Source organism: Aedes albopictus, chromosome 2 (genome assembly GCF_035046485.1).
Source record: "Aedes albopictus strain Foshan chromosome 2, AalbF5, whole genome shotgun sequence".
Lineage (NCBI taxonomy): Eukaryota > Metazoa > Arthropoda > Insecta > Diptera > Culicidae > Aedes > Aedes albopictus.
The window spans coordinates 105,506,957-105,579,045 of NC_085137.1; the positions used below are offsets into that span (position 1 = coordinate 105,506,957).

The 72,089-nt window shown below is 38.9% G+C and overlaps 2 protein-coding genes across 2 annotated transcripts; both read left to right on the forward strand.

The window, feature by feature from the left end:
• The first annotated feature begins 14,287 nt into the window (after positions 1 to 14,287).
• LOC109417231 (methionine aminopeptidase 1D, mitochondrial) lies at positions 14,288 to 15,936 on the forward strand. Its single transcript, XM_062855013.1, has 4 exons — positions 14,288 to 14,775; positions 14,848 to 15,067; positions 15,130 to 15,583; positions 15,647 to 15,936. The coding sequence occupies exons 1-4, from the start codon at positions 14,705 to 14,707 to the stop codon at positions 15,841 to 15,843; spliced, it is 942 nt and encodes a 313-aa protein (XP_062710997.1). The 5' UTR covers positions 14,288 to 14,704; the 3' UTR covers positions 15,844 to 15,936.
• Positions 15,937 to 16,779: 843 nt separating this feature from the next.
• On the forward strand, positions 16,780 to 51,023 carry LOC109417248 (cilia- and flagella-associated protein 20). The gene is made up of 2 exons (XM_019691363.3): positions 16,780 to 17,218; positions 49,563 to 51,023. Exons 1-2 carry the CDS (start codon positions 16,943 to 16,945, stop codon positions 49,887 to 49,889), a joined length of 603 nt encoding a protein of 200 aa, XP_019546908.3. The 5' UTR covers positions 16,780 to 16,942; the 3' UTR covers positions 49,890 to 51,023.
• The last annotated feature ends 21,066 nt before the right edge of the window (positions 51,024 to 72,089 follow it).

Below are 72,089 nucleotides of genomic sequence, written 5' to 3' on the forward strand. Positions count from 1 at the left end.
TGAACCTTTGAATCAAATCATGAACATTTATAATCAACACTGTGAAACTATTGACTTAACTATGTCGCGGCATAATTTAAAGAAATATTTTAACACTAAGAAATAACTAAGAAATAAAATATTTAAAAAGCACAAATTATACACACATCCACCAGCATACACTATTTATATATTTTCTTATATGTATTTTATTAACAATATGTACTATAGCTTTAAGAAATGAAACAAAAACTGTATGTATCCAGCTTTTTACGCTAGCCTGCCATAATCTTCGAATCACCCCCTTCTGACATTTCTTGCCGACACTATAATAATTATTATGGTTGGGTCAAAGTAAGCTTGGCGAAGGTGAAAATGAATTGTTGACAACGAAGCGTCAGAAATTTTCATTTATCATCAAAACTAAATAGATATGTGTTTTTTTAAATTATCTATAATTTCTAACATTTATTATATTTTAGGTGGGTTTATGAAGAGGAGTAGTGCCCAATATGTAGCTGAGATCTGCTGGAATGCACAAGGATTTGTTACACGTGATCAGACAGACCCCACAAATCCCTGGGTGCCGGCAAGTCGGAGCCTATGCTCCAAGGATTAGCTTCGATGCTCTTCAAGAGTTCTTTCACTATGAAGGGAAGGACATAGCACTAACTGTATCCTTAAAGTATTATTTCTTAAACTTACATGCAGTGGTGGATATAAAAGGGTTAACTCACGGCCCGCTGGAGGGTATTTTTCATATAAAAAAGAAAAGGCTGGGCTTTCACATGCGCGAAGACTTTCCTTGATCGGTAAAAGCGAACAGGGTGGACAGGAGCAAGCTATCACGGTCACAGAGCATCAACTACTCGGTTATGGGCTGGTGTGCATGCTATTTATAATCAATTTTCTTTTTTTTGTTTATAGTTCTATTAACATTGATGTTTTACAATATGAAAACCTATATGTTTTATTCTTCGAAAAACTAGAAACTGTATGTCCAACGGTAATGGATTCTAGGATTTTATTGAAAGGTATATTGACGCCCGCCGCTAAGTGACTGCGTGAGGGGAAAGGTTATTCTTTCTTCATGAGCAGGCTCGTGGGAGAGAATGAAAATTCTATCCTATGCATTTAACAACTTCTATGCTTCTCCTTTCGTTCAAATTGTCTTTGTTTGCAATTTTCTGAGGCAAGCTATGATGAAACTACGAAACCTCTGATAGGGATCTGATCAAGATTTTGTAAGGAATTCAGGTAAATTTCCATGTGGAAATGACAGCGATGTAATGCGATGGAAATGAGACAGCGATGTAATTTCTAACGAAATTATGTCGGAGTTCCATAAAACTTCTGGGTAGACTGTCAGAAGCTAGGGGCGGGACAGCGTCTAATACCGACTCTAATACTGCCTAATAAATATTAATGTCCTAATCTTCACCGTCAGCCGACTCATTTTTTGGATAGTATGTCATGACTTTTCATTCAACAATTAACTGTCACGAAGGCGTGAGGTACAAGAACGGTATGTCTGCAACTTTTCTATAATTTGTTCGATTCAGTTCTTTAATTTCACTTCATTATTTTAGCTGCGAGGATAATCTGAGCTCCAACATAGATCATCGAGGATGTAGCTAATGAAAGCTCATGTCTGTGAATGAAATGACTTATTTAAATTACTCGAAGAAAAACTTCTACTGCTGTTGGTTGCAAAACTTCAATGTCAAATCAATATACACTCATCAATATAAAAAAAACTAAATTGTGAAACTGACTTTATCATTTACGCTTCCCTTGAACGTACGACGGAGCGTTTTTATTTGCTAATAAAGCAGATTAGTTTAATATCCCTGAGATGTTTTTGAACTATAATACCTCTGCAGATTTTAATCAATAGTCGAACGCTAAGCTAATCGAACATCTTATAATCTCCGGTGGTGTGATCTCCACATGGGAGTGATCTCAGTATTGTATGAGATCTACAGTTAAAACAGTCAGGACAAATAAGACAACTACCTAAACTTTTTAGTGATGGGAGTACGTACAGACAATATCACTGCAGTTCACAGTTGTCCACCACCTCAAGCACGATAAGAGAGAAATATTCTGCTGATTTTGTTTCTCTGACCTAGAACTATTTATTCATTCAGCATTAATTCAATGAAAACGCCACGGTCATATTTTGAATTGTTTCCTTTTTGTTGATTTGATTTTGAATACCATTCAGAACAATCGACATGGCTTACTTTGTTTAAATTGGGTTGGGATCTGGGATTAATGTTTCCTAATACTACTAATATCGCTAATTAGTATTAGAGCTGTCCCGCCCCTAGGTCAGAAGTAATTCTGATAAGTTTCCCTGAAGACGCTCAAGAGGAATTACTTGTGGGGGTACTAGGAAGGCTCTAATTATACTGTGGCGAATTTCCGGTGAAATCCTGAAAACTTCAGATCGTAGAGTTCTGATACGGATTTCAAGGGAAACACTGATGGAAGTTCCTAAGGATTTCTGGTGTGATTCTGACATGGAATTATCTTGCGTGTTCCAGAAAACAAAACCTAAGTGCGATGTGGATCTGGAGAACAGTAAAGCATTTGTACAATTTACGTCATTTTTTGCAATGGTTTGGCATTGAACAGTTCCAATTTCCATTAGTATCGAATAGGTTTGTTATCCTCTGGTACCTAAAAGTTTAAAAATGCTGTTAGCTTTAAAAAATCAATTAAAGAAGTTCAATTATTACGAATTATATCGTAGCTTCAAAGCGTATCCAGTGAAAAATCTTGACATCTCAATAAACAAACGAAAATTGCTGCCTACTAAGATCAACCATAAAATCCGTCGGCAAGAATGGACTACCCGCTTTGCGCGCAGCCACAGTTGATCAGCAGGAGTAAATCAATGAATTAACTACATCGGCTGTTTTCCTACTCTCCGCATCGACCAATGTGGCGCTAGCTTCCATGCGCGAAAAATCGCTAAAAGTAAATCGCAAAAATATTGTATGGCGAATACAATCTAAAGGCAAATTTCTCAAAGTGGAACACATTATTCGAAAAAATATTTGGTAGTGGTTGTGCACAATGGTGACCACTATTAAGGCTACCAAATATTTTTTTCGGGAAAGGTTTCTATTTCAAGTAATTCGAGTTTAGATGCATTTCGCCATACAAAATTAAATTGATTTACTCCTGCTGATCAACTGTGGCTGCGCGCAAAGCGGGTAGTCCATTTAATCTTGTATGGCGAAATGCATCTAAACTTGAATTACTTGAAATAGAAAGCATTTACTAAAAAAATATTTGGTAGGCTTAATAGTGGTCACCATTGTGCACAACCACTACCAAATATTTTTTCGAATAATGTGTTCCACTTTGAAGAATTTGCCTTTAGATGGTATTCGCCATACAATATTTTTGCGATTTACTTTTAGCGATTTTTCGCGCATAGAAGCTAGCGCCACATTGGTCGATGCGGAGAGTAGGAAAACAGCCGATGTAGTTAATTCATTGTCAAAATCGAATCACCCCTCGCTGTTTTATAGCCAGCGTAAAAAGCTGGATATGTACTAGTCTACGTTTGTTTGACGAAACTGAATAAATAAATGAATAAATAAATAAATAAATTTGAAATTTGTATGGGAGCGATTTGTCGAATCACCCCTCGTCGCATTTTGTACTGAGCGGAGCTGTCAAGTAGTTGCCCAGCTGTCAAAAGGTGATTTCGAAAAATCTCTTTGAAATTGATTTTAGATACCAAAGTATAGTTCTAAAAATCTGAAAAAAATTATAGCGGCTCAGAAAAAGGTGATCCTTCGTTTAAAAATAAAAAATCATTGAATTTTTCTTAATATAAAAACCCAATTGCTTTCAAAATTAAAATTAAGGTGATTCAAACTTCGTACACAACTTAAACAAAAATCTTTTATTATAGAATTTTTGCCTAACAAGCATGACGTGAACTCTACAATTTTTTGAGGTTATTCTTCTTCTTCTTCTTCTGTATGTCACGACGTTCCCACTGGAACTTGGCCTGCCTCTCTCCAACTTAGTGTTCTTTGAGCACTTCCACAGTTATTAGTTGGAGGGCTTTCTTTGCCAGCCATTGCATGAATTAAGTATATTGTGAGGCAAGCACAATGATACACTATGCCCAGGGAGTCGAGAAAATTTTCCCGACCGGAACGGGAATCGAACCCGCCGTCTCCGGATTGGCGATCCATAGCCTTAACCACTAGGCTAAGGCTTGAAAATGTTAACCAATCTAGCTTCTGCTTGTCCAATTTTGTCATTTGCGTACTATTTCCTCAAGTAGCTCGGATGCTTCTCTGTCAACATTGATTAACTTATTGGATGAATTTAAGGTGACTCCCTGTATCACTCCTATTTCACCACTTCTTTTTCGATTCTTATTTCTAAAAATCATCGAGCGCAACAGTAGTGGTGTTGCCTTTTTACATTAGTTCTATAAACAACCAACAAAAATAACACCTCTTTGTCTCGCTTTCACCAATGTAAACATTTCAAGATTATTAATCATTTAAAGGCTTTAAAGGCAATTCAAGCAGTAGACTACTCTGTTTTGCTAAATGTTATGATTTGCTTTACCTATTTTGTACAAACCTTGCATTTGACACCTGAATTGTACGACCTGTCTACAAAACTACCAATCCTATGAATGTAGAGAGAAAATGAATAAACGTCATTCGTTGTTGTAAACTAACTGGAGCAAGACGGTGTTTTCTTTGACTCCGTGATTCGGCCAAATCCCTGCGTTTACGACAGTTGACGACGAGCGGATTAGTAACCCCGCAAGCGCAATCGGGGCGGAGTAGTGTTTGTGACGAGATCCGGACAAGTGGAATTCTGCGTTGGGGCCATCGAAGACAAGATTGCACTCACACCCATACTTGCAAGGGTGTTGTTGGAGGTGCCGCTGTGCAACGACCCGGGAATCGGTACACACAAATCTCTGCTGTGGTGTACGTGCTGCTGCTGCTACTGCAATCGGGTGCGTCGGCGTACTTGTGAGCTGCGACAAAGTGGAAGATGGCGGAAGACTCTGATGATGAGAATGCTGTCGGCAGTGGAGCCGTCGCTGCTGCTGCGATCATACCGCCTACCTTTGTTCTTGAGGCATTCGACAAACACAAATCGAAGTGGGGGCGATGGGTAAAACGCTTCGAAGGAGCGCTCCAGATTTTCGGCATCGGACCGGCGATGAAAAGGAACATGCTACTTCATTACATGGGAGCCGAGACATATAATTTGCTCTGCGACCATCTCTCCCCAGAAGATCCGGAAGCCAAAACCTACGACGAAATCGTTACGTTGCTGGAGCAGTACTTCGATCCAGAGCCGTTAGAGATGGTGGAGCTGTGGAAGTTTCGCCAGCGGATGCAACGTGAAGGCGAAACCGTTGCGGAATACATAACGGCACTGCAGCGAGAAGCCAAGTACTGCGGTTTTGGAGATTACTTGCAGAAAGGACTACGGAATCAGTTGGTGTTCGGTCTGCGGAACCAGAGGATCCGGAGCCGACTGATCGAAGAGAAGGGACTAACTTTTGACAAGGCTAAGCAGATCGCGCTATCAATGGAGGCATCCGGCGAGGGTGCGGAAGTGCTGAATCGACGGATGCAGGAAGTCAATCTGATGGATCGTAAGAGGCTTCACGCCGGAAGGGATTCAGCAGCCACCGCAGCCACGAAGGTAACTAATCCTACTAACAAGTTTACATGTTTCCGCTGCGGAAGTGAGGCACACTTGGCTGATAAATGTGAACATAAAAACAAAATTTGCGGCCTGTGCAAAAAGAAGGGCCATTTGAAGCGGGTGTGCCTCAGCTCCAATGCAAACCATTCTCAAATGAGTAAGAATCAGAACCGAACGAAGAAACACTCAACAAACCTTGTTGAAGATGATGTATCTGAATCAGAGTGCTCAGATGGAGACCGGGTGTATGTTGTTGATGTATGTAAGTTGGAACACCGGTCTAATGATTTGTCAAAGATTTTTCTCAAGGTTATTGTGGGGGGAGCACTAGTTCAGTTTGAGGTTGATAGCGGGTCTCCGGTATCGTTGATCAGTAGTACTGACAAGGTCAAGTTTTTGAACGATTTGCCATTGCAATCAACAGATATTGAACTGCGTAGTTACTGTGGAAACAAAATCGGGGTCATTGGCGTCATTCAGACGGAAGTTGAGCACGGAAACCAGACGGAACGTTTGCGTTTGTTTGTAGTGGAGGGAAGGCGGCATCCATTACTGGGACGTGAGTGGATGCGAGCTCTACGGTTGGACTGGAATGACATCCTGGGGGGTTCTGTTAGTTCCGTTGACAAAATTACTTTGCATGCTCCTCTCCCAGCGGCGGTTAAGGGGTTGATTGAAGAGTTTCCTTCCGTATTCGATGAATCGATGGGTAACATTGAAGGTATACAAGCCGCTTTGCACTTCAAACCGGATTCAAAGCCTGTTTTTCTCAAGGCACGGCCACTGCCGTTTTCGATTCGTGATTCCGTAGAACAAGAGATCCATAGCATGGTCGAGAAAGGTGTTTTGGTGAAAGTTAATCGTAGTGAATGGGCCACACCGGTCGTACCAGTAATGAAATCTGGGGGCAGAATTCGTTTGTGCGGGGATTACAAACTCACTGTGAACAAGAGTTTGGTAGTCGACGAACATCCACTTCCTACGATCAACGAGATGTTCTCTAACATGGCAGGTGGACAGAAATTCACCATGTTAGATCTGACTCAAGCATACTTGCAAATGTCAGTTAGGCAAGAGGATCAACCAATGCTAACGTTGAATACCCATCTTGGTCTGTATCAGCCAACAAGGCTGATGTATGGAGTCGCTTCTGCACCAGCCATCTTTCAGAGAGAGATCTCTCAAATTCTACAGGGAATTCCTGGAGTCACGGTATTTCTTGACGATGTGGAAGTTACGGGTCCAGACGATGAAACACATTTGAATCGGCTGCGTGAGGTACTAAAAAGGTTTCATGAACACAATATGCGGGTAAATGTCAAGAAATGTGAGTTTTTCGCCGATAGCATCGAGTATTGCGGGTACATCGTTGATCAGCATGGGATTCACAAGATGAAGCAGAAGGTCGATGCCATCCAAAACATGCCACGTCCAGAGAATCGCGAACAGGTCCGTGCGTTTTTAGGGCTTGTAAACTATTACGGCAGATTTATGAAAAATCTGAGTACGAAGGTATATCCAATAAATAACCTACTGAAGGACAAGACCCCATTTGTGTGGACTGATGCCTGCGAGCGAGCTTTTCTATGGGTGAAATCAGAGATGCAGTCGGAACGTGTGTTGGTGCATTATGATGCAAAGTTGCCGCTGGTTCTAGCTACGGACGCTTCGCCATATGGAGTGGGGGCAGTATTGAGTCACATTTACCCAGATCAGTGAATCAAAATTCAGCCATCGCGCAACAATAATGACAATGTCGCAGCCTGTATTTGTTGCGACAATCCACCCAATGCGACACATGTTTGTCCCAACTTGAAAATAATAGGATATACATCGTACACCACGAGTTTGGGGATTTTGAAGACTTACATTGCGATTTTCGAACGGTAACTTCGAGTCGGTAAACACTGTTACTCTGCTGAAGATCTATCATCAAACAGTTTTGACTTTGGGTTACTAATAATTGATTATTCACTTTTCAACTCGCGCAACAAATTCAGCTTCCGTTTTGTCTGCAACAAAAAAAATCGAGATCATGTCATTATCTGTTACCAGTAGGGATAAAGAGTAATCGTCGCGCCTTCTTTGTTGCTTGTTTTGTGCCACTTTTGTCTGACAATTCTCTTCACTGACCCAGATGGTAGCGAACGGCCAATTCAGTACGCTTCGCAAACACTCAATGCTACTCAGCAAAAGTATAGTCAGGTAGACAAAGAGGCGTACGCGATTATCTTTGGTGTTCGGAAATTCCATCAGTATCTCTTTGGGCGGAAGTTTATTTTGGTTACGGACAACAAGCCTGTTGTACAGATATTTTCGCCAGACAAAGGTTTGCCAACACTCTGCGCATTACGTATGCAGCATTACGCGGTCTTCCTTGAGTCTTTCGATTTTCAAATTCGCTTCCGTGCTTCTAAGGATCATGGAAATGCTGACGGAATGTCGCGCTTACCGATTGTTGATCGAAGTAATCGGAATCAGGTAGAGGAAGTCGATGTTGTTCAGGTTAGTCAGATTGAAACGCTTCCGGTAGACTCCAAAGAACTCGGTGAGGCTACTACTAGGGATAGAAGTGACAAAGAACTGATTCAAGCGTTGAAGTCGGGTCGTACTGTGGAAGGTCGTTTCAGGTTTGGTGTGGATCAGAAAGAATTCAGTTTGCAGGGTTCGTGTTTGATGCGCGGAATTCGGGTATACGTTCCTCCAACCCTTCGCAGTCGTGTTTTGGACGAACTGCATGCTGGTCATTTCGGAGTATCCAGGATGAAGTCGTTGGCGAGATCCTACTGTTGGTGGGAGAATATCGATCGGGATATAGAGGAGATAGCTCGGAACTGTGTGGACTGTGCTCGCGTTCGATCAAACCCCGCTAAAGTACCAGTTCATTGCTGGGAACGTCCTTCAGAGCCGTTCCAAAGGATTCATGCTGATTTTGCAGGACCGTTTATGGGGCTGTATTTCTTGATCATAGTCGATGCTCACAGCAAATGGCCTGAAGTGAAGGTTATCCCCGATATGACTACGGAAACAACGATTGAAAAGATGAGGGAGTTTTTCGCTGTATTTGGGTTGCCATCAGTTCTAGTGACGGATCGAGGAACTCAATTTACGTCGGACCAGTTCCAAAAGTTTCTCAAGAGAAACGGAATTGTGCATAAGATGGGAGCACCATACCATCCCGCGACGAATGGTCAGGCGGAAAGGTATGTCCAGACGTTCAAGGACAAAATCAAAGCGCTGAAATGTCCACGCTCTGAGGTGCACGTAGAGCTTCAACAGATACTGATGGCATATCGAAGAACAGTGCATCCTACAACAGGAAAAAGTCCATCGATGCTGGTATTTGGACGGCAGATTAAGTCTCGTCTTGATCTCTTGATTCCCAGACAGGATGAACAAAGGTCAACACACGAGGATCTTCGAGGGGAGGAAAAGTCGATGCGTTCGTTCATGATCAATGACAGAGTGGCTGCACGGGATTTTATGTCACAATCAGAAAAGTGGAGGTTCGGTTTTGTTGTTGAGAGAGTCGGGAAGCTCCACTATATGATCGAGTTGGATGACGGTAGAATGTGGAAGCGGCATGTCGATCAATTGAAGCCGGGACCAGTGTCAGGACCCGTTCCTCAGCGTGCTGAACTGCGTGAACAGGTTCCAGATGATATCCAGCGACGTCGTGAAATGTTGATGCCAGGATCCCAGGACTATCAGCCTGCAGTTCAGGTAAAAGCGGAACTGGACATTACTGAACCAGAATCAGATGTTACCGAAGGCGATTCTGCTCAAAATATGTTAACACCTCTCATTTCTCGACAAACTACTCCTATCAGTACTGCGATCAACGATGCGGGAACAGGTTCAAGGGTACAAGAGAAGCGGAGTGTAAAGTCTAGAACCTTGGTAGATAATGCTGGTGAGACAGTTAGAAGATCAACTCGAGAAAGAAAGGCTCCGCATAGATTGGACCTGTAATGTGTTGTGAACTAATCCACTAACCAAATATGTGTAGACAGTTAAGCAACAGAATTTTCTTTAAGGGAGGGAAAGATGTTATGATTTGCTTTACCTATTTTGTACAAACCTTGCATTTGACACCTGAATTGTACGACCTGTCTACAAAACTACCAATCCTATGAATGTAGAGAGAAAATGAATAAACGTCATTCGTTGTTGTAAACTAACTGGAGCAAGACGGTGTTTTCTTTGACTCCGTGATTCGGCCAAATCCCTGCGTTTACGACACTAAATAACAATGAAACATGTCTCAATATTACGAAAAACACCGAATTTTATGTGTAATAAGCTCGACTTTTTGCTCTTCCGCTGTTGATGTTTGCAAGCAGCAGCAGTGTTGGCAGACAGTGCGGAGGAGATTTCACAAATATTTTTTTTTTGCTTTTAATACTATCATATGTGATTCAAAGTACAATAATAATCATTCGAAGAATAGTTTTCGATTTTACGACGTATAATCGATAAATTTGAGTTGACCATTTAAATGATTTTGATAGATTTTATTGATGAATTGGTCCGCAAGATCGACATCACTGCGTTCAATGATCGATGATTGTGCGCCGGACGGCACCGTCGCGTCGCGCTGCTGCCGTCGTCGTTGTACTGTGGTGGGTGGTAAACATTGCCATCGAACTCTGCGGCTGATAAAACAAAACAAAATGCCGTTCGTTGGATAACTAATTAGTAATAAATCAATAAGGCCGTTACAAATATTTATTTCACTTTTTGTCCCACGACCCTTCGGCTGGTCGAGGGGGGGGGGGATAAAAAAAATAAAGCATTTAATCTGAAAAATATTAAAAACTCATCGGATCAAGGATGGAAATCTAGTGATCATGATAAGATCCTGAATGTGTCGCGGTTGAAGCGCATCGCGCGATCATAGCGACAACGATAGAACCTTGTCGTCAAACATTATAACAAACCACGCTCCGCGAAAATTGAATCGCGAGGCATGTGCGGCCATGATGCGATCGTTATCATGAAGTCGAAATGATGAATTCCGAAAATCATTCACTTTTTGTGCATTCTTGTTGCTCTAATATCAAGATATGCCAGTAAATGTATTGTTTTCAATCACGAATTCTGTTTATTGGTCCATAAATGCATTGAATCAAGGTTTAAATCGTGTTGAATAAAAATTATCGCGACTTGTAACATGATCTGATAACGTGTGATCCCATGATAAAGCGTGCATCGAAAGCTTTGATTGCCTGTGATCCCATGATACAAGCACGGGGCGAGGGTGTCGGCATCATGCTACTGCAAGAGCAAAGGCAATCTTGGATTGTTCGTATCCTGTATCATTTGTCACTAGAAGTGATTTTCTTCCATCCTTGCATCGGATTTGTTAAGGAATTTTTAGCAAGACCCGATATTCTGATAAATATTTTTTGTCTGCCCCCTCAAAATGCATAATCCAGCCAAAAATTTTTGAAGGGGGGGGGGGGGGGGGGGAGACAAAAAGTGAAAAATAATTTTGTATCAGCCTAACTTTTTCCACAAGCATACAATCGTTTTGCGTTCGTCGAAGGAAAGTTTTATAAATGTTTTTTCTACAAGAAGCATTGATTGATTTGAATAGTAGGAAATCAAAGCTTGTTTTTCTCAGAGATGGCGCCACCACATTAAAAGTAAAATCATTTTTCTTGTATGGACAAATCGCTGGCTTGCACTTGTTCCGCATCGCAGCGATTTGTGGCTTGGGGCAAAAAGTTGCAAATTAGAAACAAAATCATTATCCCTACGCGTTTCTTCTGGATTCATTGCAGTAACAGAGAATGGACTACCCGCTTGGCGCACACCCACAGTTGATCAGCAGGAGTAAATCCATTTTATTTTGTATGGTGAAAAGCATCTAAACTAGAGTTACTGTTGCATTATCTGCACACGCCTATGCGTACACACCCCTTGGCACACCCTTGAGGGGTTCATTCATCCAATCATTCACTATCTTTTTCTACCTACATGAATGGCTGAGTCAGAACTCGGTAGCGTGTGCTAGAGTACAGTTCGCTGGTTAATAAAGTTGTTGAGTTTATAATAAATTCTAGTGTGTTTTACTAGAGAAAGAACAGTTACTTAAAATAGAAAGCTTTTACTGAAAAAATATTTTGTAGGCTTAATAGTAGTCACCATTGTGCACAACCACTACCAAATATTTTTTCGAATAATGTATTCCACTTCGATAAATTTGCCTTTAGATGCTATTCGCCATGCAATATTTTTGCGATTTACTTTTAGCGATTTTTCGCGCATAGAAGCCAGCGCCACATTGGTCGATGCGGAGAGTAGGAAAACAGCCGATGTAGGTAATTCATTGATTACATCACCATACAAATTTCAAGTTGTTTACTTCTTTTTTTCTGACTGGCATTTTTCACCCGTGTTGTGCATGATGTTTTGAGTGGATAGGTGCCAGGCGGCGCCGCTGTATATGTGAAAAACACATGGAACACGAGAGCCGTCTATGATTCCGTAGCGCAAACTTTTCTGCTTGTTTACACTGTTATCACGTTTACCGCATTTATTAGAAAAGCGCCACTACCGGCACTTTAGCATAGGCGCAGCTGCTTACTTCCTATTAAGGATACAAGGGGCGACTTCTAGGATTTTTTATCTGAAAGTGTAACTTTTCCCATAGTAAATCCTATGGAAACTTTGAACCGCTTGCGCTAAATAGTAAGAAATCAAAGCTTGTTTTTATCAGAGATGGCGCCACCACATTAAAAGTAAAATCATTTTTCTTGTATGGACAAATCGCTGGCTTGCACTTGTTCCGCAACGCAGCGATTCGTGCCTTGGGGCAAAAAGTTGAAAATTAGAAACAAAATCATTATCCCTACGCGTTTCTTCTGGATTCATTGCAGTAACAGAGAATCGATTACATCACCACACAAATTTCAAGTTGTTTACTTCTTTTTTTCTGACTGGCATTTTCCACCCGTGTTGCGCATGATGTTTCGAGTGGATAGGTGCCAGGCGGCGCCGCTGTATATGTGAAAAACACATGGAACACGAGCGCCGTCTATGATTCCGTAGCGCAAACTTTTCTGCTTGTTTACACTGTTATCACGTTTACCGCATTTATCAGAAAAGCGCCACTACCGGCACTTTAGCATAAGCGCAGCTGCTTACTTCCTATTATAGTTCCACCGATTGCACTGAAATTTTGTACAGTTCATAAGGGACCTAGATGGGATCTAAAAAGTCTACTGGAGCGAGGATTTATTTTTTCCATACAAGCATGTCCCATACTAGTGTGCAGCACGCAATGTCAACGCATGCCCCACAGGAACGCTGCGGCGACGCAGCGTAAATAGTAGGAAATCAAAGCTTGTTTTTCTCAGAGATGGCGCCACCACATTAAAGGTAAAATCATTTTTCTTGTATGGACAAATCGCTGGCTTGCACTTGTTCCGCATCGCAGCGATTTGTGGCTTGGGGCAAAAAGTTGCAAATTAGAAACAAAATCATTATCCCTACGCGTTTCTTCTGGATTCATTGCAGTAACAGAGAAAGGACTACCCGCTTTGCGCGCAGCCACAGTTGATCAGCAGGAGTAAATCAATTTAATTTTGTATGGCGAAATGCATCTAAACTTCAATTACTTGAAATACAAAGCTTTTCGCGAAAAAAAATTTGGTAGGCTTAATAGTGGTCACCATTGTGCACAACCACTACCAAATATTTTTTCGAATAATGTGTTCCACTTTGAAGAATTTGGCTTTAGATGGTATTCGCCATACAATATTTTTGCGATTTACTTTTAGCGATTTTTCGCGCATAGAAGCTAGCGCCACATTGGTCAATGCGGAGAGTAGGAAAACAGCCGATGTAGTTAATGGACTACCCGCTTTGCGCGCAGCCACAGTTGATCAGCAGGAGTAAATCAATTTTATTTTGTATGGCGAAATGCATCTAAACTCGAATTACTTGAAATAGAATGCTTTTCCCGAAAAAAATATTTGGTAGCCTTAATAGTGGTCACCATTGTGCACAACCACTACCAAATATTTTTTCGAATAATGTGTTCCACTTCGAGAAATTTGCTTTTAGATTGTATTCGCCATACAATATTTTTGCGATTTACTTTTAGCGATTTTTCGCGCATAGAAGCTAGCGCCACATTGGTCGATGCGGAGAGTAGGAAAACAGCCGATGTAGTTAATTCATTCATTGATTACAAAGCATACAAATTTCAAGTTGTTTACTTCTTTTTTTCTGACTGGCATTTTTCACCCGTGTTGTGCATGATGTTTTGAGTGGATAGGTGCCAGGCGGCGCCGCTGTATATGTGAAAAACACATGGAACACGAGAGCCGTCTATGATTCCGTAGCGCAAACTTTTCTGCTTGTTTACACTGTTATCACGTTTACCGCATTTATCAGAAAAGCGCCACTACCGGCACTTTAGCATAGGCGCAGCTGCTTACTTCCTATTCACGCAGCGTCGTACATCGGCTCTAAAGGGAACGTTAAAAAATTACGTCCAACATTTGGGGGAGGGGGGGTCTAGAAAAGTGTGACAGTACGTGTGTTGGGTATAGGGAAATTGCGTGACAGAAGGGTGAGGGGGGGTCTAGAAATCCCGAAAAACGATGGACGTAATTTTTTAATCTTCCCAAAGGTGTTTATTTGACAGGGGAAAGCACACATTGTGTTGGTACCGCAGCCCAAAATTAACAAATTTTTGAATGAACGTTTTCTTGAGTGTATACACAGTTTTTCACTACTTCCCACCAGATGTCTTTTCTTGCTGTGGTGCACGCGTGTATGTTGATACCTACATGCAGGCGATTAACAAACATGACTGCTCGACTTTGACTCCTCATCGACCGAGAAGGATCATAACAAAAATCAGCTGTTTAGTTGGTTGTCGTAATCGGATCTGGTTCTCCATCACCACCGGCATTTAAAAATCTAGTTTTTACTTCTAAATAAAGTGACCATAAATTAAAACCATCAAATTCGTAAACCCAACAGTAGAATTATTATGAAATTACTAAAAAATGTGTGCCACTCATGGAATCTTGGAGGTCATCGTCATTTCTTTGGTCGGAGAAAGTAAGTACCGCGCCATTCGTATTGAATGAACAATGGGATATAGATCATACCTACTAATGGTCAAAATTCCAGATACGACTTAGGAAAATGCAACATCGTAGAGCTGGGGAAAGTTTCCCCGGAGCGACCGGTGCCGAAACATATTTGCAAACCAAGCTATTACTTCGTCAGGAATTCGCCCAGTTCCGGCGAGGGACCTCCCGAAATTAAAACGGATTCACAGATTCAAGGCATGCGGGAGAGCTGCAAACTGGCGGCGAATATTCTGAAGAAGACGTGTGGATTTGCTAAAGTAAATTAATGTTCACATTCTTCGATGGTTCTTGTTCGATGATCCACGCATTTCAATTTCAGATAGGAGTTTCTACCGATGAGATCGATGAGTTTGTCCACAACGAGGTGATACAAGCGAATGCCTATCCGTCCCCTTTGCGCTATTTGGGATTTCCTAAGTCAGTCTGCACGTCGGTCAATAACGTAGCATGTCATGGAATTCCCGATGATCGGAAACTGATGGATGGCGACATCATTAACATTGATATTACGGTGTTCTATAACGGTTTTCATGGCGATTGCTCGCGGACGGTTCTTGTGGGTGACGTCGACGAACGTGGCCGATATCTGGTGGAATCGACGGAAGGCTGTTTGGCGGAGTCCATTCTGTGCTGTGGACCTGGTCAACCACTTTATGTTATCGGGAAGTCGATAGCCCGGTTTGCCAAATGGAAAAAGTTAACGGTGATGCCAGCTTTCCTGGGGCACGGGATCGGAAGTTACTTCCACGGACCTCCGGATGTATTCCATTTCGGTAAGATTTATCGCCGCATAACCGATCATCCCAAAATTGTATTCATCTAATCATTCATTGCAGACAATGATTTTCCCGGAGTGATGCGCCCAGGAATGACATTCACCATCGAACCGATTCTCACATTGGGTGTCATGGATGCGGAAATACTTGAAGACGATTGGACTGCAGTATCGGTGGACAATGCCCGAAGTGCACAGTTTGAGCATACCATTTTAATTACCGAGGATGGATGCGAAGTGCTAACGATTCCCGATTAAGTTGCTTGTTCAGGTTCATTTTTAGATAGGTTGGAAAGTAATAAAATATTGTAACTGTCGAAAAGGAATTTAAAATGTATTGCAGAATTTATATTGCCGTGCGATTTATAAATATTTCCTTATCTCACGTGAATGCCATCATGGAATCTCGCCTTGTGCTATAACAATAACTCTAAAATCTGAAAAAAATCAAACATCATATTTTTAGCTACTGACAATCGAAAAGGTTTCTCATAGAACAAAAATGCATTTTCGTTGGAATCTGCAAAATCATCGCGGGAGATGGAGGCCCGGACTTATAATTTATTTAATCATCGAGCGATTGGGCATCCGGTAATGAGAAATCCAACAGACATTCGATCAAAACCTGCTATATTTCACCAAGTGTCGCAAGTAGTGCGCTGTGTTGTGGGCAACAACGTAAAGGATGCGTACTACTCCCGACATGATTGAAAACGTTGCAAGTTGTGCGGCGTCGCGACTAGATTGTGCAACGTCAAAGCTATTAAAAATTTTGTCCATTTTTAATCCTCTCACGCCCACAAGCTGTTTCAAGCTTTTTTTTCTTCGGGTAACAACTACTCGATCGAAATGTACTCGACTAATGTATCGCCTAAATTTATGCTCTCGAACGGCTCCGTTAGCGCACCTCGCGATTCATTTGCGACATGGAAATGTCAAAAAACTAGTCCATCATTTGAAATATACCTATGCATTTTCTAACTTCTTATTAATTTAGAAAATAACAGTCATGAATTTCTGAAGACTCCTTACGTTTAAAAATATGCAATGGTTAAGCTTAACTGGTCCATAACAAAATAATTCAAATTCAAGTCAAAAGTTAATGCTGTAAGAGCTCAACTGTCTGCTCTGCCTTTGAAAAATATAATTAAAATTAGTATGGGTGATTTCCATATGATACTCTTGAAATGTCATATCGTTGGAAACGCGAGGTAAACAAAACAATCTGACTTGACTTTTTCGGCCGCCAAAGTTTGTTTAGGGAGAAAATTGTGTGCGAAAAATAGGATTCTTTCGACGGATAAATCAGTCGCGGGTGAAAATTCTCAGTGAAAAGTGCGGTGTCGGTGGTGCAATCATGTTCAAAAACACTTTTCAGTCCGGGTTCCTCTCGATACTGTACAGCATAGGAAGCAAACCGTTGCAGATATGGGACAAAAAGGTTCGCAACGGGCACATCAAGCGCATCACCGATCAGGACATCCAGTCGTTGGTGCTGGAAATCATCGGCACCAATGTGAGCACAACTTACATCACCTGTCCGGCCGATCCGAAGAAAACGCTCGGCATCAAGCTCCCGTTTCTGGTGATGATCATCAAGAATCTGAAGAAATATTTCACATTCGAAGTGCAGGTAGGTTTCGGGGCGCCGGTCGTCGGGCACATAACCTTGATCGTAAGAATTTAAACCATTTCCATCATCCGTAAGTTCAATCTCAAAATGCCAGTGAACCTGAGTAGGAACCAGCAGAACATGCATTCCGCTTGTCATAAGAATAGCAAAAATCGATTCGATTCATCGGAAGGGCATTGTACCTTGCCTCTGATGTTGTAGGCCGTTATATGCTTCCGTATAAATACATGAGAAGAGTATATGAGGTATGAAAATTGTCACCCGTTGCTAAAACAAAATATCCGGTGCCCTATTTGTGTTCGTTGTGAACGGAAGGCAGTTGAAGTTGAAGGCGAGCACTGATTCTTGATTTATAGAAGAACATGCAGTATTGCAATGATCGCGATAGAAAACAATTTTGCTTTCGAGGGTAAAGTCTGTTAATTCCTATAACTACGTTTCAGCAAGAGCTGTATTTCGTCTTATGAGCATAAAAGAATATTAGATACTTATTTTTGAATTATTACCAGCACGTGACATTTGTCAAACGTATTAAAATTGATGCGATAAGAAAGGGATATAAGTGACGAAATCTCGGTTTTGAGTAAATGAAGCTCACAGTTTTTCACTAATTTTTCATTTCATGCAAAATTGTAATTGTAATTATTAATCGAGCGAAAACCAGTTTACAATTGATCGAGTCAAGGAAAAATAGGTAAAAGCTTAAAAATCAAACTAGGTTTCATATATTTACCGTATCTTTTTCTAATCAATCTGTTCTCACAATTACCTAGCACAACATTTTTGTATGTGTTATATTTCTAGTGTGTTGTTGAAACTCGAGATTCACAAAGAAAGCAATGAATATTTTTCGAAAGTATGAAAAGGTCACTTTCGATTGGCATCTCCGGTATATCACTTGCGATGTAAATGAGGACGGAAAAGAAGGAAGTCTGGAGGAAAAGGAGAAAGTAGGAAGTTTAGCTTCCAACGCTACGCCGAAATGAGCTATCGTCGCTGTCAAAAATTTTTAAGATCATATTTACCAGGGGACTGTTATGGTCTTTTTTGTTTTCTTACCCAGCATTAAAACTATGCTGCTGTGATAAAAGATAGGTTGTCAGCTAGAGCCTCACGCTTGAGCCGCAGTTATGTTGACTACGAAAACATTTGATTTGTGGGGTAGGGATTCCTTGATATTTACATGATATTTATGTAACACAATCTGAATCAGTTAGACTTAAATTCAATCTCATGACCTCTAGAAGTACAACATTCAACCGTTATCCAATAGATAGATTTCCCTTGGAAAATCAGTCAGAGAATCCTGCCATAAATCCTTTAGGAATTCTTTAATTGATTTATTCTGGGAATTATTTCGTGATTTCTTCTGAATTTCTCCCAGGATTCTTTCATGAAATTCTTCTTTTTTTTTTGTCTCTATTTTTACCTTTCTCCCTGAGTCTGATATTTTTCCAGTGTTCCTGTGAAAAGCACGCAGAAAAATAAATTGTAAACACAACTAAATTCTAGTTCAAATCAACCGATTTTTCAGTTTACTATAGCGACAAACTGATTTCTAGTTTAAACTGAACTGTTCTATTGTTTGATAATACAAATACAGGTACTCTTCGATATAACGTACAAAAAAGTTTTCTCTTGATATGTTATATCGAAGTGTACGTTATATCGAAGCAGAGAAAAATTTAATATTTTTTATGCTAGTATTGATTTATTCGACGTGAAATTAATCCAAAATAATGATTTCCGTGAAGCTCACAAAACCAATAATGAAAAACTTGAATTTTTACGAAAAAGTCATTTCGTTTTTTGTGCTTCGATATAACGTACATTTTGCTTCAATATAACGTACACTAAATTTTTCCTCAAATTGCGCTAATTCTGGGTAACAAGACTAATGCTGCAACAAAACATTGATTTGAGTGATATCGTAGTTTATCTAAGGGTTATTCGTGGGAAAAATAAAAATTTTCAATGTTGTACGTTATATCGAAGCAAAATGTACGTTATATCGAATTCGTTATATCGAGGGTACGCTATATCGAGGGTACGTTATATCGAAGAATACCTGTATTTTCATTTGTCGAAATTTTTGGCAGTTTGTTAAAACAAACAGAGATATGGTATTTTCAACATGAAATAATGGATTGATTCAAACGACTGCACTTTTGCCACAACAAACCCGGAATGTGATTGTGTTGGTGCCGGTAGCAACTGCGGCAGCTCGGAAATCTATTTTTAGACCGTAAGCGGATGGGGAGGAGGACGACTAAAAAAAAGATAAAAGAGGTGAAACCGATCAACTTTTTGTGGATGCTGTCGTGAGAACCTGCGCGTTATCAGTGGCGTAGCAAGGGGGGGCGGAGGGTGCGGTCCGCACCGGGCCCCCGAATCTTGGGGGCCTCCAAATCAGGGCAGGTCTAGTGTTATAAAGCTTCCCTGATTTGGAGGCCCCCTGAATTCGGGTGTCCAGTTTGAATAAAGTTCTGTGATAAGCGAAAAATTCCTACATATAAGTATAAGTTAAATACTTGCCGATCTGCTGATAGGTATGTAGGGGCCTCTTCGTGATTATCAAGAGATTTTGGAATGGGGAACACAGATGGCTATTTTGATGTTCTATTATTAACAATTATAAATGTACACACTTTATTCATGTTGTTTCGTTAGTTTTGTTTATATTAATTTGATGACTATGTACTCTTTGCACCTGCAGGAGCCCCAAAATACAATAAAAAATGTGTTCGAAATCAAAATTGAATTTTACGATATTCAGTACCGATATGGAAGTATAATTCATGAGCATTATGGAAATGTCCCTGATATCCTAACCACAGAACCAAACATAGATAGGTGTTGATTTAGCATAAGATAGCAGCTGAAATTCAGGGGCCCCATTTTTCAAAATTAAGAACTGAACGCATGTTACGTTCTTGAAGGGTTTCTGCGGGAATTCCTTCGGGCAAGAATATATTTTTCGATTTATCAGGCAGTTACTTCAAAGACTTCTACAAAAATTCCTCTATGATTTACTTCAGAACTTTTTTCAGGGATTGCTTAAGAAAACTTTCCAAGTATTGGTTTACGAATACTTACAATGATTGCTTCAGGAACTTCTCCTGACATTTCTTCAAGAATTTCTTCAAACAATTATCAAGAAATTCCTTTGAGATTTTTTTATAAGAATTTCTTCAAGCAGTCGTTCAGAAATACCATTTCGGAACCGTTCATAAAACCATTCAAGGATTATATCATGAAACTCTTCAAGAAATCCTTCAGATGGACCTCAAGGAATTTCTCCAGGAATGATTTTAGAGATTTCTTCAAGAAGGAATCTTGCAGTAGTTCCTCATGGAAAATATATTTGATGATTTTTTGAGGTTTTTGAAGCCATACCCGAATGGATCCTTGGGAGATTTTCCAAAGAAATTTGAATGTATTCCCGAAGAAACTCTTGTAGAAATGTCTGTAGTAAAATGTCTCGAGTATACCAAAGTGGAGAATCCTTGTCGTTTTGACAGGTCTCCTGCTCGATTGGAACTATGGGGATGACATTATATCGACTGTTCCAATTTGGCGTTTCTCCTCTTTGTTTTATCCAGGCTCGTTAGTCCGTAGGATTTTTTGTAGAAATTTCTGAAAAAAAAATCTTCAAGAATCGCCTAGATAAATTTTAAGATGTATTAGGAAAGAATCATTGGGTTGATTTTGGAGGTATATTTGATGATGTTCTGGAAGGATTACTACAGTACTATGAAGTAGTACTACACGTACTAGAAGTACTATGAGTAGTAATTACTTAAAGGATTCCTGAAAAAAATCTGTAAGCAAAGGGATTTTTGGAAGAATCAATTATGAATTGCCTAGATAATTTCTCAAGAAATCAATGACGGAAACCCCAAAGAATTCCAAATTCTTTGGTGCAAATAAAAAAAAACAATCTTCAAAAGAATTTCCGCAGGAGGCCTTGGGTGAATTTCTGTAAGACCCCCTGAGGAAATTTGTGCAGGAATTCTTTAGGGATGAATGTGTCCATCCTTGTAGGGTTATCTGAAGAAAAACCTCGAGAAATGAATGAACGAATCTTTACACGTAACTTGGAAAACAAAATCCTTGTTGAAAAGATTAAATTTTTACTGGAATTTCTTAAAAGATTCTTGAACGAATTGTGAAAAAGGACTTAAAAACATTGCCTAAAGAATCTTTGAATGATTTTCTACAGAAATTATTAGAGGAATTTATGAGGAAATCCCTGCAGGTATGATTACCAAAGAAATGCTTGAACAAATTCTTGAGAAATGCTTGAAAGGATTTCCAAGAAAAATCGTATGAGGCAGTGCAAAAAGAACCCTTGAAGAAGTTTCTAAAAAAATCTTGAAGGAACTCCAAAGTATTCCTCTGAGAAAATGCCGAAGAGAACATGTGGGAATCGTTTGTGGATATCTTTAAGAAACTCTTTATAGAGTTCTTGGGATTACATAATACTGAAGAAAATCCTTCAAGGAATTGAAGAAAAAGTTTCCCAAGGAATCGCTGTTGCAACTTTCGCAGAAAATCTTCGAGGAATTTGTAAAGAAGTCCTTGAAGTATTTCCCAGATGAATCGTAAAAGATATCCAAGAAAGAGTTCTTGGAGCTCCGCACTTGAGAAAAAAATATTGAATAAATCGTTAGAAACATTTCGTTAGAAGTTTCGTGAAAGAAATCCGGACGAAACTGGTGTAATCGCTAAAGGAACCGTTAAAGGTATCAATAGAAAAAGAGCTGATAAAAACCTTGGAAGAATTCCCAAAGGATTCATTGATGAATTCCAGTAGAATCTCTCGGAGCAATTCCTGTGAGAATTTTTACATCATTTATTACAATGTTTGAAGTATTTCTTCGGATTTTTTTTATCTTTTTCAGTAATTAATTCGGAAACCCGTGTACAGATTCGTTAAGGAATATCTTTAAACATTAATTTGAGAATCCATTCGGCTATTGCTCTGAAAATTTCCTTTGACGATATATTTGATTAATTGTTAGGCATTTCCTTTGGAAACTTCTTCAACTTATTCTCGGAAATGCTACAAAAATGGCTTCTGATTTTTATTTCTACGAACTTCTTTAGATTTCTATTTCTACGAAAATTTTGTTGGGAATTCCGTCTGCAACTTTTCACTGACTTTTTTTTACAATTCGTTTGAGAAAACCTCTGGTAATAACTTTCGGAATATCTTTAACACTTTTCTGGAAACTTCTACGCCAATCCCTACGGGAATTGATTGGGTAATTCATTTGGCATTTTTTGGTAATTTATTTGGTGAGTTTTCTGTGAGTTACCTGAAAAAAACTTTCAAATATCTTTTGGCGCTTTTTTTTTTGGCAAATTCTTGGGAAATGCTTTGATTGGATTTGATCCGAAAGTTCCTATAAGAGTATTCTTGGAATTTTCTCTGCAAATGTTTTTGAAAACTATTTCGGCATGACTCTTTTGGAATTTGTCGGCAATAATATTGAAAGTTGAATTAGGTTATTATTTTTGAAAATATCTTTGACAGAACTTTTTGAAATTCTTTGGATTTGGAAATTTATTACGGAATTCAACAATTTCTCTAAAAGTTCTACCAGCAGTCCCTTTGCTCATATACCTGACAATTACTATTGTAATTCTTTCACAGCGTAATAAAAATTAACTTTTGATCTGTCTCAAGAGCAAACTAATGTGTCTCTGACAGATTTTGGGCCGCAGTTATGTTAGGTACGATACAAACCACCCCCCAAAAATTGCATGCAAGTTTACATATTAACATAAAATGTTTAAATCTTTCAAATTTGATTTGATAAAACGAAATATTTTGCGTGAGTCGTAAATTTAGATGTCAATTGACCATTCTACCTTTAAATTGCTTAAAAAAAATATTTCCATGCTTAACGGCTTGCAGTCAAAAAGGCCTAAAATCGCATATTTTGCCCTATAAATTGAGGTATAGCTCAAAATTGTGGCGTCCTGAAACAAATCTGAGCCCGGATTCAGCGGCCCAAAACCTGTCAGACACACATACAGGTACTTTGAAAATTAATTAGTCGATTCGTTTGTAAATTTAAGTGGCAACTGTTAAAAGCTTCTTTGGTAATTCCTCTGTAAATTTCTTCTGATAATTCTTTATTAAATTCCGTCTGTTATATATTTGATATTCTATGAGATACATCTTTGCGAAATAAAAATAAATCCACGAATTTACAACGGAACGACCGAGAAAAATCCCAAGAGAATTACCAAAAGAATTTCCAAAAAAAATAGATAATTACCAGAAGAGATCACAAACAATTTCCTAAAAATGTATAAAGAAATTTCTATAGAATTTCTAGGAGGAATTTCTGTGAGAATTGAAAGAATTCTTTTTTTTTTTGTATAATAATAATGTATAAAGAAATTTCTATAGAATTTCTAGGAGGAATTTCTGTGAGAATTGAAAGAATTCTTTTTTTTTTGAGTTTCTAAAGTATTCATTGGAGGAATTTATGAATCCTTGAATAGGCTTATTACAGGAATTTCTAAAAATAAAATCTAGCAAAAACACTCAGTGCATCCCCTGGAGGAATTCCTATGGAATTTCTTGGAGGAATTTGTGTAAGAATCTCCGGATAACCCATGCAGTAGTAATTACATAAATACACGAAGAAATCCTTGCATAAAAAGACCCCAAAAGATTCCTTGTACAAAATTATATGTAAAATACCTGGAAAAATCAGTTTAGGAATGAATGAATGAAATCAATTGAAGAAACTCTAAGAGAATACTTGAATAAAATCTGAACGAATCTTCGGGCAAATCGCAAGAGAATTACTAAAGAAATCTCTGGAAAAATCCTGAAGGAATTTTGGGAGCAATTTCTAAAGGCTGCCTTAACTGGAAGCATTCTATCTATCTAACAAAGACTAGTCGAGTTTGCTGAAATTGTTCCGCTTTCCATATGAAAATCTGTTTTTACTCAATATAATTTTATGTGTTGATTTTTTCGCAATACTTTGTTCTGGGCACTTTTATAGGAGCCAAAAACTCACAATTTTGTCGAAGACGCCAAGTTTGTATCGCATCGATTTTCAAAGGTATAACTGCTTTTCCATGAAAAAAAATCGTATTTTCAAAATTCAATAAAATGCTTTAAACAAAAAAGGTACCTACAGTTTTTTCACCATAAATAGAACAGAAAACGATCTTTCCAATGCAACCGGGAGATTGAAAATCCATTTGCTCCTTTTTGAGATATGACATTTTGAAAAAAGTGATTTTTCGAAGAAAAATGCCAATATTTTTTTAACTATGAGAGTTAGAATTTTGAGCTCTTTGGAAAAAATATGCGTCGTTGATAGTTCTAAAAGTGCTCGGAACAAAGTATTTACGAGAAACGAACGAATAAAAAGTTATTTCAGGAAAACTGAAATTCATGGATCACCCTAACATGAATCTTTTTAAAAAATATAAGTTAGGAACCATAAGAGATGGAATAATGGTTTCTTCGGCAAACTTGCTCCAAATAAGTTCTTTTACAACTTTGTAGAACATTTTGTGAACGTAGATAAAACTATTAAAAAGCAGATGTTTGGATCAGCGAAACTAGAGGGACCACCCTAATTTCACAATAATGAAAAAAAAAGATCGAAAAATAGGAAGAAAGTTTCCTAAAGACACCATGTATCTAAAACTTATGGTTTAGGCACAAACATTTTTGTCTTCGTAAACACGGCTCTGGACCCATTGTGCAATGGAATGAAGCGTTTTTGTTCTATTTCTTATTTTTGTATATTTGTTAGAAGTGAGCACGGATTATATAAAAAATAACGTAATAATTCTGGAGGAATCAATCATAAATTCTGGAGAAATAGATTTTTTTTTGAAAAGTGACCAGAGGAATACTAGCAAAAATTCCTAAAGGAACTCTTGAGAAAACTCCCAGAGTTGATGGATATTGAAAAATTCGTTAGAGGAAGTCCAGAAGGATTTTTCGAAAGAATTCCTACAGAACTCCTACAGAAGTCCATCTAAAAATTTAATTTAATAAATTTAATTTAATTAATTCAATTTCTTCAGTAGTGATCCTTGGAGATTTTGTTTAATTAATGGAGAAATCCTATGATGAATCTCTTAGTAAAACCTTAGAGAAACTTCTTGAAGAATCCTTGAAGATTTTTTTTGGAAAAGGGAATTTTTGGTGGGATTTCTGAAGTAATCTTAGGAAGTAATTCTTAATAAATTTTTAAAAGGACACTAAGATAAGTGATGAATGCTTGAGGAAATTCCAAGTTTAATTATTGGAGAAATATCTAAAAGAGTTATTTGAGGGAAGAATTCAGAAATACTTGAAGAATCTATGGAAAATCACCAAAGGAATATTAAGAGGATTCTCAGAAAGAAACGGAAGAATGTTTAAAGAAACCCCTTAAGGGCTTCTCTTCCTCTGAGGGAATCCCGATGTAATTTCTTGGAAGAACATCTGGTTCTAAATGAATCATTGAAGATTTTTTGTAGTATTTTTTTCTGGAATTCTGAAAGAATTGTGAAATTATTCGACAGTTAAATGTATAGATTTATCATTGTAAATACATATTATGTAATTTTCAGAGGGGCCTACCAATTTGCTTCCGCACCGGCCCCCCAAATTCCTAGCTACGCCACTGCGCGTTATCCATCACGGCCAAAGCTGCACTTAGAGTTGGCGTGATGGATTTGCTGCACCTTCTTCGTTGTGGCGATGTTGGGGTAAGCATTTTATAGATGTGTGAGTGCTCTCGGACCATGTTTATGGTTTTTATTTTGTTGAAACAAATGAAATTTTTAACATTACATAAAATGATGGTAATCGGTTGTTTTTATCGTTAAACTCTAAATGAAAACAATTAAATATAACTTTGGAATAAGTAAATTCTCAGTTTGAAAATCAACCATGCGTTTTATTGTTTTAAACAAGCGCCATTTTTCTGCGTGAGGAAGGGAAACTCTTTGATATGTAGTGTGACGAGTCATGTACGAGTATGGGAAAATATGCTATAAAGGGTAGGAAAATGTTAAATGAATAATGCAGGGTATCTACCTACTATCTGAAAAAAAAACAAACCTGGAAAAATCTTAAAATCTTCAGAGAATCTATAGTAAACTATGTATGTAAATGTATTTAGGTTATTTGCAACATTGTTGAGCAACATGATTAAGCAAGCAACTTCAAGCCAAATTTGTTAAACGTAATAAAACAATTATGATAATAATCTTGTACCGACTTTTCGAACCCTTTAAGCAGAATACCCTCTTCGAATGAGTGTAATCTGTTTCGTACCTTTTAATTCCGCCCTATGTTGCTTATCCTTTGACAGATACGCGTATTTCGACTACCACTTGTAATCTTCCTCAGTGTCAGTTTTCCACTGACACTGAGGAAGATTACAAGTGGTAGTCGAAATACGCGTATCTGTCAAAGGATAAGCAACATAGGGCGGAATTAAAAGGTACGAAACTGATTACACTCATTCGAATTATAATAATAGTTAAATATCATTTAGCTCCAGCTATGTAAGAATTTTCCTGTATGAACTTTGCCTGCAATTTTTGGAGATTTCCTGGTGTTGTTTTTTTTTTGGATATTTGAGAGTTTCTAACCGCAACATGAATTTCTCAAGGCCTTTATTTAAGAAAGTTAAACTTTTTGAGATTTTTGGCGAAATTCACAAAGTAATTTCTAGTGAATTTGAAGAAGTTTCTATTGGAATCTCCTAAAAAGATTACATGCAATTTGTTCATTAGGTCTCGAGATAGCCTGGTGGAAAAGGCATTGGATCGCCAATTCAATGGTAGGTAACGTTAGAACGAGTAAGAAACTAGCAGTAGAGGGAGAATTTTCTGAGGAAACCGTTAGTAGATTTATTGTCAGTAGTTAACCTCTAACCGAGAAGCTGTCGTCGAACCAGCAGATGACAGGATAAAAGCACTAGAATTCGTCCACTAAAATTCTGCTCTAATCTCCGCCACTTGATGCATAAATAATGGACATTTCATGGAGGGGCAAAGACTAGAGCAGTGGCGAAGATGAGTGCTTTTCCCCTACGTGTGTACAATTCATAGCTGAAATAAAGACAAGATTTCAAATAATTGCAAAAGATTGGAAGTCTTAAATCAAATTAGAATTATTCGAAAGAATTCCTGGAATTCCCGGACAGATCAGATAAATGTCCTAGAAGGCGCAGACGAATATGAGCGAGAATATAAAGAAAACAATATTAGAATCTTACTCCAGATGAATTAAGAGTGAAATTACTGAAATTGGTACAGATATTCCAAGGGAAATATCGAGCTTATGGTGATTTTAAAATCAAATTTTGGACAAAATTACTGAGGAACCTTTGAAGATATTCATGGAATTGTAGGAATGTGTACATTCAGAAATTCGGCACGATACACACAAAATGTCATATTTCTATAGGGAATCGCGCCACTTGGGCGGTGGCTTCTATATTCGTCTGTTTCCCACTATAACTCAGTCAAATTTGAATGAATTGACACAATTTTTGGAGTGTGGTGAGATAGGTATAGTATCTACCCGTGTACAACATTTCAAGTCAATTGGTTCAAAATTGACTGAGTTATATGGAAAACAGACGAATATAGAAGCCACCGCCCAAGCGGCGCGATACCCTGTTTCTGTGGCGTGTAGTTGTCAACGATCTTCCTCCGAAAGATGAAAGAACTGAAGCATGGATCGATAAGGATGAGCGTGCTGCTGCTACAATTGGATACCTAGTTGAAAGTAGTCAGCTGCAACTCATCAAGAATGCAGCATCGGCACAGGAGTCGTGGAACTTCCTGCACGACTATCACGTGAAGCAAACGTCGGCAGGTCGGGTAGGACTGTTGAAGCGAATGAGTCGGTTGGAACTGGAAGAGGACGGGGACGTTGAAGAGCACTTGATCGCAATGGATACAATGTTCGACAAGCTGGCGGAAGTCGGATGTGAGATAGCTGACGAATTGAAAGGCGGTTTCATACTAGCAAGTTTGCCGGAGTCGTATGATGGATTTGTTACGGTGATGGAAGGAATGGATGGAGGATATACTGTGAAGTCATTGAAGTCGAAGCTCTTGAATGAATTCTACAAACGCCGACAGAAGCTTTCGAGCCAGGAGGAGAAAGCTATGAAAGCTTATCGAGATCCAAAAGTGCCAGGACTGACAGGTGAACAACGGGTGTGTTTCGAGTGTGGTAAGACTGGACACATACGTAAAGGCTGTAACGAATACCTATCAAGACTTGCGAGGGAACAACCTCAAGATGAATGCCGAAGAGATGGACGAATGCTGCGGAAGGTTTCGAATGCAAAAACTGCGGTTCAGGAGGAGACCGCTCGATCAGTTTGTTTTACTGCTGTTGAAAACAAGCACGTGGATCAGAAGTGGGTGATAGATTCCGGTGCATCCCGGCACATGACTTCCGATAGAAGATTCTTCACCAGCATTCACAGGCAAAGAGATGTGGTTCACCTTGCAGACGGGAAGGAGCTGGAAGCGTTCGGAACTGGTGATTGCTGCATCATTGGTGTGGGTGATGACGGCCAGACAACTGAGGTTAGACTAAAGGACGTCCTCTACGTTCCTAGTTTGAAGAACAATTTTATTTCAGTTAATTTGATAACAAAAGCAGGAGCATGGGTTGAGTTTGGTCCGACCCAATGTTTTGTAGCAAAGAATGACAAGAATTTGTTGGTAGGCACAAAGGTTAACGGTGTGTACATACTGAATGACGTAAAAAATGTAGATTTAAAACATCAAGGAGGAGTGTAGGAATAGTGATGGTTTCAGTGATGGTTTCAGTGATGGTTGTAAAACATTTTGAATATGGTCACAGTAGGCTGATTTGTAGATGTAGCACTAGTATTAGTTGACATTGCAAGATTGTTGTTGTTTTTTTCACTTTCGTTTTTCATTTCCGCCAATAAAGACGCATGGCTTAAAGTTGTGTTTTTACTTCGCTTCCAAGATAAATAGCCCAACAGTTTCAAAACATTTTCGCAAATGCCTTTATGCCTCAAGAAACTATCTTTAACCCTTTCCTTCCCACGACTTTGAACGACTATATCTATGCTAAAAAGCGTTTCCGAAAAAAGTGCTTGAACAAAAGTTATTGCAAATTGGCTAAATTTTTTGAAATCAGTGAAAAAAGTTTTGGTTGCAAATCAATAGGTTTTTGATTATTGTTTATCAATAGTTCCACTATTGAAACAAGTAGTTAGTAGTTTAATCAACCTTATGAGGCTACAAACATATTTTTAAAATTATTGCATTATATTCATCTAATTCCATTTGTCCCGAGTTCGCCGAAAATCGATGGTGCTCTAGAGCAACCATGGGAAGTAGAGGGTTAATTTTTGTCTTTTGGATATTTGTCAGGGTTGTACGGTACCCGGAGGTATTTTCTAAAATCTGAAAAAAGTCGGGAAAATCAGAGAATTTTATTTGCAATGATCAGTAGACAATCTGTTATACTCTTCACACAGCCTTGTGAGCTAGTTACTAGTGGCTAGATTTGATCAGCCGTTATAACAGTTTTTTAATAGCCTTCTAAAGCTTTCATGTAAGCGTTGGGCAATTTTGAATCGATGTTCAGAACATCGATGTTTTCGTTCCGAATAATGAATCGATGTTGAAACACCTTAAAATCAGTCGAATCGATTTTCTTCATTCGATTTTTATTTCGATTCAAAAATATTGATTTTCTAAGCGGTTTTCTCAAAAAAAAAAGCTTTTCTGTATGCCCTGTTCCAAAATGCATAGACAGAGTGGGACAGCCTCTGGGTTTCCAGTTGGCACCAGCAACGGAAAATATAGACGAGAACCTTTATAGCGTTCAGTTTCCAGCACCTTCAGCCTGGTAATAGTAATCCTACATTATATAGAGGATTTGTAATATTCAATCCATCGCATCGTCTGTGGTACTCTCGGTTTTCATCTTTTTCAAATCTCCACCGCAAGCTCACGGTGGAAAATGGAAAGCTCTTGTGAAAAATCAGTGTTTGTGTTTACCCAACTAACATTTATTGTGAATGTAAACGTCAACAAAGCGTCCTCAATACGGCTGGATGTTGAGTTACTGTGTTGTACATATGGACGGAAGCTTCTATGCAAGCCCTATACCAATAAATCTGGCGTGGTTATGGAGGATAACGTGACGCAATACATATGGAACTGGAATCATCGCTTTCAAAATTAAATAATATTAAAGTTCTTGCAGCTACTTGGAATCGAACTCCCGATCTTCGTATCCACTGGTCCCGATGATGTCCTCGCTGATATATGCAATGAAGTGAACTATCTAAAAAGTACAAGTCACGGTCAGAAAAGATATACAATTGGTTTCTTTAGCGGTGTTGAGAAAATTCCATATTCTGAATCTGCTTGCCAAACTGAGCCAAAATCCAAATTTTCATAAATTATGGTGGCCGGAAACCTATTTAAAAATCAGTGTGAAGTTTGTATGGGAGCGATTTGTCGAATCACCCCTCGTCGCATTTTGTACTGCGCGGAGCTGTCAAGCAGTTGCCCAGCTGTCAAAAGGTGATTTCAAAAATCTCTTCGTAATTGATTTTAGGTATCAAAATAAAGTTCTAAAGATCTAAAAAAAATCATAGTTGCTCAGAAAAATGTGCTTTTTTGTATAAAATAAAAAAAATCAATAATTTATTCTAAATTTTAAAACCCAATTAAGGAATTTCTAGTGTTCTAAGTTATATTTGCTACTAATTGAATTTATTTTCTTTTCTACGGTGAGATTAAAATATGTGAGTTAAAAAAAAATGTGAATACATCTTATTTTTTGTAGGAATTGTAAAACTGTTAGTTCGGTGATAATGAATTAACTACATCGGCTGTTTTCCTACTCTCCGCATCGACCAATGTGGCGCTAGCTTCTATGCGCGAAAAATCGCTAAAAGTAAATTGCAAAAATATTGTATGGCGAATAGCATCTAAAGGCAAATTTATCGAAGTGGAATACATTATTCGAAAAAATATTTGGTAGTGGTTGTGCACAATGGTGACTACTGTTAAGCCTACCAAATATTTTTTTCAGTAAAAGCTTTCTATTTCAAGTAATTCAAGTTTAGATCTTTAGATGCTTTTCACCATACAAAATAAAATTGATTTACTCCTGCTGATCAACTGTGGGTGTGCGCCAAGCGGGTAGTCCATTGGTGTGATTATTCTTAAAAAAAAAAAAACTATAACTTCGTATTAGATTGATGGGGGTAAAGCTGTTACGATCAGTTATTATGAAACGTATTACGGAACACTAAACGTAAGATAACCTAAAATAATTAACTATGTATCTACCTAATACTGTTGATTTTTTAGGGAAATTATAACTCTCTCTCTCAGCAACAAATAAAACGAGTGTTAAATTTCCGGAAGCAAGCAACATATTGTTACTAATTCTAGTAACAATTAGAATTATGGTAAACAATTGTTTCTGGCCTAATAACCTTATTTTATTCTGTTCATTTTTTGTTAGAAAATGTTAAAAATCCACACTATTGACAAATTTAATGATATTTTTCAATTCTTTCGTTATGAAGTATCTTTTACAAAGCAAACAAATTAGATAAACTTTATGTTAGCGGGTTATGAAGTTGTTTGAACGAAATTCATCATACAAGTAGTAAAACAGAGTGGTGCTCATCTTGCCCGGGTGGCCATCTTGCCCCGTCCTACTCCATATATCCCGCTTAAATTATGTTTTGACAATAATGTTTACATCCGATTAGCCGTATTGCTACCAACAGTTTCTTTATTACAGCTTCTAGCTATAATGATATCGCATAACGGTTTTCGAAGCGCTGCTGGTTTGTGGATTTGTCAGTATTACGAAAAATACTGTGTACTAGCAGCTGGTTTGGTAGTGGAAACTCCTATCGCAGTTGCTTCCTTGACATGATCAAAAGTTATGTACTAACAGGCTACCGTTGTCAATAAAATACTATTACTATTACTATTTTTTTTTATCTGTATTAACGAGTTTTTTAGCCCTGGGCTAGTTCATCTCGGGACCCACGCTTTACTTCACTTCCGAAGGAAGAACTCACATTTGGCGAGTTTGTCGGGAGTGGGATTCGATCCCAGGTCCTCGGCGTGATAGTCAAGTGTTCTAACCATCACACCAGGTCCGCTCCACAGCTATTATTATTTGATTTGTTAATGTTTTCACATCTTCTGGGAAATCTCCCTGAGTTGGAATTGAGTGTAGTAAAGGCGACCCCAGGGACAAGTTATTGATTTCTGAAAACCGAGCTTAGTAGCTTTATGGTGTTTGTTTTGCAGTCGTGTATTAGCTTATGGTTTATATTTGACTTGTTTGACTTGCTTCCCTTCTATTCAGCGTTGACTGCTTTAATTCGACGGTTACACAACAGAAAGCAAATGACTGAAGCTTATAGCGCTGAAAATGTTAGTTGGGTAGTTCATGTACCGGAATACTTTCTTCGCCGAATAAATTCGATTTTACTATCACACAAGCAAAGAACCATATGTTGTAGGGTATGAGTGAGTACCCTTCTTAAACTTATGTCTTTACACGGTAACAGAATTCACTCATTCTCGAGATAAACTGGGACAACACCAAAAATAAGTAAATTGCAATTGAGTAACTTTTTCTTAGAGCGTGCATTTTTCCTGTTGTTTTTGTAATAACGAGCAAAGACGCAGATACAAGAAGTGGACAATGGGAAACGAGGTACTGTGATCTAAAACAAAACACATGTTGTCTGGTTTGCAGTCGTAGATCAACTGTCTAATTTATTTCGATAGAGTATGCGACTGGTTACTCATGCTTCACTCATCTGAATCAACGATTAGGAGTGCGTTCATAGTCAGTACAGTACACCATACATGCTCACTAACAAAAATAAAATCGTATAGCGATTAATTGCTTCATTTCTGATAGGATGCTTAAGACGGGTTCCGTTACCCTAATTTTAGTTTGGAATGTCGGTTGATTGGCTTCTAGATGCATTGAGGTATCACTTGACTCAGGTAAAAAAACAATGAAAGGAGTGAGTGCAAATTATTAGGAGTGTGCAGGATACAAAAATAAATAAACAGAGTAGTTGAAGAAAAGTATTTTATGTTTATTGTTATATTTATTACAATTTTTGAGTATTTTAATTTTTAATAGCACAGCGAAATTTTGTTTTTGTCTCAGTCGAGCGAACATATGTGTGGGACAGATCTTCGGTAGCTAAAACCGAATCCGGGCTCATATTTGCTCCACCAATTTACAATAATTTATAGGGCAGAATACACGATTTTGTTTTGTTTTTATCGCAAGTCATTAAGCATGAAAACTATTTTTTTTATACAATCAACATTTAAATTGGTCGATAAACATCTTAATCAACTATTTATGTTTTTATATTTTATTTTATCAAATCAAATATGATAATTTTAAGCATTTTATGCTATGTTTATTTATGTTACAATATTTGCCATACAAGTTAGCCTTCAAAAGTTGCATGCAAGTTGGGTACCCAACTGCAATACTTTCAATATGAATTTTAGACGAATTTTCGCATAAACTGTTAATTTAGGTTCCAGTCGACCAATTTACACTTTGATTGTTTTATAAAAATAATGACTTGCAGCCTAAAAATCCCAAAAACTCATATTTTGTCCAATAAATTGAGGTACAGCTCAGAATTGTGACGTGCTCGAGCTCGAGAAGATCTGAGCCCGGATTCGGATTCAGAGACACATAAATTTGCTTTCGAGACAGACCAAAAGTTATTTTTTGTTTCGCCGTGCAGATGTACGATTATGGATATCACTTTAGTTATGTCACATCATGTTATTTGGGGTATCAAAATGAGTCAAGCATTTGTCAGAGCTTAACTCACTATTTCCGAATCCCCGTATCGCAGCCCAAACAGCGCTATCTTATACTATTCACGTTGTCAACTTTTTTCTTTTGTCTCACTTTTTTCATTGATGAACATCAGAAAGAATGAGACAAAAGACGAGGCAAGTGCCAATCTATCGAACAGACACAGACAAACAGACGTAACATCTAGAGCAATTTTCGTGAGAATTCATCGCCCACTTCACAATACCATCACCTGGTGGAAATGTTTCACGGTACACTGCGTTGTGTAATAAATATCGTCTACAGAAGCCGCTAGTATGAAACGTCAAATGCAAAGAAAATCGATGCGCGCGCCTCTAGTTGTGAAAGCCACAACTATAAAGATTTGAAAAGATCGTTAAAAGCGTGGTCGATAGAAATTTCACTAATGTTACGCCTGTTTGTTGAACAGACGTATATCTTTTGTTACTGGTCACTTTTTACTGTGCTCCCTTTACGCGGCACCGGCATCTTTTGAACTGTGTTTCAATTTGTCACTATATACAATTTGGCGCTAGAGTCGTTATTAAAATTTGCCCCTTGGCGCTGGCGATGCAGTGTACGCTATTTCGACACTCTGCAATGGCGGCGCTGATGTTCGATGTTCGTCTGAATCCTTCACACTGGTAATCTTGAGTTTTGTTCATTTTCCACGGGGTATGTTTTAATTTTTCGATATCTTGCCATCTAAAGATTTCACTTTCCGTTTAGAAGTTAGTGTATCGCATGAGTGAACTGCTTCAAAGGAAGCTCTCTTCCGTAGGTGATAGACGGTAATCCGGAATTGGCCTCCGCGAAACAGTTTCGCTGCACTTTGTATTTCATTGACACATTCCACCAGTAAGCCGGCATTCACCATATTCGCTTGGACCAGTCCGGTGCTGCAACGCTTGGTAGGTTTCCTTGAGAGGTAGTCAATCTGCAGTTGGTCGGTTGCCCGTGTACGTAAACCTGTAATGAAAAAAATGTTAAAAATTAGACTCATGTGACAAATTTGATAACTGTAAAAGATTGTCTCACCACATCTGAAAAACTTATTACTAATGTAGTTCTCAAATGAAACTTACTTGCATGTATATAGTACATTAAATCTGCAAAAGCGTACCAGCGGCTTAAGCATTCGTAATAAGCTGGATCTGCGGATTCCGACATCGTTCTAAACATTTGGTTGAATGTTACTTCCAATGTTAACTTTTTGTAATTATTGATTGATTCACTTTCTTCACTTGAAATTGAGAACCATGAAGGTGTTGGGTTCCAGGACCGTACATATGCCATTTTAAAGAGTATTTTCGAGAGTGACTGATCATTCTTGTTGATTATCAGATGCCTTTATATGAAATCTCATGTGTACCTAATAAAATATTAGATCTACCGACCACATTCTAAAAAAAAATAACCTCTAAGTATACCTGGTTCAGTGTACATTTCTACTAGGTAGTAGCTTGGTTATTTTTTGTTTAGAATCTTGTGTGGGTAACTTTTCGGATTTTGTTAGGTAGATAAGACTTTTCATTATAAAATCAACCGAAAGTCAGCAAAAAGCAACAGTCGCTCTTGGGAAACAAATACGCTTAAAATGGCATTCGCACATTTCATGAAGCCCACACCATCTTGGTTTACAATTTCAAGTGAAAACATCGAATCGATCAACAATTACAAAAAGCTAACGTTGGAAATAACATTTAATCAAATGTTTCTAAGTATGCCGGATTCCAGAGAACCAGTGAATATAGAAAGCTTGGGACGCTTCTTTGCTTTTGGAGAATTAGTTCACTACATACATGCAAGTAAGTATCATTTAAACACTATAGAACTAGTAATACAATTCTCAGCTGATTTTGGGTTGACCTTCTTCCTAAATCAGGTGTGTTCGGTCTTGCATTTACAACAATTTTGTTCATTACAGGTTTATTTACTTGGCCAACCGACCAGTTGCAGATTGATTACTTGTCAATGGAACCTACCAAACGGTGTAGCACCGGATTAGTGCAAGCGAATATGGTTAGTAGCGCCTTACTGGTGGAGTGTGTTAATGAAATCCAAAGTTCGGCGGAACTGTTTCGCGGAGGCCAATTCCGAATTACCGTTTATCAACTAAGGAAGAGAGCTTCCTTCGAAGCAGTACGTTCATGCAATACACTAACTTCTAAACGAAAATGCAAATCTCTGGGCGGTAAGCTCTCGAAAAAAATAAAATGAGCTTTGTATCGAATTGATGATTAACTTGTAAGACAGTGCTTTTTGGGATGCGTTATGAGAATACAACAATAGTGAATTGTGACGAATACTTGGTATCCATAAGGGTATTGCAATAACCTAATGTGGTCTATTGTAAATTGAAATTACGAGATTTTTTCTAAATAAATGTATTTACTCAAACTGCTCTCCTTAAGTTTCTTATTTATTCAGTTTTTATACCCCATACATGTTTTACTGAACTCACCCCTTCAGTGTTGATTTCTATTTTATCTGATTCAGATGATACTTAAGCAGCTTGGTCAGATACATTCATAATTTAGGTAGAACTTATAGATGGTCTACCTGATAATTTGAAAATTAATCAGGTAATAGTGTTGCAAATCCACCCACTTACTGCTGAATTGCTAGTTTTGGTATTTTTTCTGACGAAATCAGAACAGCAGTAATTCAGTAGCTTCGTTTACTTATTCAGTATTTATTCCTTAGTACATGATCGCAAAAACTGCTGTTGCAACTAGAGATATTACTTGAAATTTGATTGGACAAACGCTGGTTTTCATTAAAAAATGCCAACTTTGAAATGCTATAATCATGATTTCCTTCGATGAATTTGAGGCGAAGCAAATCAAGAAGGCGACGGAAAACATCCTTAGCAACCAAGCAAGCACTGACAAATAGTGAGTGGAGTAGAAGCATCAGTTTTGGACAGTCAGGTGTTTTGGCCATAGTGTGTTATTCAGCCTGTTGCAACCCAAATCGGAATAAGTTTATTTTTTACGAGTACCTAGATCCAAATATAATATGATGATCATAGCTATGAAACCCATAGATTTTGATTAAAAAAAGGTAAAAAAAAATGAATTTCCTTTAAAAAAAATCAGCACTCATATATCTATTTTGGCCAGGGTGCTTCTATTTTGCCAATCCCATAAAAAATACAAGTGATTGGCCAAAATAGAAATCAAAGTTGAGAATAGGGCCAAAACTGATGCAGTGCTTCTATTTCGGCCAGTGTCACTTTGAATGCAAAAATCTGAGAGCAAACCCAGGAAATCCACTGAAAGTAAATCTGTAGACAGGGTTGCCACACATACAGATAATTCTGTATTTTACAGATTTCTACCGAAATTTTCCGATACAGAATCTGTATATACAGAACTACAGATTTTTTGAAAACTTGGAAATTATACAGTTTTTACAGATACGTTTACATATTTTCTGAAAAAAACAATACAGATGTATACAGATTTTTGAGCCAAAGTCGAAAAACAAATTTTGGATATTGCTCTAAAAAAATCAGCGTGACAAACTTCTAATAAAATAAAAATAGAAATAAAACTTCTTGAAATTTCAATAATTACTGATTCAGATTAAAAATACATATATTTTGCTTTCAAAAGCAGATCATACAGGTGTATCTACAATGATCGATTTCTCTTCATCGATTTTCTCTTTGGTTAATAACTTGGCCGGCAAATCATTTTCGTCGAATAAGTGTAATCAGTTTCGTACCTTTTAATTCCGCCCTAATTGCTTATCCTTTGACAGATACGCGTATTTCGACTACCACTTGTAATCTTCCTCAGTGTCAGTTATTCACTCAGGATCCACTGAGGAAGATTACAAGCAGTGCTGGGAAAATTCGCGAAGATCATTCTGCGGAGTCCAAATTACACAAATCACAGCTACCCATGATTGCAACTGCAAAACCATCTGCTACTGTAGCCTAGTTTGTTGAAATTCATTAGCAACCATATGTTGCTACTGTAGCTCGCTCCTGTAGGTCCCTCCTGCTGTTCAAATGGGAGTTTGTGCCTATAGGGCACTGCATGAAAATCTCTCGTTCTCTTTCACTCTTACCGAAATTTTGTAAACAACAAGGCCACGAAACGTCAATATTCCATACAAAATCAAAACAGTGCAGTGCCCTATATCGAGGTATTCGGGGACTATTAAGGCTTCGGTACAAACGCTACAAATGATGCTCTGGTGACGGTTGTGTTGGTCTTCGCTGAAGGAAGCGGTCGAGTTACTGGGAACGATAGCACTGAAGGAGCAATGTCTTGATAGAGTGATGGTTGGGTATTCGTTTGCAGAATTGGACGAGAAATCCGGGGCGTAACCGCTTAAATAACGGTAGAAACGAAATGGTGTAGTCTAATCCTAATCAGATGAACTATCGGAAACGGATCCTCAGGGTGTACGGTAGTATGGGACACGGTTGTATGGAAAAAATAAATCCTCGCTCCAGTCGACTTTTTAGATCCCATTTAGGTCCTATATGAACTGTACAAAATTTCAGCGCAATCGGTAAAACTATAATTTAGCGCAAGCGGTTCAAAGTTTTCATAGGATTCACTATGGGAAAAGTTACACTTTCAAACAAAAAATCCCAGAGGTCGCCCTTTACCTCCTTGATTCCAATCGATCAACGCGTCTTGTAGAAAAATCATTTATGAAACTTTCCATCGAAGACCGCAAAACGATTGGATGCTTGTGGAAAAAGTTATTGATTTATTACCGATTAGTGATCCAACGAACGGCTTTTTGTTTTGTTTTATCAGCAGCACTGCTGCTGCCGTTGTTGCATGGGGTGGCGGGAGGCATCACCACCCCCAGAAACAGCAACAGCCAAAGCAGCTACAGTGCTGCTAATAAAACAAAACAAAAAGCCGTTCGTTCGATCACTAATCGGTAATAAACCAATAACTTTTTTCACATGCATCCAATTGATTTGCGGTCTTCGAAGGAAAGTTTTATGAATGATTTTTCTACAAGAAGCATTGATCGATTTGAATTAAGAAGACAACGGGCGACCTCTGGGATTTTTTATCTGAAAGTGTAACTTTTCCCATAGTAAATTCTATGAAAACTTTGAACCGCTTGCGCTAAATTATAGTTTCACCGATTGCGCTGAAATTTTGCACAGTTCATATGGGACTTAAATGGCATCAAAAAATTCGACTGGAGCGGGAATTTGATGTTTGTCCCACACTAGTGTACGGTGCTTCGAATACGATGGTCATAAAATAAAACACTCCAGTACTGTGGGAATTCGCTGGTTAGATCACGACTGCACTCCGACCAGCGAATCGTATTCGCTTGTTGGCTGGCATATTCGTTTGTTGAGACTACTTGCAACTAATTCAAATGCCCTCTAGACACTCGCAAATGATCACAAATAACTCACGAAACACACTCATAATTTCACAAATCTGCTGTACGGACATAGTCAGATGTAAAAGTCAGTTTGACATCGATTTTGAAATTCGAATGCTTTTTAATTGGGTCATGTCCTAACCCAACATTCAAAACGCCCCAACTATTGAGTCCACGACGAGTGAATCTGTTTTGTACGACAAATGAATTTCAATGAAACTCATTTAGAGCTCCCGCGCTGTAGCTGCTACTGTAGCGATTTATTAGAACGCCTACTATATTGATCCAAACAAATTGCTCCCGTATATGAAAAGACATCGCTCCAATCATCAAATTCAAGCAGACTACTGTTACCATTCCCAGCACTGATTACAAGTGGTAGTCGAAATACGCGTATCTGTCAAAGGATAAGCAATTAGGGCGGAATTAAAAGATACGAAACTGATTACACTCATTCGAAGAGGGTATTCTGCTTAGAGGGTTCGAAAAAGTCGGTACAAAATCATTTTCGATTGTTTTTGTTGCTTTACAAGCTTATCCTAGCCGTCCTTTAACGAAACACACCGAGAAATCATCCGAATGTTCCCGATATTTCCCAGAATATTCCGAAGACTAAATCGATGAAGAGAATTCGATCCTTGTAGATACGTCTGTATGATTTTAAACGTGAGAGATATACAGTTTTTTTTACGAAAAATATACAGATTAAAAATGTGGCAACTCTGCTTGCTAGTGCTTCGGTTTCACTTGTACTAAAGTTTGTTTCACGTTGTTTGTTTACACATTTTCCGCCAATCCAGTTCCAACCCAGGTTTAAAAAGAAAAACGGCATAAGCAACGACATTCTGTTCCAGGAATGACTGATGGATCAAAACCAATGTATGAAACCTCGTCATTCTGTGATCGTTATTCCTTTGAGAATAACTGGCCACTTTTATGTTTAGTGTAGTAAATGTGAATTCGTGAAGTTATATTTTAATGTACATTTGTAAGGTTCTATTTATTTTTCGGAATGGAAAATATATTTGAGCATTTATAGGGTTCCGTTGTTAATTGTCCGTAATTTGGCACCCAACATGGACCATACATCGTTCTATTTTTTTAATTGTAACAGCCTTTAAGTAAATATTTAATAGGAACATGGTGGTTTGATTAAGCACTCATCGATTCCGTAGAGCACTGATGCTCAGCGCTTTTCGCATTTTATCAACTAAATTGCTTAAAATTTATCAAAAACCACTTAAATGACAAGCAAATTTGTATTCAAACGGAAGCTTAATATCAAGGCTACCAGTACAAAGTAACTAAACTGAAGTTAGTTTCGTAAATTTTCGTAATTTGACGATTTTCTGCAAAAAAAAGTGCGACCTGTGGGCCGCACCTAATTTTTACGTCAATCGGAAAAATTTCGAAAGAATGTCAATATGACAAAAGTTTTTCTTTCTAATTAGTTAGCTACAACACCAAGCTTTGGATTAAGCACAAATTTTTGAACACCGTTGCATGAGCAATCTAGTTACCTAGATTCTAAAAGACGCGGACACCGTCTTCAGCCAAAGGCTGCACAGACTGAATGAAACTTAACACTAGACAAGGGACACACGGAGCATGCACCAGTGGATACGGAGAAGAAACTATTCTCACGAAAAGTTTCATCGCCCGGAGCGGGAATCGAACCCTCACCCCTCAGCATGGTGCGATTAGAAGCTTGGTGACCCTAACCGCACGGCTACGAGGCTCCACTGTTCAAAAGCGTGTACAGGCACTTAACCCACTAATACTCAATTTTTTATTTTGATCTAAATATCATTTTTCATCATCATAAGTCGATTTAAACATGTTTTGGAAGATGATTGTTTTTAATTCCTAATTTCGTAAATTTTAGTTTTTGATTTTTTTAATTTTTATTTTTGAACATACCCACAGTTTTATATTTTTCCTGAAAGCCTATTTGGGGTACGGATTTTTTGAGATGAAAACATTTTGAGATTTTATAATTATTGTTGAAATATTTTTATTTCTTTTCATAGAAAATTTTATTTCCCGTTTGATTTTAAGGAAAATAATTTTAAAGTGTATTAGATTCCCTTAAACTATAAAACTAGGATAGAATGATTAGGAAAAATTTAAAATATGTTAATTATAGCGATCCAATACAAAATAAACAATGACTTCTAGAAGGTAACTAAATGTACTAAAACATCAATTTTCCAATGATTTTTAAAAATTGTAAATACTCTTTCAAATACAACAAAAACCATTTTGAGATATACAAAACAGGCTGGTATTCAGCCAAAAATTAAAAAAAATGAATTTCCACGAAACAAAAATTATAAAAATGCTCAAACTATACCCCGTCTAAAGGCGGGGTTTGGTATTCGAGGGTTGAATTTTAAAATTGAAAAATAGCATGTTTGGCAACACTGTATCGAAAAAATAGTGTTTTTCTTGGATTCCTCTAACAATTATCTTCAAAAACTCCGAAGATCAAAAATGTGTATATGTTGTAGTCTCAAAGCTATAGATTGGGAAAAGGAAGGGAAAACTCGGATTTTTCTTGTATTGGCAAGGACGAGGGATGCTGCCACGGGCCGAGGGGTGACCCGATCGGGACAGGATTTGGATTTTTTCTTCCTCCGTGCCCGCCTACATTCCGACAGGGTTTGGTCAAAATCCATGATGATCGATAACACGCGGCATGTACACTTGGTGTGGAATGACCCACCCATATGTTATATATATTTTTGTTTTTGTATACTAATATACTTTCTTTCTTGAATATTAAGGTAAGTTCATTTAACAGATCTGTAAACCATTCATCAAAAATATCAACTGCACTCTAGATTGTCGAATAGAGCTCCTCATAACAATCCCACCCTACGAACACAAGTTCCTTTTCCTTAACGTCTATGGAGATAGTTTGGGTACCCTGTAGCTTTAAGTAGACGTTAAACTAACATTCCTACCCTTTCCTAGCGATTGCAAGGACGCGGCCAGGTATACAATGTGGTGCTTGTTTCGACCAACTCTAACATGTAGAAAAAGGCGGCTATCCCAAACGTTATTTTAGCGACAGTACGTGCTAGATTTTTCAAAACATTTTGAGTTTCTTATTGATATTTAGACTACTGTGATAATTTGAGTATCCATTGAATCATCATTTCCCAGCGACATTTCACACATATCAAACTGATTTTGTTTACCTGTTGCTGTTGTGCATCCGACGCACCTGTGATGAACTCAACGGAAGTTGTGTATGCCAGCCGCTGCGTACTGCCCTTCTAAGCATATCTGTCCCATGTTGTTTTGCATTTTAGCCGCGTTTTTCTCAGTAATAGAGCCATTTGAAGCTAATTTTATACTTTTACCCTTTTGCATCACAAATGAATATTCCACGATAACGTTAAGCATCTTTCTGACATTGATTTTAATATAGAGCTTAAGTTAGAGCAGTGGGACAGTATGCGTAGAAAAAGAACATGGTACAGATATGCTTAGAACGGCAGCGTAGTCGTGTGCGAAATTCGACTGTGATGATAATGAATTTCGGTCGAGTCTAAATGGGTGCAAATGTCGCAATATGAATCTGACCACTGTAGGGGAGACTGAGGAGACTTGATCCCTGGGGAGACTTGTTCCCCCCATATTTTCTCGGAATCAAAAACATTTTTCTTCTAGCATAATTTTTCCAAAACTATTCCTGGACAAACGACTATGTTTTGGCTACAAGTGATTTCGATCGTACATTGTATTATTTTTTAACGGCTGATGGTTTGTTTTCAGTCCTTCAGAAATCTTTTAGGCGATTCCGAAAAATCTCAATAACTTTGTGAAAACTGAACCAAATCGTGTCGAAATTTCACAGCACATAGTTTGAATAAAATATGTACTTTGAAACTTATTTATCCAAATAAGGCTGTTGTTAACATGTTTTAGTGAAATCAGCTTAGTATACACAAGAGTGACATGGGGAGACTTGATCCCTCGATGATTACACACACATTATACATGTGAAAAAAAAATCTATTTGGAAGCCTCTATTTACTTGGAATTCTAGTCAATTCAACGATAAAATGTGTCAGATAATTATAGCTCTAGAACAAACCAAGATAAGGGGGATCAAGTCTCCCCATTTTGAAAATACGGCATATCCTTAAAAATTAAAGGAAAACTTACAATTTCAAACACTCCATATTCATTGAAAATACAAGAAAACTCGAAAAGAAAATGAATAGGAAGACTCTGGAATTATTTTCCCTTTGAATAAACCATGTGCTCAAAGGGGGATCAAGTGTCACCCATTTTTGAAAAATACATCATAAGACATGCCTCCATAAAAACACAATTTTGAAAACTTTAACAATAATTTAAAGGCCTTCTGTTATGTATTAACTTGCAATAGATGTTTACCTGCCATTTTGTACGGAAATCGGATCTAGTTTTGTGTTTTTCTTAAAGTTTCAGGTAAATTAAGAAAAAGGGATCAAGTCTCCCCAGTCTCCCCTATAGCCACTAGCGTGGTTCAAAAAATCGTTTTTGCTCCACATCGCTTATTCAATTCCTAACCAGATTATATGCCTCCTCCCAAAATTTGAGCTCATTTGGTTGAAAATTGAGACTGCACAAGCCCTTCAAAGTTTGTAGGGGGATTACTATGGGAAAACGATGTTTTTCATTTAATCCACCGTAACATTTTCCTAAGTGCCCTAGTGGGTTAGTTGAGGCGTCCGATTTGAATGCGGTCTTCGGCAAAGTTGTAGCTGATAGAGTAGCCTAGGATTACCAAGTGTCAACTAACCCACTAGGGCACTTGGAGAAATGCTACGGTCGATTGAATGAAAAACATCATTTTCCCATAGTAATTCCCATACAAGCTTTGATGGGCTTGTGCAGTCTCAATTTTCAACCAAATGAGCTCAAATTTTGGGAGAAGGCATATAATCTGGTTAGGAATCGAATAAGCGGTGTGGAGCAGAACGATTTTTTGAACCACGCTAATAGCCACCCACGATGTGTACAATCGCCTATGCTATGCTATGCTATGATCATGAGCATGAGGCGCATAGATTTCCGCACAATTCGTAGTTGCTACTTCGTGATTGACCAGAGCAATCGAAATTGCACAAAGAACCAATGAATAGGGCTTGGTACTAGCATACTATGTATTCTCAATGTACACAGTTCGAGAGCTCTCAACTTTAGTAAGGTCAAAAACAGCGCCGGCCACGTCCTTTCAGTCATCGAGGAAAGGAGGGTATGTTAGTAAGACAAACGTTGTTATAAAGATCGCGAATCGGTGCATCTCTACGTTTGTCTCAGGAAGGATTTTTTGTTAGTAGGGTAGGGTACATTTTCAGTCTAGGAGTCACCTATGGTTGGTGATATGATTTGACAATGAATCAATAAACACTAACTTTCGCACACAATCGACCACTTTTCTGTACGAAAACATCTAATAAAAGAAATCCTGTCGCGCGTTCCACCCCATCAGGGAGCAAAAACTTTTAGTCCATTCCACGCAGGAATGAACTGAACGCAACAAAAGACACATCAATAAACCAAACCATATGCAGACACAACATAGAACGGCTTTAGGACAGAAGGTCGAAGGACAAAAGGTCGAAGGACAAATGGTCGAATGGACAAAAGGTCGAAGGGACAAAAGGTCGAATGGACAAAAGTTTAGTAGGCCAAGTTACCAGCTGGTGTGTCTGACTTAAGGACAAGATATTTGGAGTACATTGCTCAAAATTTTTATAGCACCGTTTTTTAGAACCGTTGAACGGATTTGGATTAAAATGCATCACGCTATAGACAACCACTGAACAATTAGCGTGATGCATTTTCATCCAAATCCGTTCAACGGTGCTCTAGAAATTTTGAGCTATGTACTCCAAATACCTTGTCCTTATAAGAAAAAGTATTTGATGAATCTTTATCGTTTCTTATTGCGAGACACATTATAGTGCTTCTTTCTTTTGTTTTTGGGTTATTCTTTCAAGTTGCGTTAATGTAGTATTTAATGGTAATTTAGTTTGAATTTTTGTTCAAGAACTTGTCCTTCTTAAATTTATAGGCTATTCTTTTAAGTTTTGTTACTGAAACAATTATTAACTCTTTAGGTACTTAATCTAAAATAATAAAATCTAAAATTTTGCCTTGTTTTATTCAATAGTCGTTCTTCCTAACCATGCTGCACCTTTTGTCCCATTCGACCTTTTGTCCTTCGACCTTATGCCTTTCGACCTTTTGTCATAGATTTCAATGCTTGCTATACAAATCAGCTTCCAAAACGTGCATGCAAGTGTGTGGGACGTGCATGCAATAGTGTGGGACACAAAAATACATTTTACTCCTGTACACTTTTTGAGTTCCATTTTGGTCCCATATCAACTGTGCAAAATTTCAGATCGATCGGAGAAACTATATTTTAGCGCCAGGCATTTTAAGTTTTCATACGATTTAGTATGGGGAAAATCACTTTTTCAAAGAAAAATCGCCACAGGTTGCCCCTTAACCCCTAAAAATAAATCGATGAATGATTTCTGTTGGAAATTTTACGAGGAATCAACCCTCCGAAGACCGCAAAGCGATCTGAGGCATGTGGAAAAAGTTATTGACTGAAAACCGAATGGCATGCAAACGCTGTTTCACATGTAAGGAATAACAATAAATAATAAAATCTCGTTATTTTATCGATCGGGTAAGGCCCAATAACTTTTGCCACGAACGTCGCATCGATTTGCGGTCTTCGGAGGTCTGATTCCTAGTAAAGTATTCTACAGAAATCATTCGTCGACTTATTTTTAGGGATCTAGGGGTGACTCCTAGGGATTTTTCTTTGCAGGAGTAAAATTTCCCCATAGTAAATCGTATGGAAAACGAAGAATGGCGGACGCTAAAATATAGTTTTTCCGATCGATCTGAAATTTTGCACAGTTGATATGGGACCAAAGTGGAACTCAAAAAGTATACAGGAACTTGAGTTTTTCCGTTTTTTGTATTTTCTCATATAAATCGTGGACCAGGCTAATACCCAACTTTTGATTTGGCATAAATCGTTAGGGTAGATGTTATTTAACCAATTATTACTTTGATTTTAATTTTTTTTAATGCTTCATGGCTTGCAGTCAAAAAAGCCCAAAATCAAACATTTTGCCCTATAAATTGAGGTATAGCTCAAAATTGTGACGCTGTGACGATTCAGCGACCCAAAGTTCGTCAGAGACACATAAGTTTGCTTTTGAGACGGACCAAACGTTAATTTTTGTTTCGCTGTGTAATCCTAGGAAGAATTCTTGAAGGAATCTCAGGAGAAATTCTTAGATTTTTGAAGGTATAGCAGAAATTCTAGGAGTAATTGCTGGAGGAATATATGCAGGAATTCCAAAAAAAATCTCAGGGGATGTTTCTGGAGAAATTCCAGCAGAAAATACTGGAGGAATCCATTGAACCATTCGAGAGAATCCAAAGAAACGTCTGTGAAGGAATCCTTAAAGGACAACCTTGAGAAATCTCTAAAGGAATTCGTTATGAAATAGCAGGAGGAATTTCTGCGGTAATCCCAAGAGGAATTTATAAAAATGCGGTATTAAATCTTTGCAGAAATTTTCGGAGTGGTTTACAAGAAGATTTTATGTACATTCCAAACCACAGAAAATATAGCGAAAAATGTTTTATTTTTCAATATTCAATGAGATTGAATTATGTTTCAATGCAGACCCTAAATTTTTGAGGATTCGTACTGGTCACCTAATAAAATTACCAGCTTCATCAAAAAGAAATGCTCTCGTTCAATTTTGTGTAGTAGAAAGTTTCTTAGAATTTGTAGATTAAATATATTAAATTTTTCTCCAATATCCAATATCATAAACCAAAAATTTAATAAAAAATCTTTTATTAAATTTGAATACAGAATATAGGTTGGAATCGATTATCCAGAGTCGGGTTCTGAAATTTTGCTAATATATATCTAGCCATACGGAATGCTGTACAAAGTTACCAATCCCAGTTGGACTGACAAAATGTTAGCTTCACACAGTAGTCCGTTCACCGCATATTTGGGAAGTTTCACCACCTGATCCCGGATAATCGAGTTTGACCTGTACTTACTTTCACATGTTGTAAGCATAGTACATAGAGTCCTCAACAAAATCTACGTTGGTTAAGAACAAGCCTGTTTTGACAAGGGCTGTTTTGACCAAATTTTGGCCATATCAGTCCCCCCCTCCTCTCTTGTAGACTTTCGTCCATATACAAATTGTGAAATTTGTATGAAGCGTAAACTTTGGCCAGAACGGAAATCTACACTCCCGTTCAAAAGTTTGGGGTCACCCCCTCAAAAACATGTCATTTTTTTAGGCCCATATCTCCGCCAATTTGCGTCCGATTTCAAAACCCTAGGTTTCATTCAAAAGATAATAAGTCAAAGAAACTTTGAACATGATTTAAAAGCAACTTTTTTCAAAAAAATTGTATGTAAACTTAACCCAAAGTTGCCAAATTTTCTAAAAAATGAATATAAACTTAAGGCAGTGTCGCTAGAAGTTGGGTCGACCAAATTTTAAGATAAGAGCGGTAATATGACCCATTTTCTATTAGCTTTCAACTGCTTTTTACAGAACTTAGCTAAAAAATCTAGAAAAAAAGTTATTAAGTAAATTAATCCTTGATGTCATCGACCAAAAGTTTGGGGTCACCCCTCAATATGATGTATCAGCCAAAAGTTTGGGGTCACTTTCGTAAAACATGGAAAAGTGATTTGGTGATATCTTCGTCATCTATAGTTCAATTTTAATTATTTTTGGCTCATTTCAAAGATAATTAACTAAATTTACGTTTGATGTCTTTAACTTAACGTATTTAACGATTTTTGCATATAAAAATGTTATGTAAAGTTAGCACATTTTACCACGCTTCAAAAAATGAGGCAACTTTACGTTAAGTTTTAGTATGTAAATTTCAACAAATATGTGTGGTTCAATGTCTATGCAGTAAGTATCATTCATTTTGTTTCAAATAAGCCAAGAAGAATTAAAATTGAATGAAAGATGACAAAGATATCAACAAATCACTTTTCCATGTTTTACGATAGTGACCCCAAACTTTTGGCCGATACAGCATTTTGAGGGGTGACCCCAAACTTTTGGTCGATGACATCAAGGATTAATTTACTTAATAACTTTTTTTCTAGATTTTTTAGCTAAGTTCTGTAAAAAGCAGTTGAAAGCTAATAGAAAATGGGTCATATTACCGCTCTCATCTTAAAATTTGGTCGACCCAACATCCAGCGACACTGCCGTAAGTTTATATTCATTTTTTAGAAAATTTGGCAACTTTGGGTTAAGTTTACATACAAATTTTTTTGAAAAAGTTTCTTTTAAATCATGTTCAAAGTTTCTCTGACTTATTATCTATTGAATGAAACCTAGGGTTTTGAAATCGGACGCAAATTGGCGGAGATATGGGCCTAAAAAAATGACATGTTTTTGAGGGGGTGACCCCAAACTTTTGAACGGGAGTGTACGTGGTTTAATAATGTTACTTCATCACGCTTCACTAAAAAACTACGAGCGCTTGCAGATCCTCCTCAAGCATGGTTTAAGTGTTTTAATTCTGTTCGCAAGTGGTTTAAAATGCAGTAATTACCTATAGAATCATATTTTATACAGAACGTATTTCATCCAATTAGTAAATCACGTTTATGACGCACAATATCATATTTTATAAACTATTACAATTACATGCCTTGGCCTGTATTCTATTCTATGTCGCAGTATTGACTTATTTATGGCGTTGCCCGGGATAACTCACTCCATCAGGTGGCAAAACAGAGCCAATTTTAAAACCAGACATTGCCCCTGTTCTGTCTGTCGGCTTCTATTGACACCTCTCCTTGGGCCACTTTCCACCCGCCGCGGCTTTGTCACTGTGCTGGCCGGCAAACTGCCAAGTGTTTACCCCGGCGGTTATTTACTTTTACTGCAACCTCAATCGTGCACCGCCGCCGCCACAGCCACGCTGTTTCCGTGTTTTCATTTTCTGCTTTTCGCTCTTGTTTATTCCTGCCAGGTCCTGGACGATAAAAACGTGAGGCGGCGCTTTCGGGCTAGCAATTACCAATCGACTACGCGGGTGAAGCCATTCATCTGCACCATGCCCATGCGATTGGACGAAGGATGGAATCAAATCCAGTTCAACTTGTCCGATTTCACCCGCCGTGCCTACGGGACCAACTACGTGGAAACGCTCCGTGTTCAGATCCATGCCAACTGCAGGATACGGCGGGTGTACTTTTCCGATCGACTCTACTCCGAAGACGAACTGCCGGCCGAGTTCAAACTGTTCCTGCCCATTCAGAAACCCCAGTCGAAAGCAATTGCTCAGCAGGCATGTTAACAACGCGTCTGGCGCCCGGTAATTAGACGACGAGATGAGATGAGGAGAAGAAAAGACTTTTACCAAAAAATTGTAAAACCACACACCCACATATGCTATCTAGGTTTTCTTTGCACTTCATAATATATATTGCTCCCCTTTGTGGCACGCGCATTTCATACCACTCTTTCACTTTTCCGTTTATTAAACCGAGTACCGGATTAAAAAGTGTCCTTAACTTATCCAATAACACTCAAACGAAATACAGGCAAGTGGAGAGAGCAACGGAGAACATCATGTCAAGCCAATTTTTTAAGCAAGGATAGTAAAATTTCATATCCGAAAAAATGGTGTTGAATATGGCTCATGGAATTTTAAAATATATCAAATGACTAGTTGAATTCAGGATCACGAGTTTTGAAAGTTGAAGAAAGCACTCCAGATTTATGAACCTTTGAGTACTATTTAAATGCTCGTCGGTATTTCAAAACGACATACCGTAAGTTCTATGTGCTAAAAGCTCCCCTGAATTATTGACACTTTCCTAAATTCCTACGGACAAAGAGAAATTTCCTATGATCATAACTGACAGCTAGATATCCTCTGTATGATAAACGCGGAAGCTGTGAAACATGATGCTCACTTTTCCTTCAACGTTTTTTTTTTCTTTCGAATTTGGCTCATTTTTTGTTTAATCATTGGCAATAAATATCCCGTGAGCCGTGTAAATGATGTTGTTTTTTGCTCCCCGTGCGAACCGTTCTTATTCACTCATCGATAAAACCACACGCCATGCATCGACACCTTCCTTGCGTGGCTTGCGCGCCGAGGCGGGAGGTAAGCGAGTGCACAACAAGCAGACGCAGAGATATAGGTACACCTACATACACTTTACAACACTCCGAACTGGAACCGGTAAAACAATGTTCGACCATGCGATCGAAGCTAATCGAAGCTAAGATGATGATGATGATACGCATGGTTTGAGATATCAATATTACCACCACTGTGTTTTTTTCGACGCCTAATAATTACGAAACTTTTGAACCGGGATTGAGACGTGAGCGTTCGGAAAACAGTTGCAAATAGTGTTTTTTTTTATCTAGGCTGATGTGATGAATGATGAAATAAATGTTGTAAATATGCATAACGAAATCAGTTTGTGTTATTTAAAGAGAACATTCCGGCTGTGGGTTGGTATAGGTTAGGTCAGTGGTGCTCAGGCTAAAGCATACCGCGGGCCAAATTTACAATTCGGGATCGAACGGCGGGCCACATAGAATATCGATGAACAAAAACAACCATTTTACAACACAAAATGTGAGTTCTTCCATCGGAAGGGAAGTAAAGCGTGGGTCCCGAGATGAACTAGCCTAGGGCTAAAAATCTTGTTAATACAGATAAACAAAATCTAAACCGTTCAGAACTTGTGTAAGATTGCCTTGAAGCCACTTCAGAAATTTCTCATGCAACTTTTATATGAATTTCTTCTAAATCGCTCCAAAAATGCTGGATCTTCATTTGAACTTTATTCTGGAGTTGGTCCAAAAAATTTTCTGGAGTTTCTTTCAGTATTTCTAGACTCCCCTTGGAACGCCTCCAAGAACTTTTCTTGGATTTACCTTTGGAATTGCTCTGAAGTTACTTCATGATTTTTTCATGAATCTTTTCCAGGTATTTCTTATAGAATTCCTGAAGCTTATCTAGAAATTTTCCTGGAGTTTCTCGAAAATTTATGTGAAGTATTTCCATAAGTCTTTTCTGGAGTTGCAGCTTAATATTTTTATTAAAATCTTTTAAAAATATCTTGAAGTTTTCAATGAACTTCAACATAAACCAGAATGTTTCATAAATATTTCCCAAAGTGCCTCCAGGAATGCTCCTATGCTGCTATTGAAATTTATCCTCAAGATGCTCCGGTTTTTTCTGCTTGAGATTCTTTACAATTATTTCTGACAGTTTCTTAAAAATTATCTTTTAAAGCTGCTTCAAGACTAATATTCAGATTTTTCTAAGGCGTTGCTGCAATTGATCTTGGATTTTTGTTTGTAGTTTTCAGAATATATTTTGTTACTCCAGGAATTTCTTCTAAAGTTGTTTGAGATATTTGAGCTACAATGGCACCGTGGCACCAGAACTATTTTTTTTTCGTGACTGGTTTTGTGGCTTAGCTATACGACGTCGGAATATTTCGGAGTTGTGAGTTCGAATCTTACCGGAACGGATTGTTCTTTTTGTATTTTTAACATTTTGTTTGTGTTTAACACTGTGAAAATTGATCAGCTAAACTTTTTTGTTCGATTTCTTAAGAAACTGAACGAGTTATTCCAAAAAATCGTTCAAAAATTTCTGTACGTCGAAAAGTACTCCGCGGGCCGCATCTCAAGGCTTGGAGGGCCGCATGCGGCCCGCGGGCCGCAGGATGAGCACCACTGGGTTAGGTAATGCGTACTTGTAGGGATACAATAGGTTCCTTGGAGGTTCTTAGCTTCTTTATTATTCAGCAACATCTCTACCGTGCGCAGCATAGTGGTCCCATGTTTCAAAAACAGAGCAAAAAATACACGTGTTTTAAATTTCAATCTTGTTTCCTTCTCTACGAATAAATGTTACAGTCAAAAACAAGGCGAATTCATCAAGATAGCCTTAGAATTGGTACCTATTTATCATTAAAGTATGGAAAAAATTCTCAAGCGATGACAAAGACCACCAGCTAAGAGCTGTGTGCTTAGCTGGTAGTGCAGCCTGGGCACTGTTGTCCTTATGACTTCAGCTAGATTGAGAAGGTACTTCCAGAGCGTCTGTTCACCAAGGAGGTGCGGCTCAAACAGCGTCTGCTCTGGCATTCAGCAACAGAGTATGAAATGCTCCACTGGAAGCTATACCTAAGGTGGCAGCCCCACCACGGTGAATAGGGATCCTTAAGCCAACAACCTACTGTTTTCGAAACCCAAATATCGTTACAGAAACCGAAAATGAAAATTACGAACTGATTCAACAGCAACGGTTTTTAGCGTGAAACAACGGACAAGATTTGGAATTTGGAATGTTCTAACCCTAGCCCAGCAGGGTAAACTGGTACAACTAGCCAATGAGGCATGCAGTGCTAGGACTGAGTGAATTCCGTTGGCCGAACTTTATAGAACACGGATGGGCGGCGGGTCAAATTCTTCTATACTCTGGTAATTTATTATTAAGAGACATTAGTTCATGTGGAATCCAAATTGACTAATACCTTGAAATATTTTTTTTATGTTTTTTACTTACTGAGATTTGAACTCGGGTTCTCCTCGTTAAAAGCCGGTGCCTAACCACTACTCCATGTAATGTGTTGTTAGGCACTTGGGATTTTACTGAATATGCTGATATCAGCTCAATCAGGTTCCCGTGTGAACTTTCTCTGAACTTAGAATGCTTTTTGAAGTCGAAAGTTCGAAAAAAGTTCACGTGGAACTTCTTGTGAACATACACAGTTTGACATTTTCAGTTTGTTGTGGTTCGCAGTGCGAAGTAATAAATTAGGGCCAGTGTATCGACTTTCAGAAAAGATTATAAGTTTCCAGCTTGGTTGTCAGTGACTACGATCGCGTCGATTACCGGCGTGCTGCACCCGGTGAGACGGGGTTGGAAACATCTAGCATAGCTGGAAAAAAATATGCACAGCCGAAAAAAACTCCGGCGGAATCCGAGGTGGAACAGTTGTCCGCTGCGGGGGCAGCCTTTGAGCCACACAATACGGATGCTTTGCGTTGGTTAAAAGTAAGTACGTTGAAATATTATAGTGAAAAAAACCCAAATTAATCCACCTAGAGGTGATAGTGCCTTTCTCGTCGTATATGTTCTCACGATCTTTCCGTCGACGTAAGTCAAAGTGTTCCTGAATCCTGATATTTTTTAAGAAAAGCAAGCATTTTATCAAAGCCATCATTGAATTGACTTAAAACTTATTGATGGCACATACTCCGACGTTGTGTTCAGCGTAAAAGCAGAGCTGAATAATATCAGATTTCTCAGTTGACTGCTTGAGTACCTTCACTAACATTGGGAGCTGATCAATATCAAGACGATACTAACAAGATAAGATATAACTTTTTACACATTCACAGATCACTTTGCGGTCTTCGATAAAGTTTTTTTTTGTACATTCTAGGTTATATTTTATTGACCGTTAAAAACAAGAACGTAGTGAGTATAGTGAGAAGTCTTTTTGTATGTGGGTTTAATATGTCAAGATTTTGTTCTCTTACACATATTTATCGCTTGCATTGATTTTATTTACTTTCGTAGTTCCGGCGAAGCATCAAACGCTGGTTGTGCAACCCTACCAATAGTCTCTAATGTGGTAGAGCCTATTTTCTAGTTAACCGTTCCTCAGGTTATTAAAAAAAAGCCGTGATGTGATGTGTCGCATGGTACATTTGGTTACTTTCCGGAACAGGTTCCGGAGCACCACCGGGTCTCCCAAATATAGTCTGAGGCAATATTATTACTAACGTACATCAGGTTACCTAAAAAAACCACGATTTGATTTATCTTATGCACGGGTACAAATCACTTTTACATTTGACCACTTCCAGTGGGACACCCAGAACTAGTTTCGGGACACTACCGGTTGTCTAAAATATGGTCTGAGGCTATGTTCTTACGAATCGATCTTCGTGTTATCAAAAAAGGGTCTCCAGTAGACTGTCCCAAAAATAATCGATGTTCGAAAAGTCAAGGTGCTCAACCCTCAAATGAAAGATATGCATATTTGAAGCATTTTTGTAGAACATTTCGATTTTCTAAAAAATCATTTAGAGGTTCCGCTAGGGCGATTTTTTGAAAAATGGCCTTTTTTCATGAAATGTCTCAAAAAATTGATTTTTCGTAATATTTTTCAACTTCTATTTTTTTTAATATTTTTGTATTTTTCTATGGACCTCTAGGCTTTCTTGAAGAGGATAAGTTTTTGAAATATTGTATTTATATTGACGGCAGATCTGTTTTTATGTTGATAAAAAGACCAGTTTTTGAGAATATTTCATCTAAATTTGACAAAAAAATACATGCACGATTCAGATAAAAGCGCTTCATGAATCTACTACCAATCACCCCAGAATAAAAGATCCATGTTTAAACTAGTTTGACCATCCAATAAGGAAAGCCGTATTTCTAAGCCTAACTTCTTTAAATATACGTACATTGGAGTGTCACAAAAACCATACAATATTCCAAATATACAAAGTTTTGCAAAAATTTGAAATATTGTCCATTTACTAAAATCCTAATATCTCAGATTCTGAACAAGATATTTTAAATCTTTTTTTAGAGAAATGACGCATAGAAATAGAACTATCAGCTAAATTTTTCAAAATTGAAAATAAAAAATCGTGCATGTATTTTTTTCTCAAATTTAGATGAAAAATTCTCAAAAAATAGTCTTTTTATCAGCACAAAAACGGTTATGCCGTCAATATAAATACAATATTTCAAAAAATTAACCCCTTCAAGAATGCCTAGAGGTCCATAGAAAAATACAAAAATATTGAAAAAATTCAAAAGTTGAAAAAATATTACAAAAAAAAAAAAGATTTTTTCGAGACTTTTCATGAAAAAAGGCCATTTTTCAAAAATCGCCCTGGCGGAACCTCTAAATGATTTTTTAGAAAATCGAAATGTTCTACAAAAATGCTTCAAATATGCATATCTTTCATTTGACGGTTGAGCACCTTGACTTTCCGAACATCGAATTTTTTTTGGGACAGCCTAGTCTCCAGTTGGCCTAGTGGTTAAGGCTATGAATCGCCAATCCGGAAACGGCGGGTTTGATTCCCGTTCCGGTCGGGAACATTTTCTCGACTTCCTGAGCATAGTGTATCATTGAACTTGCCTCACAATATACAAATTCAGGCAATGGCAGGCAAAAAAAAACCCTTCAAATAATAACTGTGAAGAGCACAAAGAACATCAAGTTGAAGAAAGGCAGGCCAAGTTCCAATGCGAACGTTGAGCCATACAGAAGAGGAAGTTATCAAAATGCTGCTATTTGATGTACTGTCAAACCCCGCGAATTCATCACTCTTAATACGACACTTTTTAATTCGTACCCCGCTCATTCGACATTTGCCGAATTAAAAAATGATCAAATGTCACAGTGTTATACACTGTAAATAAGAATGATCCGATATTGTGATGTTAATCACACCCGCAGCGGCTCCTCGTGCAGCTGCTACTTCCGTAAGTTCAAATTTGGTGCTTTCCGACACCTGATCCGTTTGGTAATCAACCGCAATGCGCTTCGGAAACCAACAATCGTAAAATGAACAAGCTATCAATTCGTACCAAAACAATATCTGTAAGATTTGTGTTCAAAAACAAATCATACAATCTAAACAAAACTAAAATAGAGTTAGTTTATCGAATTGGAAGTTTACACAGGTAATTTGACAGCAATTATTGTCGAATCAGCGTGGTTTTATGGTACGACACGCATGGATTTGATTCAATTTCACATTTACAACTTTCGGTTCACATTTTACCACTTACCGATTGTCCCTGATGTGGTCTTAGACTAGTTTCATGCAAATTATTAATCAGTTCTCCTAAAAAGTCACAAATTGATGTAATGCATGTATGGGTTTGGTTCATTCGTGCATTTCGCCAGTTCCGGCGAGGCACTCGAATCTGGTTCCGGAACACTACTGACCTGAGACTATTTTCTTGCTGACCTTCTTCGCGTTATCGAAGAAGCCGTTATTTAGTGTGCTGCGTGTATGCGTTTGGTTTTTTTTCTACATTTGACCACTTCCGTCGGGGCACCTGGAACCGGTTTCGGCACACTATTGGTTTTCCAAAGTATGGTCTATGATTTTTTTTTGTTAACCGTACATCAGCTTACCTAAAAAGTCATTAAATGTGTCGAATTTATGGGTTTGGCTCTCCTTTACATTTGACCACTTCCGATGGGGCAACCGTAATCTGTTGCGGAACACTATCGGTTGTCCCCAATATGGCCGGAAACTTTTTTTTTGTCAAATCAAGATGCCTTAAAATCCGCGATTTGATGTGTCGCTTGCATGGGTTTGGTTCCCTTTTATATTTGGCCATTTCCGGCGGGACACCCGGAACCGGTTCTGGATCACAACCGATTCAGATATGTTCTGAAAATATTTTCCTGCTTACTGTTCATCAGGATATCAAAAAAGCCACGATTTGATATGTCCCTTGCATGGGTTTAATAACTTTTATACTATGCCACCTCCGGCGGAACATCTGGAACCGGTTCCGATATGGTCTGAGAATGCTTTCCTGATAACTGTTCATCAGGTTATCGAAAAAGCTGTGGTTTGATATGTCACATGCATGGTTTTATATCAATTTTATATTTGACCACTTCCGACGGGACACCGGGAACCGGTTCCGGGACACAACCGGTTCAGATATGGTCTGAGAATATTATCCTGCTTACTCTTCATCAGGATATCAAAAAAGACACTATTTGATATGTCGCATGCATGGGTTTGGGTAACTTTAATACTTGGCCACTTCCGGCGGGACATTTGCAACCGGTTCCGGAACACTATCGGTTCCGATATGGTCTGAGAATGTTTTCCTGCTTACTGTTCACCACGTTATCGGAAAAGCCGCGGTTTGGTATGTCGCATGCATGGGTTTAGTTCACTTTTATGTTTGGTCACTTCCGGCGGGACACCCGGAACCGGTTCCGGGACACTACCGGTTGAGATATGGTCTGAGACTATTTTTCTGCTTACCATTCATCAAGTTATCGAAAATGCCGTAGTTTGATGTGCCGCATGGATGGGTTTGTAGCGTTTTCATATCTGGCCCCTTCCTGGGGTACCGGTCCGGAACACCTAAATGGCCATAACTCCGGAACGGCTGGACCGATCTGAACCATTTTCAATAGGAAATAATGGGACCAGATTCCGCGTCGAATGAACCGTCGGGCAATAAAATCGGTTGAGGTTTACTGCCAAAAAGTGATGTGAGTTTTTTTGTACACACACATACACACACACACACATACACACACACACACACACATACACACACACAGACATCATCTCAATTCGTCGAGCTGAGTCGATTGGTATATAAGACTTGACCCCTCCGGAGGCTCTATCAAATTTTCGTTTTTGGAGTGAACATATAGCCTTTCGGTACACCTTGGTGTACGAGAAAGGCAAAAAGTGTACTTGTGAAATTAACACAAGCTGTGGCTGCTGAGCTCGATTTCCGAGTGATTTAATTGAATGAGAACTTCTCCCGAGCTCCGCTGTCACCGAAGTTCAAGTGAAGTTCACTTTTGGTACGGTTAATATTTATCTGAACTTTGAGTAGTAAGTTCAAAACAAGTACGAAACAAGTTTGAAACGGAACTTTTCAAGTTTTGTCCAACTGAACTTCATTTGAGCTTTAGAGGCACGCAAAAGTCCAACATGAGTTCGGTTAAATTTTAATTGAACTCTGCTCAAAAGTTCAAAGAAAGTTTTTCCTGGGCCTCTTTTCTACTTTAATGTCGTTTTGAAGAGAAGTCAAAAGCTTGTACATGTACTTCCAAGTTCATAAACAATACATGAGTAACTTTTTGGAGAATTAAGTTCAACAAAACCGAAATTGAACCAAACTTGAACTTCTGAGTTCGTTCTTCAAGTGGAATCCGAACTTTTGGTTGCTTGGGGAATTAATCAAACAGGGTTGTACACTTTAATAACATTGTAATTATCAATATGGAGAAACGGCTCCGTTATGCCCAGTGCGAATGAGCCTAATAAATAAATGAAAAGTAAAAAATAAATAAAAAAGGAAAATATAATAGACCACATCTGCTCTGCAACAACCGAGACGGAGTCTTCTTGGTCTGCGGAACATACGTAGCGTCCAATCGTCATCTCCTAATCGGCGAGATGAAGGTTACGCATTGCGAGGTCCTAACGACAGGATGAAAAAATCGGGCACCGGTTCAACACAAGCCGACTGGAAGACGCTGCTTCGGTGAAAAGGCCCTTCGTCGAGGAGCTAGAGAACTGTACAGCGATTAATCCAGAAGGTGGAAGCGTAGAAGATCAATGAAGCACCATCAAACGCGATGGATCACAGATGACACCTGGAGGAAGATAGAGAAGCGAAGGAATGCCTAAGCCAGGATAGAGTGAGCGAAAATACGAGGAGCCAAAGCCGTAGCCCGTCAGCACTATTCGGCTCTCGAAATGGAAGTGACGGGACAAAAGAGCGTGGGCGAACTCTCTAGCCGACGAAGGCGAGAATGCCGCAAAAACATTCGTCTCCTCTACGATGTCTCACGTCGCCTTAGTGGGACCAAGATGAATGCTACGATGCCCGTGAAAAACATATCTGGACACAGACAGTAGACAGCTATTAACCGAACCAGTTGACCAGCTGAAACGCTGGTTCGAGCTGCTTGGAAACCTTTTTCAAGTGTCGGCCAAGCCATCAACACATCAGTATGATCCGCCAAGGGTTCGAAGCATTATCCATGTCAACAGCGATGCTCCATCATTGTAGGAGATAGAAACAGCCATCCGTAACATGAAATCGGACAGGGCCCCGGGTGTCGATCGCATATCAGCAGGCTTGATAATCCTCCTCGAAATCAAAAAAGTTTTGCAACATGCTCTAGATCGGTGTTTTGCTTTTGCCTCGTCGCGAGGGAGCGAACGAACCCCAAACAGAGGCAATAAAAACTGAGCGAGGAAGAGGGGAACGAAAAAAGAGCCGATGATTATTTCGGGTTTTTGAGTGCGATTTTCGCCTCGAGAGTCTTTCTATGTATGGGAATGGAACTCCCGAGTGCTTTTTGAGTGTGAGTGGACGTGAGAAACACAACAAGCAATTATGAGTGTTGGACGAACTCCTCGCTGCGCGGCAAGCTCGCGCTCGGTGCTGTTGAGGATTTGCGTTATGATTTTTGAGTTTTATTTTACCTCCTCAGAAAATCACCGAAATCGCTTCCTCATTTTCTCGCGAGGGAGTTTCTGTCAAGCCTGCATATCAGCTGAGATGCTGACCCCGTAGTATCTGCACAACTGCTGCATCAAAAATTCTGCAACATATATGAAACCGTGACATTTCCGATCGACTGGATGCAAAGCGTAAGTATTCTTAGTAAAGATCGAGAGTAAAGATGCCCAAAAAAGGTGACCTGACTGTATGCAATAATTGGCGGGGTATCATGTTGCTGGTGCATCGTTTTTAAAGTCCTCTGGAAAGTGATACTTAACTGGATACAGGAGGAGATTGACATAACTTTCCGGCGACAGCAAGCAGGATTTTGTGCCGGGCGATCCTGTGTGGATCATATTATCACGCTCCGTATATCTTGTAGCAAATCATTGAATTCCAAGAATATCTTTACCTGGTGTTCATTGATTACGAAAAAGCTTTCGACAGTCATAATCATGAAAACATGTGGGGAGCCCTCAGGCGCAAGGGTGTCCCTGAGAAAATCATCGGCCTCATTGAAGCACAGTACAGGGCATTTTCGTGCAGAGTGCTGCACAAAGGTGTCTGTTCAGATCCCATCCAGGTCGTAGCTAGAGTGAGGCAAGGCTGTATACTACATACCACCGCTACTGTTCCTCATCGTAATCGATGAAATCCTGCTTAGCGCGAATGATCGTGAATCAAATCGAGCGTTGCTGTGGCAGCCCATTACCATAGAACACCAAAATGACTTCGAATAGTCAACAAGACGAATTCGTTGGATGTAAACACGGTCAACCTTTCTAGCTTCAGGGTAGCGGGGAAGCAGTGGAAAACGTTGAAAGCTTCCAATAGCTTGGTAGCCAAATGGCGGCCGAAGGCGGTTCCAAGAGCGAAATAGGAGCACGGATCAAGAAGGCGAGGGCTGTTTTTGCGAGTTTAAGAAATATCTTCTTCTTCTTCTTCTTTATAGTTCTACTTTCCCACTGGAACTTGGCAGGCCTCTCTTTATCTTAGTGTTCTTTGAGCACTTCCACAGTTATTAATTGAAGGGCTTCCTTTGCCTGCCATTGCATGAATTTGTACACTGTAAGACAAGGACAATGATACACTATGCCCAGGAAGTCGAGAAAATTTCCCCGACCGGAACGGGAATCGAACCCGCCGGATTGGCGGTCCATAGCCTTCACCCCTAAAGAAATATATGCAAGACAGATTAGTCGCCGCATGCCTGCGGTATACAATTGGATCTCCAACGTGGAGCTCCATCGTCGATACCATCGAAAGTTGATGGCGACAAAAATTTTGGGAGCGAACGTGGAGGTGGGTCGGCAACACTCTACATAGGCAGGGGCGAGAACTAAATCTGCAAGCAAGTGTTAGATTGGAACCCATCTAAGACTAGAGTTGATCGCCAGGGGCCGATTTCGCCCCCTTTGGAAATAACTTGTGCAGGAGGTAAAACAAACCCAAGAACCCATATAGCCAGAGCGTAGCTAGTTTCTATTTTCTGTCAGTCCAGGAACGTTTTTAATGAGAATTTCCATGACTTACTGGGGCAAGTTACCGGTTCCTTAAGTTTGAAATGATAAGATTATTCCCAAAATTCCTCGGCCTGTGCTTTTTGTAATGTAATAGCAAGACAGCTCAATTTCAATATTATCCCACAAAATATAAGGATAATTTTTCTGGAATATTTCGGCTTGCAGTCTAACACTTTGCATTGGCACCGTCCTCAAATTACGTAACGCTCTAGGGGGAGTGGGGAGTGCGGTAGAGCGTTACGGTCCATACAAAAAATAGGATTTCCATACAAAAAAGTATTGTATCGAAAGCGGTCCGAATCCCGATTAGTGAAATCAAATTTGTGGTTTTTCCGGGTATTTCCACAAAAATCAAATGACGGTTGAGAGATTGAGAAATCCAAATGACGAGAAAGCAATCGATAACTCGAATCCTTGAGAAAGATCCGATACGGATCGAAACGTCGGAGTAAGAGAACATAAGATTGTTTTTGATCTCACAATCGGACTGAAAAGCCAGAAAAATCCTAAAAAAACATACAAAAAAGCGTAACGGAGGGTGGAGCTGGGGTCAAAAATTGGCGATTTTAGCGGAACGTAATAAATGGATGCTGCTTTTCCGATCATCGCCGACGTTTCGTTCCGGCTATTGAACCATCTTCAAGGCTCGATAGCCTGCACCGGCGGGTAGTACCTGTGCACTAGCTAGGGATTTCCCAAACCTAACCGGAACGATTGACTTAGAAGTGTACCAGACGACATGACCCATTTCAACCCGACGGTTTCGAAATTGAACAATAAATTGTGTGACTTGTTTATTTGTGTATCGAGCCTTGAAGATGGTCCGATAGCCGTACCGAAACGTCGGCGATGATCAGTAATTAATCAACGCAAATTGTTACACTGCAAGACGAAATTTTCCAGAAAAATCAACAACCATCCAGTCGAAACCTATACAGTTCAAAATTGTTACTTCGAATTCGCTGTAACAAAATGACCTCCATCGCTTTCAACACAATTCTCCATTGGATTGTAAAATTACATGTCTCCAGTATGAAGTTTGCTTTCAACTTATCGTGCAAGAAATTCTTTTATATAAAATCGAATTATATGAAATGGAAATTTCAGGGTCCTAATATTTACGTCAAGTGTAGTTTTCAGAATTTCTTTCTGTGTATTAATACAAGGTGGTTCAGATCAGATATTCTTAAAAAGTGCGTTGATTGAGAGCTTTAAGGTGAAACGGGACGCCGTGTTATTTTTCCTATCTTGCTTCTCTTTCTAACAATTTGCCTCGCGATTTTGAAGATGGTAATCTCGAGTTCTATCGCACTGAAGCCGCTGAAAACCAATCAGCATATGCACTGCAAGTGAGCATACACAATGATAGGTTTTTGTTGCAAAATATGAAGTAGAATCTGAGATTACCATCTTAGTAGCCACAGAGCAATGGCGGGTATTTCCTCGACCGTCCCGTCCGCCCTTAAATCTATAAATCTATTATGTGGGAAAATATTGAAATTGAGCTCTCTTAAGATTGAAATATTCGAAGAAAAAAACTACTTTACATAGTGGTTCTCTGGAGCGTACCATGATCAGGGAACAGTCACGCATTAGGCAGCATCCATGTATTACGTAACGCTAAAATCGACATTTTTTGGCCCCCCCTCCCCCCACCGTAACGCTTTTTTGTATGAAAACTCGAAAATTTTTGTATGGACCGTAACGCTTGGCCATACTCCCCCCTACCCCTAGAGCGTTACGTAATTTGTGGATGGCGCCTTAGTAATGATTTCAACCGTCACAAACTGTTGCTCAAAATCAAAAACAGCAAAAGTCTGAACATGATTCACCTGCCACATTTATCGTGCGTGAATCAACTATTCTCACGCGATCCTTGCGAGACGAATCCCATTCTTCGAAGTCAACGCCCGAATGAAGTTCGCGTGTGAAAATGAAATTCACTGCCTTTACGCACAGTGATCAACTAACTGAGACCATGCATTTCTCACTTTAAAATGCCATAACTGACCAACCGCAGCGAAACTAGGCCACACATTACCGTATTACCGCACTCACTACTGTTGGTTGGCTATTGTTGCTGCAATATGTACAATTGATTTTGAATTGCACCACAGGAGAAAAACATTTGAACGGTAAAACAGCGTAGATGATGGGTATTTGAGATATAAATATGAACAACCACGACTACGTTATGAAACGAAAGTTCTTTCGTGGTTTTTGTTTTGGCCGTTTTCTTCAGTTGATCGCCAGCCATAGATGAGCGCAAGTGCAAATCTATAAAACGACGACGGGAAACCTCCGATCCGAGGAAGGAAGTAACTGCAATCCACCAGAAGAACTCGAGCGTGCTCGGTGCTCATTGTATGTCATGTCTGCTCAGTGGTCGTCACTTTCCTTTGCATTGCACAAATGGAGACGCGCGAAACCCGGCTGACGTGCGGGCAAAGCTATCCAGAACTGGCTCACCTACATTGGATCCGGAATGGTACTGTGTGTGCAGTACATGAAGTTTCCTTAAAAGGCTAATTGGAAGCTATTGGAAGTGGCAATTAATCAATGAGATAAACTTGTTGCAAGCATAGATAGTTGAGACAACTTTTCACCCAGACCATCAATTTCAAACATTTGAGGTGATCGATTGTTTGTGATATTCACATGATACGAACTGGAATACGCATATGGGGTTTTTCATAAATCATGAGGTCACACTGAGAACTTCTGCTGTTAATGACCATTTTGCATGTGTGTATCGTTTGACAGGCACGAAAAAACTCTATGCCCAAGGAAGTCAATGAAATTTCCTTTACGAAAAGTTCGTGGATCGACTGGGAATCGAACTTGTCGCCCTTGATGCACTTACCGAATCGGCTATATAGGAGGAAGGAGTTAATAATTGTCAATAATTGTAATTTCCAGACGATTCCTTACTACCATCGTTACCTTGATTTACAGTAGGTCACATTTGGAAAGTCTCAGCTTTCATTGAACGCGTTTTATATCTTCCTACACAAAATTTCACCTGTACGAACTACACCAAAATCAAACCTTCCCGACCCCAAATCTCCTGGAATGCAGCAGCAGCAGCAACAGCAACCAAAACTAGCTCATCTACTGACCTGGAAACTTAGAATCTTAATTTTAACTGTAGCTAATTTGCCTATACTCTGTCGGGCGGGAGAGTGAGCGCGGAAATAACAACACCTATGAATTTTAAGCTATTAAACTTGAAACTCATAGCGCACCGACTCTGAGCTATAAGCAGGTGCCGCGTGCTTCTCTTCGATTTCGTCCATCCATCTATCATGCATCCAAACGCTCTCCAAGCAAACACTACTGCCTGTATGGGCGTAGCTTCACCATGTACAGTGGTGGTCAAAACAAAGTAAGGTTATCTGCTCTCCTGTCCAAAACATCGTTTCGTTTCTTTTTTATGTAGCATCTAACAGATTTAATTTATTGAAGATATGTCATGTTTAAATATAAAAGAGAACAACAATGATCGAACTCACCAGATAATCATATTTAGCTGATTTTCTATTTTTTTCTTTGGCTGCTACATCAAATAGGCTAAGGATGCCCTCCAAACCATATCGAATGTTCACTAGTTCACATCACTGGTTGAGTCTCCCAAGTCGTCGAGCGAAGGATAATCCGGAAAAATAGAGAGAATTACCGAAAACTAGCGCGCGAGATTTTTACTTTTGCTTTACCTTCCGTACATAAACTCGGAACTACGACGAATGGCACAACGAAAACGCGAACTGGGCACTGTTTACATTTTGCGCGTTTACTTTTTAGTCAACCAACTCCCAACAAACTGTCGAATCTTACGGGCACACTGTTTTGATGTAGTTCCATTTCCTAATATATGCACATTTATTACTCTAACCAAACAAGAACTTTGCAAAAATAGCAGCTTCAACTTTTTTTACATGTCTGTGTTGGACGACCGCGTGAGGCAGATAAGTGTAACGCTAGGAAGCACCCATGAATATAATTTATGAAAGTTCTTGTTTCTATTCATAATTCTGATCAACTCATTCATGATATTATGAATCATAACCATGATATTATGACTTGGCAGACATCATAAGAACATGATTTTTTATTCATGATGAGGGGAATGGATTTTTTTTCCGTGTAGTATCTCATCTTGTGCCAAACACTAAGTTACTTACTTGATACTTGATGGGCTACAACTCGTAGCAGTGAGTCTACGCCGAATGAAGTATCCGCCTCCACTGGCCTCGGTCCTGGACCAATCACTTCCAGTTGCCCTGAACGTTAAGAGTCCTTAGGTACTCCTTAACTGCAAAAAGCCAACTTGTGCGTGGCCTTCCACGAAGCCGATGACCCCTTCCTGGTTTTCTGCTGAATATAATTTTAGCTTGTCGTACCTCCGGCATACGAGCTACGTGTCCAGCCCACCGCAGCCTGCCGTGTTGTAATCGCTTCACTATATCCATCTCTTTATATACCTGGTACAATTCGTAGTTCATGCGAAGCCGCCAGATGCCGTCTTCCAGTTTACCGCCGAGTATTGTTCGCAGCACTTTACGTTGGAAGACTCCAAAGGCACTCTGATCAATTTCTTTCTTCTCGCGGGTAACATCATTATCGCACGTCACTAGAGTACCACGATAAACAAATTCATCCACAACTACAAACATTTCCCCATCTAGCACCACTTCGTCACCACTACCACGGCCGGACCAACGTTGAACACCAGCAATCATGTACTTAGTCTTTGTGGTGTTAATCGTAAGTCCAATCCTCGCAGTCTCCCTCTTAAAAGGTACTAACGCCTCTTCCACGGCCCGACGGTCGATTCCGATAATGTCGATAACGTCCGCGAAGCCCAGAAGCATACACACCAAATTTTGAATTTCTCATCCAGAAAAATGAATTGCTGAGACGCAACCAGCATATTCTAGTTTGCTGAAACATCTGTAATGGTAACTGATGAGTCAGCAATGACTTTAATTGCTGAATCAACAGCAAATCAGTTGTCAAACACTTGTAGTTTTTCGGAAATAATGTTACGCACTCCTCGTCTCCTCAACACTGGATCACCATGCATTCAAAGGAATTCAGACAAAAAAGCCCCTTGCAGCCCGAAATGTAAGGCATGATCCGTTAGGGATATTTCCAGCCTTTGATCATTGATGGATAGCTGGAAATGGTTGAATTTAGTTATAAAACAAGACAAATTGTAAAAAAAATTGAAAAAAAAAATCAGCCGGAGCCGAGCGCGGACAAAATTGCTGGTCAACCAGCAAAATATGCTGTCAGTACACACTGCTGAAGATTCAGCAAAAATATGTTGCTGGATGTATTGCTGTATTTACAGCTTGTCAAAAACCAGGAAAATTTTGCTGGTTTTCAGCGAAATAAAAATAGTGTGTATGCGACTTCGTGACAATGGTTCCGCTCCTGTGCATACCAGCTCTCCTTATCGCTCCTTCCAGTGCTATGTCGAACAGCAAGTTCGAAAGAGCATCGCCCTGCTTCAGTCCTTCAAAGGTTTTGAACGATGACGAAATTTCATCCGCAACCCGTACACTTGATTTCGATCCGTCAAGCGTCGCACGAATCAGTCTAATCAGCTTCGCCGGAAATCCATGTTCGATCATAATCTGCCATAACTCGTTTCTCTTCACTGAATCGTACGCCGCCTTGAAATCAATAAACAGATGATGAGTCTGCAAGTTGCACTCCCGAAATTTATCGAGAATCTGCCGCAGGGTGAACATCTGGTCCGTCGTTGATCGGCCCTCACGAAATCCTGCCTGATATTCGCCGACGAAGGACTCCTCAATCGGCCTCAGCCTGTGGAACAGAACTCCGAACAAAATTTTGTACGCTGAATTGAGGAGTGTTATTCCTCTGTAATTCGCGCACTCCAGTCGATGCCCTTTCTTGAAAGAGAGCAAATGAGACCATCCAACCAACTAGCAGACAGTTCTTCCTCCTCCCATATCTTCAATATAATACGGTGTAAGAGTTGATACAGCTGCTCACTACCGTGATTGAGAAGCTCCGCCGGGAGTTCGTCCTTCCCAGCAGCCTTGTTGTTCTTCAGTCCCCTAATGGCTGTCTTCACCTCGTCTAGCGTTGGAGCTTCCACAGCTTGTCCGTCGTCGTCGATTCGAATTCTGTCCGTCGCTCTTCCACTCCCACCATTCAACAATACCTCGAAGTGCTCTCTCCACCTGGCAGCCACCATTGTCTTGTCTGTCAGCAAGTTTCCATAACGGTCGTTGCACATGCCGGGAGAAGGCGCTGCTTTTTTCCGCACGCCATTGACAGTTTCGTAAAATCTCCGCATATCTTTCTGTTCCATACTCTCTTGCGCCTGAGCAATCACATTTTCCTTGTGCTCTTTTTTTCTTTTTGCGATGGATTCGTTTTTCGGCTACTCTTGCTTCCCTGTATCGCTCCCTGCTCTGCCAAGTCCCCAACACCAGCATCCGGCTTCTGGCAACATTCTTCTCGTTCATTACCCTCTGGCACTCCTCGTCGAACCACCCGTTTCTAGGTCGTCTTTGAGCGCTGCTGTACTCATCGCTCCGTTGATAGACTCCCACAGAGTGTTGAGATTATCGCTCTCGTTGATCTCACTTATTCGCTCGTTCAGCTTCTGGTGATAGTTAGCTACCGTACCGTCTGCGAAAACCGCTGGATGTTGAAACGCATCGATCGCCGGTTTCTAGAGTCCGACACGGTTGATAATCGAGCTCGAATCTTACTAACTACGAGATAGTGATCTGAGTCGATGTTGGCACCTCGATAAGTTTTAACATCAATTAGGGTAAATTGCTAAATATTGCACACTTCTTTTCTTATGGGATGTGCAACAATTGGCGAGTTTTTAAGGTGTGCAATAATTGGCGATTTACCCTACGTCCGAGAAATATCGGCCATCTACCAGAACATGGTCGATTTGGTTGCAAGTATCGCCGTTTGGGTGTCTCCAGGTGTGCTTGCGTATATCCTTGCGGATATCCTTGCGTGCAAAGTAGGTGCTACTAATGGCCATCCCCCTGACGGCAGGAAAGTTGACTAATCTCAGGCCGTTGTCATTAGTGACGGAGTGAAGGCTCTCCGTACCGATGATTGGACGGAAAAAGTCCTCTCTTCCGACCTGCGCGTTGGCGTCACCGATGACAATCTTAACGTCGTGTTTTGGGCATTCTCCATAGGTCTTGTCAAGACATTCATAAAACGCATCCTTCACATCATCGGTTTTCTCGTTGGTCGACGCATAGACATTGATCAGGCTGTAGTTAAAGAATTTGCCCCGGATCCTCAATACGCAGATCCGCTAGTTGATCGGCTTCCACCTCATGACTCGCTTCATCTGTTTCCCGATCACTATGAATCCGACCTCATGTTCTGCCTTATCGCTGCCGCTGTGGTAGATGTTATATTTGAACGATGTGTTGGCGACGGGATCCACCGCCCTGAATTCACGTTCACCAGTTTTGGGCCACCGCACTTCCTGTATAGCAGCCACGCACACACAAACTTTTTGCAATTCACGAGCCAAAAGGCTCACTCGTCCAGGTTCATTTAAGGTCCTGACGTTCCAGGTACCGAGTTTCCAATCATAGTCCTTATTTCGTTGCCGGGTCGGTTTCCGAGAGTATCGTTTGCATGTTCTATTTCTTACTTCATTTTTCGTAGTGTTGAAAGGCTTCGACAGGCTACCTTACCGGGGTCGCTGACGCGATACAGCGTTTCATATTTAGCCGCTGGATGCCAGAACAGACGCTGTTTGAGCCGCACCTCCTTGGTGTACAGCATTGGCGTATCTAGGATTTTTTCCTAGGGGGTGCCTTGGGGGTGCCAATTTCAGCGGCTTCCAGGTTGTTTTGCTTCTTTTTCGTAAAAGGAAATACCGAACCATCCTCAATTTCTTCCATGAAATAATGATATACTGCGTAGCGGAAAAAAATTGCCCGCATATTTGTACGCGCTATATTTTAAAGAACACTTTTTTTTATCCAATCCGTTGTACAAATTTAACACTTTCCCCCCTATGTGAGGGGTTTGAAAACTTGATATATTGATTGCGTATAATACATGGAAATTGTCTTTTCAGTTTGAACTTGACAATCATATCATCGAGACAACCCCTTTGTTTAGTGGATTGAAAATAATCAGGTCCGTAAGAATACATATTCAGAGCAAGTGTAAATCTCTGAAGCCATGAAATATCCACAAATTTGCATGTAACTTGTATTCATTGTGACATCCTTTTTGTTAAAATAGTTTTCAAGAACAATTGAAAGAGTTATAAATACTTAAAATTGCATATTTGGAATTTAGTGCGAGCAAACTTCGATTTTTCTCTTCGGGATTCTGGGGCTCGCACCAAATTACGATTTCGAATGAATTGATAATACATCTGTTGAAAGAAATTGTGTATAAAGCTCAAAATTTGACTTACGTAAAACCAACACTGTAGTAATCAGTCAAAATTTCAGCTTCTTACATTTCGAATAATCGTGCCTGGTTTGTACGTATAATACAAGACATTTGTGTTTTCGGCAAAACATTCTTTCGGTAATACCTCAGGGAATATTTCTGGTAATTTATTTGGAAATTGTTTTGCAATTTATTTCATTTAAGTCTTCTCTAGCAAATCTCCCAGCAATTGCTTTGGATTTGGCAAATATCTTCGGTAATATCTTTGGATCTCCTTCGACAATTTCTTTAAGAATTTTTTTGGTGAAACGTTTGGAATTTAATACTGAACACCTTTCACGTATCCTTTAAAAACTTTCATCGAAAATTACTTTGGAAATTTCTTCGGCATTTCCATTAGCCAAATAAGCTCCGGCTTTTTTACTTCATTGGCAAATCCTTTGAAATGTTTTCTCGAGAGTTGCTTCGCCACTTTTTAGTAGTCTTCCAAGCATTGTTTTGTTAATGTCAACAATGCTATTGATATTTGCTTTTTAAAATTCTCCAATAACTCTTCAGGCAATTCTTTTGTGAATTCTTTTATTTTGTAATTCATGACTCAGGGAACTTCCTCACATTTTTTTGGAAATGTCTTCGGCAAGTCATTCTACTTTTTTTTGGGGATTTTCGTCAATTTTTTCGACTTTCATTATCTATACTATTCGGTATTCCTTCGCCAACTCCTTCGGAAATTCGTTTATAAATCGTTCCTATAATTTCAATGAAAATTTTTTAGACAATTTCTTCTAGATTTCTTAAGTAATTATGTAAGGAATTCCTGCAGCAATTTCGATTGGAATAACCTTGGGCAATGCCGATGTTACTTGCGTTGAAAATTTACAATTACTTTTGGAAATTTATTTGGGAATTTCATCAGCAAATCCTTTGGAAATTTTGAAAACTTCGTTTATTAATTTGGGAACTTCTTCGGCAATTTCTCAAAGATTTCCTTAGATAATTTATTTGAAAAAAAAATTCTGTCATGGTGATACGGCAATTACTTTTGGAATTGTTTCTAAATTTTATTCACAAAATCCTTTTTATGAGTTCGGTAAATTCTTCAAGAATTTCTTTGAAAATTGTTTTGTGAATCTTTGTGGAAATTTTTATAGAATATATTTCAGAAATTCATTTTGAGATTGGATTTAACCATTTTCTTTAAAAAGCCTTAAAATTTTATTCAGGAATTTTACTAGTAATTCATATATGAATTCTTTTGGCAATTATTTTGAAAGTTCTAGGGCAAATCTAATGGAAAATTTTCCGGCAATTTCTTTGGGAATTTGTCAGGAAGTTTTTCGTGATTTTCATAGGATTTTCTTCGAGCAAGCCCAGTTTAGAATTTCTGAATTTCCAATTCACTCGTTTTCGGAAGCAATAAATATAACTACAATTAAATCATAAAAATATCAAAAGTAATCACGATAAAATTGCCTGAGAAATTTGCAAAATAATTGAAAAATTAATATGCTGAAATAACTTCAGAGAAATAGCCATTGAAATTCTAGAAAAAAAAATCAAATAAATTGCTGATTAAATTCCAATGAAACAACCGCAGAATTAAAAAAAAAAAACAACCATAGTGGTTTCGCAGCGCGGCGTCACAAACACTAATGCAAATCTACTGGTTGAAAATATGCCCATTTGATTTTGCCGGGAACAGCTGATTTTTGTTTACTATTTTTATTTTCAACCAGTAACTCAGGCTGTGTTCGTGTAATGCAACGTGTACGTACACGCAACACCACCAAAAGCAGAAACCACTATGCCCTCAAAGAAATGGCCATACTGCGGTCTAACGAATACGGAGTCGTGAGTTCAAATCCCATCAGAACTTTTTTTTTCTCTCATTATTTCAACATTCTGTGCTTTCTAATTAATTACAAGTTTTTCTCGTACATTGCTATAGGATTTCACTAGGGATTTCTCTAGTAATACCCCCTAGCATTTCTCTTGAAATCCCTACGTTTAGGGATTTCTCTAGAGATTTATATTGGGATTTCTTCAGCTGGAATTCCTTGAAGAAGGCCAAGAGAAGTTCCGTGAGTAATACCTTGATTTATTTCTAGAGTAATCCATAAATAAAAACTCTAGAGGAATTCCTGGATGAGTCTTTAGAAAAATCCCTGAAAGAATCAACGACATTTCTGGAAGTATCCTAGGAAAACTGCCTAGAAGAATTCCAGCAAGAATGGCAGGAGAAATCCCTAGAGGAAATCCTGTAGGTATAGTAGTAAAATTTTCAGGAGGAGACATAGGA

What these genes read in the sequence shown, in the direction of transcription:
- LOC109417248 (XM_019691363.3), top strand. Translation starts at nt 16,943, where the DNA reads ATGTTCAAAAACACTTTTCAGTCCGGGTTCCTCTCGATACTGTACAGC. An exon ending in ATTTCACATTCGAAGTGCAG is followed by an intron (nt 17,219 to 49,562) that starts GTAGGTTTCGGG and finishes TATTCCTGCCAG; the next exon opens with GTCCTGGACGATAAAAACGT.
- LOC109417231 (XM_062855013.1), top strand. Translation starts at nt 14,705, where the DNA reads ATGAAATTACTAAAAAATGTGTGCCACTCATGGAATCTTGGAGGTCAT. An exon ending in AGACGTGTGGATTTGCTAAA is followed by an intron (nt 15,068 to 15,129) that starts GTAAATTAATGT and finishes TTTCAATTTCAG; the next exon opens with ATAGGAGTTTCTACCGATGA. An exon ending in TCCGGATGTATTCCATTTCG is followed by an intron (nt 15,584 to 15,646) that starts GTAAGATTTATC and finishes CATTCATTGCAG; the next exon opens with ACAATGATTTTCCCGGAGTG.